This window comes from Lactuca saligna, chromosome 8 (assembly GCF_052625555.1).
Source record: "Lactuca saligna cultivar CGN05327 chromosome 8, ASM5262555v1, whole genome shotgun sequence".
Lineage (NCBI taxonomy): Eukaryota > Viridiplantae > Streptophyta > Magnoliopsida > Asterales > Asteraceae > Lactuca > Lactuca saligna.
Window position 1 is genome coordinate 55,852,582 of NC_136424.1, and position 72,089 is coordinate 55,924,670.

Here is a 72,089-nt window from a genome sequence, read left to right on the forward strand (position 1 = left end):
TATCTAGCATACATGGGGAACAATTTTAACATAAAGTATAGATAGAATAACTTACCTTGTTGTTGCTTGTGTTCCTTGAAACCTTGTGAGCCTAGCACCCCAAGTGTGATGCCTCAAATGCTTCACACAACACCAAATGCTCTTGGAAGAACTTATGAGAGAATACCCACTTCACAAAATCGGCCAAGCCCTCTATTTCTTAGTGTGTAGCCGATTTGGGAGGAGATCATATTGCTTATATAGTGTTGACACATCTAGGGTTAAACCCTAATGTGTCATGACTCTTCATTTCCATGACCCATGGGTTTGTAACTCCCATGGAGCATCCATGGAGCATCCTATGGGTGGAACCCAACTTGATGATCCATGGAGCCTTTTAGCCCACTATACAAGATATGGATGATTTACTTAATCAACCCATATATTTAATTAGTTATCTTTTGATCACTTAATTAATTCTAAATTAATTCTTGATCAAACTAATCAAATAATATTATTAATATATTAGAACTTATAATATATTAATAATCTCCAAGCGTTATTTCTCTCATTTAGTCTTTCCAATTGCATGGTGCCATGCAACCCAAATGGACCATGCCGGGTCGGGTCAAGTACATACCAGAAATAGTTATGGACTTAGACACCTTATCCAACATTTTCAACCAATTCTTGATTGATTTAATTTTGGAGGGGTCCATGTGTATTACTTCTTCACTGACCACGTGACCTAGAAAATCTAATTTTTTAATCCAAAATTCTCATTTTGAGAACTTTGGATAAAGCTTTTTTGCTCGCACTGTTTCCAAGACTTGTCGAAGTTGTTGACTATGCTCCTCCTTACCTCGTGAGTATATGATTATATTGTCAATGAATACAATCACAAATGTTTCTAGGAAAGGACGACATACCTTGTTCATTAACTCCATGAACAATTTGGTTAGTCCGAAGGGAATCAATACAAATTCGTAGTGACCATAACGCATTCGAAATGCCGTTTTGGGAACATTGCTTTCCTGGACTCGTAATTGGTGATATTTGAATCTTAGGTTGATCTTTGAAAGTAGTTTTCTCCTTGGAGTTGACCGAACAAATCATTTATTCGTGGTAGAGGGTATCGGTTTTTAATGGTGAGCTTGTTTAGTTTGCGATACTCGATGCACATTTTGGAATGATCCATCCTTCTTCTTTACGAACAAGACTGGTGCTTCCCAATGTGAGAAACTCGGTAAATTGAATCCCTTACTGAGTAGTTCGTTTAGTTGGGTGGATAATTATTGCATCTCAGCTGGTGCTAGGCGATACGTGGATTTGGCTACTGGAGTGGCTCCATGAATAAGATCGATTCTAAATTTGACCTGTCGCGAAGGAGGTACTCCTAGAAGATCTTCAATAGATATGTCAGGAAACTTACAGACTTCAGGAATTCTCTTGAGGTCTTTCACTTCTTGCTTTTCATTCATGACATGTGCCAAGAATAATTGATATTCTTTTCATAGGTATTTCTGATCTTTAATGCAAGAAATGATGCGTAGATTCGTACTAGGTTTATCACCATAGATAATGAGGGTTTTGCCATTTGGCAGATTAAGACAAACGACCTTTTCATAGCATAGAATATCAGCATGATGGGGAGATAGCAATCCATGTCGATGATGACATCTAAACCTTTTATTGAGACTACATGAGATTGATTTGAAAAGCACGATTGTTTAGTGAGAGGGTACACTCTACGTATATGTCATCAGTATTTTACGTCTTTCCATTTGCCATCTCGACGGTGTTTTTCGTTTAATGATTTTGGTGTTTGATTGAGTAAATGCTTAAACTGGTGGCTCACACAACTCTTCTCCGCTCCACTATCAAACAATATGCATGCATAAGAGTCATTAAGGAGAAACGTATCTGTAACCACGGTTGGGTCTACCATTGCCTCTTCATGTACCATCGTAAGTACCTTTCTTACCCCCCATGCATTCCTTTTTTTGGGCAATCCCTCTTAATATGACCTGTTTCTCCACATCCGTAGCAAGTGCGACTCGCTCCTGTATTCACGGTTGGGGCATTTGTTGAGCTGGTTCTATGCAGAAATAGACAGTGTGTCCTTTCTTGTTGCACTTCGTGAAATGCATTTCGCGACATGCACTGACATGGTGGTAGTTACACTTATTTCATTTCGAAAGACTCCCAACATATTACTTAGCGGGTGTTGGGGCTGTTGGGACAGTGATGGCGTGAGCTGCCACCACTTGTTTTCTTTTGGAGTTTTCTCTGTTGTTTTGTTCTTTCTTTTGTTCCAAGGCCTTTCTCAATTGTCACTTCCCTTCGATTTTTCAGGAGCGACTGTTATCATCCCCTGATGGACTCCATGGTCAATGAGTAGTTGCGCCAAACGTTTTGCGCTGTCGAAAGTAACAGGATTGGAAGCTACGACATACCCTTGGATCTAGGGTGACAATCCCCAAAGGTATCTTTCCAACTTTTTCGATTCTGGGGTTATCATCCCAGGACACAGTAAAGAGGGATCACAGAATCTAGCCATGTAGGCAGCGAGGTCAGATCCATTCATTTTGAGGGTACATAACTCATGTTCCAATTTTTCCACTTCGCTCCTTAGGCAATATTCTTCTAACATCAAGACCTTCAGGTCTTTCTAGCTCATAGAATTTTCCACTGGGAGAGTTATAGCTTTAACATGACTTTTCCACCAAGTAAGAGTTCTATCAGAAAAGGTGCATGCTGCATACTTAAGTTTACTTGTTTCTGGACACACGCATATTTCGGAGACTACTTCAGTCTTTTCAAACCATTGCATTAGTGCGATTACTCCTCCACTTCCATTGAAAGTTCTAGGTTTCCCGTTGGTAAAATCTTTGTATGAACACTCTTTAGGGTGTCCATGACTTTCTCCATGGTTCGAGTGATTGGTACCAGTCTCCCTTCCATTGTTGCCGCTTGCATTAAATTGTGTTATGGCAGCTGTTTCGGCAACATTTACCGTAGCTTGGAACATAGCGGCATCATATTGTGGAGGTGATGGTGGTGGTGCTGCTGGTTGGGTATTGTTAGAATGTATGGGATTCTTTCTTGGCGGCATCTTTTTATACAAGATTAATGAGGAAATGATGATAAGTTCTATATGGAAGTTATGATTCAGGTGATATTGAACGAGATACATCTTAGTTTTAAATGCATCATATCACGGCTGATATACTATTCTATTAAGCGATTTACAATAAAAGTCTACTAATATAAGTAAATAATCACTAATTTCGTTTATAGCAACACTCGTAATGAATTTTGTATAGTGTTCCATACCATGTCCTTTTAATTTCACTTGGTGTATACAAGGTGTATGTAATTAAGGCTAAATAGAGTGTTGAACATAACAAATCTGCCTTAAGTCTGTAACCAAAATGTTATGAAACAACATGTTTATGAAAATTGTAGTAACTCCAAATGAGAAAAACGTTCGTCATTTTCAATTATATATTGTTCTGTATATATAGTTGGGAAAATTTGACCTGGATACAGGTCTATATTACATTAACATAAGTGAAAGCATTACAACCTACGAGTAGTGTATTCACTTAATCATAGGGTAGAGTTTTACATATAGTTAAACGTATTATACATATCCAAGATCCTAGTCTATATCAAAATATAAGTAGTGTAAACACTACTTGCGGTGAGTACGGTTCTTGGCAATGGATTTTGTAGCTTGGTGCTCTCTTCCCATCATAGGCCTCTTTAATGTAGCTTGATGCTCCCTGAGTGCTCTAATTTCAATTTAAGCAGCAATCATATTTCATGAAGCATCTCAATGTGGTGTCTGGTTTCATCGTGATCTCTGTCCATGTGACGAAGATTAAGGAAATTTACTTGGGAGGAAGCGTTGACTTATAGAATTCAGTTGATTGATATTCACGATTGATCAACCTATCGAGAAATGCGACGTACTATAACAGGGAGGGCCCTGTCAGCTGAACCTTCACTACTGATGTTGTAGAAGCCTTTGTTCATGCTGAAAGGAGAGCATTGTCCTTGTTGTTGGCTCCACCTGTGTAGTTCTTCACCCCATGCTGGTGTTGGAGCTTGGAAATCCTGTCTGGCTGCGGGGTTTTGTTCAGCCGGCGGTGGGTTGTATACTTCTGGGTCTAAGTCTGTACCTTCTGAATCCTCTTTGTTGAAGATTTAGTTTTGCGTCGTTGGGTGTGTTTTGTTAAGTCCATTTTGTATAAATGAGTTGGGCCTATCCACTTGTATTTACTGCTAGGGTTATAGTATATGAGGTGCATGCATTCACTCTAATAATTACCTTTGTAACCCTACTTTAAGCCTCTACAAAAGCAATTCTTCATCGCGTTCTTCTGAGGCGTGACTATTAATCATTCCACACTAGTTTGATCATATCGTGTTCTTGTTTACCTATTTTAATCTATTCGATAATTAAGGATTTATTCATGTCAATTGCTATCAGAGTAGGAGACTGTGTACTTAATACGTATCACTTCTGTTTGAAGAAATTATTAGGGTTTCCACAAATGTTGGATCTGTTAAGAGTCGTCACTAATCTATTGACGTAACTCTGTGATCTCGATATTAACCTAATAAGTGTTTACAGTTTGATTAGTTGCAGGTATTAAAAGATTTTTCAACATGCAGAACGATGATTCAAACATCGACTCCTATAATATCTCAAGCAGCATCAGATCAACAACCAGAATCCCTATTCTTTTTCCTCAAGAATATGAAGTCTGGGCAATGCACTTTCAAGATTATGTTTTAGGTTCAAAACATAATGGTTATCTGATTTGGGAAGCAATCACTCTAGGTCCGTTCGTTCACATAGAGACCAAAAGAACAATCAAAACCCAGAAAGACTACAACCAACTGCGTCTTGACATGAAGGATGTGCCTCAAGACAAAAAGGACAAACTCTTAAGCAACATTAAAGCAATGAGGATCATCAGATTCGCTTTGCAAGAAAATACTTTTCGTCTTGTAAGTACATGTGACACAGCAAAGGCTATATGGGATAGGTTGAGAGACCTCTATTCCACAGACACACATCTAGAACATTGAACTCAAACACTCCTGTTATCCGAGTTTGGAGAGTTCGTTCAAAAGCCTGAAGAAACTTTGAGTTCCACTTTCAATCGATATAATCATATTCTCAGCAAGATGAAGCATGGGATTGGACGTGAGGTGATTCAGCAAAAGGTCACGTTCATGAACGGATTACGATCAGAATGGAAGGCAGTGGTGTCAACTGTTAAAGTACACAAACAGTTCGAGAACTATAGTCTTGCGAGGCTTGTAGGAATTCTAAAGGCGCGAGAGAGTGAAGTAATGAAAGAAGCAAATGTGTTGTCTAGGATGGGGTCTTTAGCCTTAGTTGCGAAAGGCAAGATTGTTGCAGATGACAAATATTTTGCCTTAATGGTGTCTAACCCTAAGATTTTGCTTTAATGGTGTCTAACCCTAAGCTTTTTTCTAAGAAGAAGTTTCCCTCAAGCAAAAATAAGAACTGGTAGCGAAGCTATAGCTCAGAGAAAGTATTGTCATGGTAAAAACCATCTTGCAAAGGAGTGTATGTTACGATGGAAGAAAAGAAGGAGAACATGGTAGTTGGGGACTCCGGATACGATTGCAATTATTGTCATGGTAAAAACCATCTTGCAAAGGAGTGTATGTTACGATGGAAGAACGAGAAGAATGAAGGAGAGGATGAGGAGGCCCATCACATGCGAAAGCTGAAAGAGATTATGAAGAAGAAATATAATGATACTTCTATGCATGCTTTTGTTGTATAGGAAAACTTGGCTCAACATGAGTTCGGAGGATTGGAAGTCTGGTTGATACACTCATAGGATGAAGAAGTACGCAAGCCCACACATGGAAGGGAGTTTGTTACGAAAGAACAGAATTCACAGTACTTAGGAAGATGTTTGATCGTGACTGAAGGTGGGTCGCAAGAGCAGGAGAAAGCAAGTGGGAGTGGAAGGAGCAAAGATAGCTGTTTCGCGGCAAGGCCTGTTTCAGAACAGATTAACGAATGCAAAAAGTTGATCAATAAGGTAAATTCCATTCTTGAATCACTTAATATTCCTATATCTAGATACGAAACAGATTAACGATCTAAAATTAACCTTTTCAAGTATAAGTGATAGTTTAAATCGAACCCGACTATCAAACTCTAACCTAAGCAATCAATTGAGCAGGGCAACATCCAAGAGTGAGGAAAGGTGTATGTGGATCCAGAAGGTTGAGTTGGATTTGTCTAACTCTAGGGACGAATCTATTTATTTGCACAGAGATAATTTAATGCTTTTAAAACAGCGAAACATGTTTTGTTTGATTGCAAAAAGGCTTTACTTTAATATTACTCAATTGCACCTTAATTGTGAAATCAGTAACAAAATCCATAAAATGATTTTTCCATTTCTCGAATTAAAGGAAGACAAAATAGACGCAGACTGCTACAATTGCGAATCTAGTGTTTCATTAGAAGAAACTTCTGATGCGTACAAAGTTGGACTTGAACGTATTGAAAGTTACATTAAGTCCAAGGACCACAAAAATATGTTGAAACAAATTTTTGACAAAAATGATAAAAAGCAGATCAAATCTGATACAGTACAAAAATTTGATTCATTGAATGCCAATTTGAGTTTAGAAAATAAAATAAATGTCGAAAGCACTACTAAATTCGATGAGGATAGTGATATGGGTGATATTTCTATAGAGGATGAGGTTGACTGCTCAGCGTTTGTTAAAAATGAATCTCAACCTACAAAAGCTCTTATTTTCGAAAATTATGTTGAGCTAGCAAGAGTTGTTCAAAACAAACCTAAAATTTTGAAATTAAAAGCAACTGTTTTTCCAAAAGTTGAAAGAATACCCAATCAAGTTTTTAAAGTCAACGAGATAACCGAAAATCAAACCATCAAGCTAAAGACCATTGTCGACGAAGACAATAAAGACGGATGTGATGAACACTTCTGGTTAGCTCCAATAGATAATGTTGGACGAAATCGTTGGTTTATCTGAAAGAACTTCTTGGAAAGTCAAAGGGAGATATGTGGCTGAACCCTTAAATAATCGCTCAACATTTGCAAAAGGTAGCCCAAGTGGTACCAAGGAGGTTCGCTGCGAACCTAACCTTGTGAACAGCGAACCCGAAGTGAGGAAAACAAATCCTAAGGTGAACATCCACAAGTCATCAAAGTAACTTGATGATAAAAAACGACAAAGGAATGAAAGATATAGAAGAAATCTCAATGAAAGGAAACAATTTTGGCAATCCCAAATTCATATTATGTTCGCTACGAAAGGAGAATAAATCACAAAGCGAAAGCTCCTTCATAAATGAACTCCAATCAATGTTCGCATTGTTGTTCTCATAGTCCGAAGGAGTCTTAGCAAAAAGGGACTCCAAAACCCTTCTTCACAAAGCGACAAATGGAGAAACCAAAGCCTTGTCACTCTCAATCCACAAATGCTATGACTAATAACATCAAAGGAAAGGGAAAGCAAACCCTAAGGAAGCTAAAAAGAATCCCATTAAGAATCATGCTAATAACAAGAATAAAACTACTGATTCTAAAGAAACTAACTCAAAAGATAACAAAATCAAAGTTTTTACCATCAAACGAAAAGATGAAACCATTCTTATAAAACGAACATATATAGTTGATCTTGATATTACTTTTCATAGTTCTGTGAAAGGCTCACAAGGACCCAAGAAACTTTGGGTTCCTAAATCTTCTTAAATTTTGCAGGTTATCCATGACGAACAATTCGACACTAAATGGTACATCGACAGTGGCTGTTTGCATCACATGACAAAAAGAAAGGAGGAATTACGAGAGTTCAGGGATCTCAAGGATGGTGGCAATGTAAAGTACAGGAATAATTCTTTTGGCAAAATAAAAGGCTACAACATGATAAAGAATGGGGAATTTTCTATTCGTAAAGTGGCTTATGTTGAACGCTTGCAGCATAACCTAATTAGTGTATCACAATTAGTTGTAGGAACCAGATTAAAAGTATCATTTGATGATGAAGGATCAGAAATCGTTGAAAAGAAATCCAAGACTGTTCTTCTGAAATCACACTGAAAGGGTGAAATGTATCCATTGAATCTGAATACGATACGAGGAAAGCCTGCCATTTGCATGGCGGCTTACAAAAGCTGACTCAGATGAAAGTTGGTTATGGCATAGGCGTCTTTCGCACTTAAACTTCAAAGACATCAACAAGCTCGTTCTTGGTGATCATGTGAGAGGACATCATCTATTGAAATTCGACAAGGATCATTTGGGTGCAGCGTGTGAGATAGGAAAGCAAAGTAGAAAAAGTCATCCGACTTTTGTGAACATGAAAGTTATCGAACCTTTGGAACTTCTACACATCGACCTTTACGGGCCTTCTCCTATTGAAAGCGTTGGTGGTAGTAAGTATATTCTAGTAATTGTAGATGATTTTTCATGTTTCACTTGGGTGTTCTTTCTTATACAGAAATCCAAAGCAACACCAAAAGCTCAAGGACTTTATCAAGCAATTCGAACTTCAACTGCGAAAGCTGTTTCGCAACGTTCACAGCGACAACGGGCTAGAATTCAAAAACCAAGCGTTTGAAGAATTTCTTGCTGAAAAGGGAGTTACACACAAATTCTCTGCTTCCTACACTCCACAACAGAATGGAGTAGTTGAAAGATGAAATCGTCCCTTATGTGAAGCTGCACAAACCATGTTAATGTTCACATGTCTGCCACTCTACTTCTGGGTTGATGTGATAAGAACTGCTTACTTTACCCAAAATCTATCCATCCTAAATTAGTGATTCTCAATAACTCCTTACGACAATTATCTAAATCGAATTCAGTCGAACGAAAGTCAGATCAAGGAAACCTTTCCTAAACCTTATCCAACCGTTATTCCGATGTCCAACCTGTATGAAGAATTCATGTTACTTTTGATGAACTTGTGAAAGCTATCACATCTAAAGCTAAGGCAATAGATAATAAAGTCGACGAACTTAAGAAGATTATCGATGATGCTGCGAATGACTTGACTCGACAACCATCCACTGTGAATAAACCTCGAGACACACACACTACTTTATAGTGGGAGAATTTTGGGTCTAACACACATTTCCAGGGGGAGGATGCTACACCTCTAACCACAAATGCTTCTCTGTAGAGGGAGGGTTTTGCATCACCCATTTCTATTGAGTATCCTTCTGATAGAGATTGTTACCCACCAACTATTACCCATGAACATCCCTTCGCAGGTGATGATTCAATTCCTGAGGTCAACAAGTTTGCATCATTCGACGGGGAGAATAAAGAAGCGAATGACGACTTGAACGTTCAATCTGTTCAATCTGAATTCGAGGAAGTAAATGTTGAGCTAAATCCACACTTGGATCCTAATTATCCTGTATGACCAAATGGACAAGAGATCATCCAAAAGCTCAAGTTATTGATGAATCCTCTGCAACTGTCCTTACCCGTTATAAACTGAAAGCGAAGTAAATTGCATTATTCTCCATAGTAGAATTTTGTATGTTGAATTCGTTCGTATCTAAGATTGAATCCAAAAATGTCAACACTGCTCTCAATCATTCTGACTGGGTGCAAGTGATGCAAGATGAACTCAATGAGTTTAAACGAAACAAAGTTTGGAGACTGATTCCAACTCCCTTAGATGCATCGGTTGTTGGTTTAAAATGGGTGTTTCGGAATAAAATGGATAAAGAAGGGAATGTGATCAGGAACAAAGATAGGCTTGTGGTCAAAGGTTATTTCCATGAAGAAGGGATTGAATATGAAGAGACCTTCGCACCCGTTACAAGGTTGGAATCTGTTCGTATCTTCGTGGGATATGCAGCACACAAAAATTTTGAAGTTTTCCAAATGGATGTGAAGTGTGAATTCTTAAATGGTGAACCGGAAGAGACCGTTTATGTGGATCAACCACTTGGATTTGTAAACGGAAAATATCCCAAACACTGTTATATTCTTGACAAAGCAGTTTAAGGTCTAAAGCAAGCTCTAAGAGCCTGGTATGAAACACTAACTCGTTTTCTTAAAATGTCCAAATTCAAGCAAGGTTCGATTGAACCGACCTTCTTTTGCAAGAAAGAGGGTGACCACTTGATTATCGTACAAATTTATGTTAATGACATCATCTTCGGATCTACTAATCCTAGCCTAACATTTGAGTTCCGAAAGCTGATGGAAACTAAGTTTGGTATGACCTCAATGGGTCCAATTAACTTTTTTCTTGGATTAAACATTAGATAGGGACTGGAAGGAATTTTCATCAATCAGGGAGTTTACACGAAGACCCTACTTGCTAAGCTTGGAATGTTGGGAGAGTCAAAGAAGAAGGTTCCAATGACATTCAGAACAAAACTAACTCCTTCGCTGCATAAACCAACTGTTGATATGACTCGTTATCATCAGATGATAGGTTCACTCATGTATCTAACAGCTAATAGACCACATATTATGTTTTTCAGTTTGTTACTGTGCTAGGTTCCAAGCCAACCCACTTGAACCTCATATGGTGGCTGTCAAGAATATCTTCTGGTATCCAAAACGAACTTCATCTCTTGGAATATGGTATCCTGCGAACTCAGGTTTTTTTGTACAAGCATTTTCATATGCTGACTTAAACAGTTGCGGTTCTGTTGGAAAAAGCACAACGGGTGGATGCCAATTTTTTTGATGGAAAGCTGGTGAGTTGGCAATCAAAGAAACAAACATGCATTTCGTTGTCAACAGCTGAGGCTGAATACATAGCTACAACATCGTGCACATCTCAAGTCATTTGGATTCAAAGCCAACTTCGCGATTATGGCTTAATTATGGAAAGAATTTCTCTCTATTGTGACTCCGAAAGTGCCATTCACATTTGACACAACCTAATGCAACACTCAAAGACGAAACACATTGCATTGAGGTATCACTTTATCAAGGATCATGCGGAAGATGATAATGTCGAGATTTATTTCGTAAGATCCGCTAATCAATTGGTCGGCATATTTACCAAGGCCCTACCTGAAGCAATATTTAATAGAATCCTTCAAGGACTAGGAATGATGGAAGCTGATTCTGTACCAAAACCACTTTCGCACTCATAAAATCTTCATTACGAATCGCTGTGAACGTTAGCTGGTTTTCGCAATCAACTGTTCATTCACAGTCTGTTTTATGGATGTGAATCAATGCGAACGTTCGTAGTAGTTCGCAGAGCATTCTTCATTTATGGTTTGGTATTTCATATATCCTTTTATAAATTTTGTATATCTTTGCTTATCTTTATTTTCAATTTGTATATTTTATTTTTTACTTAATTTATCTTTTTTAATTTTATTTCATTTTCAGAAAATCTCCAAAAACCAAAAATAATTTATTTGTTTTATTTTATTGTTTTTAGAAAAATCAAAATAACAAAAATATTTTAATTTGTGTCTATTTTTATTTCTTTTCTTGTTACAAAATATCAAAAATTCCAAAAATTATAGATTCACACCAACATCATACACGAAGATGTTTGCAACATTTATCAACTCGTGCGACAGGGCATGTATAAATATCATTACTTATGTATTAGTTATGTGTCCATAAAAGCATGTTGTTGCATGTTGACCTAAGCCTCCACGACTCAATTGTGAAGCCTTAATGAGTTGATACCACCAATCAATTCTTCTAAATCAAGTTGTGAATTCACATTATTCATGAGCTACCTTACTCTTCTCACATTGAGTTAAGAGTTATTTGCATGGTCACTTTCGTATTGCAGAGGTACTTTCACCTTCTTGTAACTAGGGGTGTCAATTTATGACACGACACGACAAAAATACACGAAACGAAACGAAATCGGGACGAAATAAAAATTCGAATTCGTGTTCGTGTCGTTTTCGTGTCAAGATTAAAAGACACAATGTCGTGTCGTATCGTGTTCGTGTTCATAAATCGACACGGAATTGACACGATTAAGCATGTGGTTGTCGTGTTTTTCGTGTTTGTCGTTTTTGTCGTGTTATATATCTGTAAGTATGAACGAAATACACTAATAGTTATGTAATATTATCTTTGTCGTGTCGTGTCGTGTTGCCGTGTTTTAATTGGTTCGTTTTCGTGTTAATGAAAAAAAAACACGACATCGTGTCGTCTCGTGTTCGTGTTATACAAAAACTTGTCGTGTCGTGTCGTGTCAGACAAAAACACGACACGACTGCCCGATTTGACAGCCCTACTTGTAACCATCTACTCTCTTCTCCATCACTTTCACTTATATACATGTAACCCTTGAGACTCTCAGAAATTACCACTGAGGTTTATGGTTACACAAACATCTGTGCTAATGATCTTAGTTTCGTTCTACCATGACTAAGTGAAACCTATAATTCAATACCTTGTATGAATTGATGGTGAACAATCAAACGTTCTAGTATTTTCACCCAAGAATTAATGAAAGTCTACGTTCGTGGTCAGTACCAAGAAATATCTTTTCTTTTGAGATATCCTAATGAAGTGTTCTCTTCCCAAGACATTTCTTCTAATGGATCCATTTTTTTTTTGAGATTTCACTATTTTTCCAAGTCACTTAAATACATTCCAAACCTATTCGTTCAACTGACTACACTGGTCACACGAGTACCTTTGCCAACTTTCGCACTTATGTCAAGTTCGTAGTTTGGATGAAGGATGAACCACCTTTATAAGCCTTATTAAAAGATCCCTTTCAGTGTTTCTCATCAAACATTTGATCGTATTTAAAAGGAAACCATAGAGGCACTACTTAGTCTCTCTTGACTATGAAGGAAGAGATCTTTGCCTGGGATCCATAAATTTATGTCTCTAGTTAGACATCACGGCATCCCACAGATAAACTTCATTTTATTTCCTTTTCTTTAACACTCTTGCACGAAGATCCTAGTGATTTTCCAAAAATATTGTTCGTGGTTACAAATAATTTTCAGGTTCGGAGTTGTATGACTTCATCGTGCTTTCTTTACTGCGAAAGAAGATGAGCTAACGCGACAAGTTTTAAGAATTCAAACGGGCACGTGAAAAGTTGAATGGACAGATAGTAATACGTTGCATGACGCATGCATATGAGTTATCACAGCTGTCAAATCACGCTTTTTCAAGCAACGGTTCAGTTTTCAAGATACTCTCTCTCCGGATTTTCCTTACTAAATCAAATTGTATATAAGGGTTTTGACGGTTCCATATCTCTTTACCACTTTCAAAATCTCTAAACAATTTCTGGCGATCACAAAGCTCTCCACTGTTCATCTTCATTTTTAAGCATCATCAATGGCAACTTCATCAAAAAATCTTTCAGTTCAAGGCCAAACTGCTCATTCATCTCTTCTGGCTATTAAGGAACATCAAAACCTCATCGTCGATCTGGATCCAGTTAGATATGATCCCTTTCTACTACCTCTGATCGAGTGCCTAAAATACTCCCCGCTCTCCATTGCTTTGACTCAACTTGAGAATGTTCCACTATCGATTCTCTCCAAAGCATACACAACTGCCAACTATGTCAAGGAAGAACAAAGGATATACTTCGACATCCATAATCACTCAACCTCGATTTCCAAAGCCTGTTTCTGCAATCTGTTAGGGTTTCCTTAGTCTGAAAACATGGTCAACCCAGAAACCATCCCAAACGTTGCTATCCTGGAAATGTTTTATCAAATGGGGTACAAGGAAACTCTCATTGCTGTTTCCTAGTTCAAGAAACCCAATCGTCCACCTACTTGGAATGCCCTATTCACTATCTTGTTCAAAGCTTTTTCTTAAAGGGTCACTGGCAATGATTGTGCAAGCAAGCTTTTCATGGGTCTGATGTATTGTCTGTATACTGGTCTAAATGTTGACTATGGTATCATTATGGTGGATAGGTCAAAGTTTTCCTTCATTGGCTCGATTCCGGAGGTTATGTTTCGTGATGTTCCTCCCACCAGTAAAATTCTAGAGGGTTATCGTGCTCCTACTCCTTCAGGACCTCATCCATTGTCTGATGAATTTCAAGAAATTTTGGCTGAGGCAGATAAAGCCAAGAAAGGGGGCAGAGGTTCAAAGAAAGCAACCCAGAAAGACACTGCGAAAGAAGGACCTTTTGAGGTTTCCAAACCTCCATCTAAAAAGTGAAAGGATCCTACTACTTCAACTGCTGCACCAAAGCGAAGGAAGCAGCCTGCTAGAAAGCAAAATCTCCCACTCCTACTCCATCCCAGAGTGAAGTAGAAAATTCTGATTCCGAAAAGGAGTCGGAGATTCGCATTGAGGAGGATCCCCCTATTTGTAATGAAGAAGATGAGCCCGTTTGTACTTAAGAACAACAATATGTTTGCAATGAGGAAGGAGAACAGATTCACAACGAACCACCTATTCTCACTGAGGCTACATCTATGAATCATGAGGTATCTCCACCACTTAATGATTATGTTCCTCCTCTACCTCCCTGACCAAAAACAACTGCTTCTATCCCAATCACCATCACACATATGCCACCACCAATATCATCTCAACCATCCACAACTATTCTAGTCTTAATCCATATTTTCACTGAATCCACCATTTCACACCACACCTCTACTACACCAGCAAGCTCAGTCAACGTATCTGATATGGGGGCTAAAACTTTTGGTTTTTCAAGCCATGTTACAGTACTCACCTCTCCCATTCGCACTGATGACTCTGAAATGCTTTTCAGAGATGATGATTTGGATAGATTCGCTTACAGTCCTTTTCAAATAATGATTGATGAAGAAGATGAAGTTTCTACTATGAAAGGAGAACTCAAATCTCTTCATGAGAAGATTGACCAGCTGCTTCTTGCATTCCAAGTCTCCACCTCTGAGGTTTACTCCAAAGCCGTTGTTGAATCAATCCTTGAGTGAGTTACGAAGGAACATTCTGCCAATGTCTCTACTTTGTCCAAGGTAGTTTCTGACTCTACTAATGTCTGAAAGGCTATGACTGAAAAAGTTCATAAACTAATTGTTGACATGATGGAATTCATGGAGGATTACAAAACCACCTACAACGCCAACACAGTGACTGCGAACAAGTCCATTCAGCACGTTGGTGGCTTGTTCCAAACGGAAAATGCGAACTTTGTTCAGCTTTGCAAGGCGCAATAGTCTGATCATGAAACATTCCAATCTTCTATCACTGCAAAAATCACAAAGCTTCAGAAGGATCTGGCGACAAAAAATAAGATCAATGATGCTCTTGCATCAAGGAGGAAAAGTGTAAAATGTTGGAAACCAAGCTTCACTACGCTGAAAAGCAGGTCGATGATTTGCTAGCAGAGAAGGCAATCACGCGCAGTTGTATCTCCGACGTTACTGGACTGCTCTCTGGTATCACTGAGACTCATGATCCCATGATCTCCATAACAGTAAAGAAGCATTTGTCTGAAATGCTAAGACCGGTGTTTGCTATGTTACACCGATTGGAGGGTGTTTCGAAACCGATGCATTTTCCAAAACAAGGGGAGAAGGCAGATCCAAAGATCAAACGAATGAACTCCCCAAAGCTCCAATTAAACCTCCTATCATCAAGCAAGAACCAAAGAAGAAAGAAAACTTATTCAATGAAGAACCCGTTGTTGATGATAGTGAAGACGAAGAGCCTGATGAAGCTGAGCTCAAAAGGCGGGAGGCTCACGAGGCATAGATTGATGAACATGATCGCATCATCAGAGAGGCAGAAGAAAAAGAAAGAGCTAAAAAGGAAGCTCAAGCCATTCTCAAAAGCAAAATGTTGTTATTTCCAAAGTGGACCCTGAAGCACATGCAAAACCAAGCTATGGATATGCCAAGCCAATATTTGTTGGATCTAATTGCTTCTTTTGAAATCCAAAACACACATGATTTGCAATTGGACCTGCCTATCACACCAAAGGCTTTCAGGTTTTGTGCCTTTCTAAAGGTTGCTAATGTTCCTTTTACAGACAGCACTGTGGATCAAATGTTGTTTGCCTTCTACTTGAAGCACATGAAGCCCCAATACGAGATTTGGAGTGCGAGCAAGATTATTTCTATGAAGGTCACAAGGCCGATCGAGACATAAAGCTTCCCTAATGCGAAGTTTAAAATTACGAGAGAATCAGCATCTCAAGCCTGCGAATTCACTCTCGTAGACCTGCCTTGTTTGAAACCCCCATGATTGGATGGTGATATCCAATATTCTGTTGAGAAACAAGGAAAAGTACGAACCTGTGGTGTCCCATCTTCAACTTTTGATCAAGTCATATATTCAAGAAGTTGGAATGATGGATGTGGAGATTGCCACTGTTTTGAGGCAAAAACTAAGTACTGTTCCGAAGGAAGCTCTGAAAGACTTCCAAAAGCTCAAGCTAGGAAAAAATTTCAAGGAAGGATGGTTTGTGATGTACACGTCTAGAGATCATCCAGGAGCAGATCGACACAAGTTATACTTTCATCTTGAAGACAAACACTTATTTACTACTTCCTGTCTGGAGTTTATTTTGGAGCTGGTTGCGAAGTTTAGAGGAAACAACAAGGACAATGTAAAGTGTTTCACTGGTGTGATCACTTGGTATATTCAAGTTCGCAAGCTTCTGTTGAGATTCACTCCCAAAGTCTATAAAGTGTAGAAGCGAATCAAGATCTAAATGACTATGGTCTCAATTGACGCAAAGAGGTAGATTGTTGAAGATTTAGTGTTGCGTCATTGGGCCTATTTTGTTAAGTCCATTTTGTATAAACGAGTTAGGCCTATCCTCTTGTATTTACTGCTAGTGTTATATAAGGTGCATGCATTAACTCTGATAATTATCTTTGTAACCTTACTTTATGCCTTTACAGAAGCAATTCTTCATTGAGTTCTTCTGAGGCGTGACTATTAATCATTCAGCACCAGTTTGATCATATCGTGTTCTAGTTTACCTGTTTTAATCTATTTGATCATTAAGGATTTATTCTTATCAGTCTTCTTCTTCATCTTCATCCTCCTCAGGATCCTCTTCAGGATCATCTTCAACCCAACCATTATTCCTTTGATCAGGGAAATGGGATCTCCATGCGGGAGATATCTTGCCATAATGTCTGTATGAGAATAGAAAGAATGTAAACATGTTGGTTTATAATATTACAAAATACTCCATTAGTATTTTAAATTATAAAGGTTCTCTGTATGGTTTATTTGTAAGTTTTAGACTTGTTGCAACACCACGATCACTCCCAAACACATGTTGTTCATATCTCAAATAAATATAGTTCATCAGGCTATATTTATTCCAGATATGATTACATAATTGTTTAGGTTTGACTGTAGTGTTCAACATCTGAATAATTATCTTTTGTTCTTGTTGTGATACTTGTCCTAGTATGTAAGCATGTATATAAACTTTTATAAAAATATTATTATATTTTAAAAGTATAAATCTTGGTCAGGGTGCTTTAGTCCCATTGTATTTATAGTTATATATCTTTTATGGTTTGATACACTTAGTACACTATAAACAATACTCTGATACCAATCTATCACACCCTCATACTTGAACGGCGAAAACATTCGGGGGCAGAGGACGTCATGTATAGTACCACAACAATTGCATAATAGTAATCAAAGTAACAACAACCATGCATTCATAAAATATAAGTGTTTACATATATATTCAAAACATTGTATTTTAATACCAAAATGTATAAACAATAGTTTAAAAGACATGAGTCTATAATACTCCGTCTTCTCAAAAGCTCGTGGTTGTACCTGTTTTACCGTTTTCCTGAGAATACAAGTTATTTTAGAAAAAGTGTCAACATTTAAGTTGGTGAATTTATAAACATTTATATGAAAATATATGCCATTCAATGAGATGAAACCACGTTTTTTTTCCAGAAAATCTGATATTTTCTCTAAATCTGAGTTGTAAGTTGTTTCTTTGTGGTAATCGTATCTATCCCGGAAAATTCTATATTTTCCTTAAAGCTAATTTGTGAACTTGTTTGTGTAGCACCTGGTTCCCGGTATGTATTCCTTGTAATTAATAATTTTTAATTCATGCAATTTGCTTTGGACTCGGCGAGTTGAAGGACCAACTCGCCAAGTAGGAGCGGGATGAGACGCGGGGTCTAAGCCTCAGACATGGCGAGTCGGTTCCTGGACACGACGAGTAGGCCCTGTTTGGGAAAAAACCCTAACCCGGGTGTTTGCACCCTATTTAAGCACTGTAACTCGGCCTCCTTTATCCCTAACACTTGCAGAAGAGATGTAGAGTGAAACCCTAGCCCCTTTGTGTCCTTGTGAGTGATTTTGTCCTTGTAAAGGAAGTTTGAAGCCTAAGAGAAGGAGAAGGTGGTGGAAGAGGGAAAGGAGGAGAAGTAGTCTGACATCTACCCTACAAGAGGCTTCCATTCAGGTAGAAAAATCCCTACCTTGATCACTAGTTCATTAGATTCCCTTTTTGTCCCTGATTGGTGGTTTTCAAGCCCTAAAACACCAAAATCCATGTGTTTATGCTTAATGATCCGAAAGGACTTCAGATCTAGACCTTATGGATGTATTAGAAGTATAAAGTTTATATGGTTGAAGTGATTGCGGTCCCCATTGAGTGTATGACCTCATAAACAGCTTGGATTTGCCTTTTGGAGCTTGTAGGGCCATGCATGCACATAAAGTTTGCAACTTTACGTGATAAGCATGCCCTAGGAACATAGATCTATGGTTTTGAAGCGTTGCATGTATCAGATTTGGTCTATATTGGCATTACAAGGAGGCCTTCAGCAGCTGGCGATTGGTTTAAGTGGAGTCAGAGATTTTCCTAGGGTAGGCCTAGGATAAAGATAAAAATGGTAAAAAGGGATCTGGTGCAGTCAAGGAAGTCCTTGAAGAAGATACGGATAGATGTGGAAGGTAGTATGGGCCCGTAGTACTGAAAGCAGAGGATCCGTACCCGAATTAAGGAAGGCTGAGGCAAGACCAGGGAATTTGTAATAGATGTGGTCCCTTTAAGAGGTATCAGTATCACTAATGGTTCTGTGTGTATTGTAGAATGATGGTACTACGATCGAGGCCATCAGTTGACAGTTCAGGAGAGGGATCAGGTTCGGGATCAGGTTCCGAGCTAGGGGATGAGAGGCTACGTGAGTTCATTGCGTCAGAGATCACCAGGGGCATCCTTGAGTCGACTCCCATTATCTTCGGGTCGATCAAGGAATGGATAGTTGAGTTGATGGAGGATCGCCTCAGGGAATTCAGGAGCGACATTGCATCTGTCCATTTGGGAGATACGCATCAGGGCGTTTGAGAGATAGAGCTAGAGACTGGTGGGACTCTGTTGCTGACTCATTGGGAGCCTCGGCTGTCGAGGCTATGACCTGGTCGGACTTTGTGACCAGATTCAGGGCAAAGTTTGCGTTGGCTTTCGAGCTTCAGCAGCTGGCCAGGAATTTTTTAGATATGAGGCAAACGACAAAGACTGTGGTGGAGATCACCGCCAAGTTCCGGGAGAGGGTGTTGTTAGTGCCCCAGTATGTAGGGATGAGGATATGAGGAGGACACGCTACCATGACATGCTACGGGCTGACGTTCGGGAGCATGCTTGTTTTTTAGCTTGCCCTACCCTGGATTCCATGATTTCCAAGGCTAAGGAGAGGGAGATTGATCTGGAGCATATCCAGAAGAGGAAGGTAGAGGAGGGACAGGTTACAGGGGCTTCGGGGAAGAAGCTCAAGGGATCAGATGCTGGGCCAAAAGGCTAACATGGGCGAGGCCGTTGTAGGAAATGCGGCAGGCCACACGAGGGGGCATGTAGACTGGGATCGTCGGGCTGCTACAAGTGCGGCAAGACTGGGCATTTCAGCAGGGATTTTACTACCCTGGCACCAGTTATTCAGACGTCTGAGTTGTTGTGCTTCCACTGCAACCAGAGGTGCCACAAGAAGTCCAATTGCCCGCAGTTGATAGCAGCATCAGCGCCAGTAAAGGTGCCTGCTCCAGCGACTCTGTGGATTACAGATGGCCGGCGATTCGGGCCTTTTAGCTGACTACAGAGGAGGCACATGCCACACCCGATGTGGTGACGGGTATGATTCCTTATTTATGCTTTTATGTTATGTTGTTGTAATTTTGATATGTTATATGTATGTGCTCTGCTTAGGATCGTTCCACATGAACGATATCCCAGTTCAGGTGTTGTTCGATTCGCGGGCTACCCGATCATTTGTTTCTCTTGCGCTTAGCAAGAAGTTTCCTGAGTCTTCGGGCAGGTTGGATTTCCCTTTAGAGGTGGAGATTGTGGACGACCGGTCGGTTCGAGCATCAAAGGTTTTCCGGGATTGTGTATTGAGATTGTTTGAGGAGCGGTATCTGGTTGACCTGGTTCCCATTCCGTTGCGGGGAAACAAGGTCATTATTGGTATGGATTGGCTGAGCCCTAATGGAGCAGTGATAGACTGCGCGCAACAACTAGTGCGAGTCAGAGCCCCAGGTGGGCGAGAGTTGGTGATTTAGGGTGAGAGACTACAGCGAGGGTCAGCCTTATGTTCGGCGGTGAAGTCAAGGCGCTACCTTCAACAGCCTTGTGCAGGATATGTCGCTTATGTCATAGACTCCCGAGAGGTGGGTAAGGCGATAGGGCGACGTGCCCGTGGTACAAGAGTTTGCGGATGTATTCCCCGAGGAGTTCCTTGGGATACCTCCGGAGCGCCAAGTGGAGTTCAGGATCGACCTAGTCCCTGGTGTGGCTCCAATAGCCAAGGCACCTTATCGGTTGGCTCCACCCGAGATGTAGGAGTTTTCTACGCAACTGCAGGAGCTGCTTGACAAGAGATTTATCAGGCCGGGCAGTTCACCCTTGGGAGCCCCGATTCTGTTTGTGAAGAAGAAGGATGGGTCGCATCGGATGTGTATAGACTATCGGGAGTTGAACAAGGTAACAGTGAAGAACCGTTACCCACTCACGAGGATTGATGATCTCTTTGACCAGTTACAGGGAGCATCTTGGTTCTCCAAGATCGATTTGCGTTCAGGTTATCATCAGATGAGGGTCAGAGAGGAGGATGTGCAGAAGACCACGTTTTGGACGCGCTATGGCCATTATGAGTTCTTGGTGACGCCGTTTAGGCTCACCAATGCTCCTGTCGCGATTATGGAGATCATGAACCGCTTGTGCAGACCGCTGTTGTATCGGTCTGTGATAGTTTTCATTGATGACATCTTGGTTTATTCCAAGATGCGGTAGGAGCATGTGGGGCATCTCCGAGAGGTGTTGGAGACCCTAAGTAGAGAGAGATTATAAGCTAAGTTCTCCAAGTGTGAGTTCTGGTTGCGCGAGGTGCAGTTTCTTGGGCACCTTGTCAACCAGGATGGGATTTTAGTAGACCCGGCCAAGGTAGAAGCCGTGATGAGATGGGAGGTTCCGAAGTCTCTACCTGAGATTCGGAGTTTCCTGGGTTTAGCGGGCTATTACCGGAGATTCATCTAGGATTTCTCTAAGATAGCCGTACCATTGACCAGGCTAACAAGGAAGGCCGTGGTCTTTCGTTGGGGGCCTGAGCAGCAGGTAGCGTTCGAGACACTGAGACAGAGATTGTGCAAGGCGCCAATCTTAGCCCTGCCAGAGGGCATAGAGGATTTTGTTGTGTACTTTGAAGCGTCCAACTCAGGTTTAGGTGAGGTATTGATGCAGAGAGGGCATGTCATCGCCTACGCGTCGAGGCAGCTGAAGTCTAACGAGGCGAATTACCCAACGCATGACTTGGAGATGGGGGCGATTGTGTTCGCCCTAAAGATTTGGTGTCATTACCTCTATGGGGTTCGCTGTACTATTTACATGGAACATTACAGTTTGAGGTACCTCATGGATCAGCCAAATCTAAACATGAGGTAGCGTCGGTGGTTGGACATGGTAAAGGATTACGATTGTGAGATCCTTTATCACCGAGGGAAGGCCAATGTGGTGGCCGATGCGCTTAGTTGTAAGGCAGCGCCGATCCGAGATATCTGCCTACGGATGACAGTAGTGACTCCGCTGTTGGAGCGGATTCAGGAGGCTCAGTAGGAGGTTATGAAGGAATAACATTAGAAGAGTGAGTGGATTGTGGGACATGTTTCCTCCTTCGACTATGATAGCTGAGGGTTATTAACTCTTCACCGTAGGGCGTGGGTCCCTTATCATGGAGGCGTGCATCAGGTTATAATGGAGGAAGCGCACAAATTCCGGTTCTCTATTCATCCCAGGGCGACGAAGATGTATAGGGATCTTCATCTAGACTACTGGTGTCCCTGCATGAAGCGGGATGTGGCTTCGTACGTTGAGCGGTGTTTGACCTGCAGGAAGGTCAAGGTCGAGCATCAGAGACCGCACTGCAAGATGCAGCCATTGGACATCCCGTTTTGGAAATGGGAAGATATTACGATGGATTTTATCACAAAGCTGTTGGATAAGGTGTCTAAGTCCATAACTTATTTGGTATATACTTGACCCGACCGGCATGCTCCATTTGGGTTGCATCTCATCCAAACTATTATGGATAATTTTATGAGAGTTATACACATATGTTTATTAATATGTTATGAGTTATAATATATTAATATGAAGTTACGTTATTTAATTAGTTTTAGTCTTAAATTAATTATGAATTAATTTAGAGATTAAAAGGAAGACTAATTAGATTATGGGCTATTTGTTTTATATAGTGTGGGCTAATACTCATTTGTTAATGGGCTAGGCTTATGTGGAAGTCCATGGATGATCCATGGAGCTTTTAACCCATGGATCCTTGGAAAGGAAAAGACATGGGTTATTAGGGTTTCACCCTAACCATGCACACTATATAAGCATGCTTATGGAGCATGAAATGCAGCCTAAGAGAAAACTAGTGAACTAGTGTGTGTGTGTGTGTGCATGTGTGTGGCCGATCTTATACAAGGGTGTATACTCTCTCAAAGTTTTCCAAGAGTTTGTGGTGTTTTGTGATTCCATTTGAGGCATTCACACTATTGGTGCTTGGCCCTCAAACTCCTTAGAACCAAACTCACCAAAAGGTATGTAATCTCTTCTAACTCTTTTATGTTGAAATGTTCCCCATGCCATGTTATATAGGTTATAAACCTTGGAAAATTATTATTTTGCATGTATTTAGACAAACATAGATCCAAGGTTTATTAGGATTGCATGCACACTTAGGAAGTGTTAGATTGCTCAAAACCCAACAGTGGTATCAGAGCCTAGGCTTGCTTGTTTGATACTTGATGCAAAATAGTGATAACAGTCGAAATCATTGTTGTCTACATGATGGACTCGCCGAGTCCATTGGGGGTACTCGACGAGTCCAAGGCAAACTTCAACCTACTCGACGAGTAAGTTCATGCACTCGACGAGTAGGATCGAAAGAGTGCAGTTTTTCGACTTTTGCTGCTGGAAATGGACTAGAAACATTACCCTAAACTGTTTTGGTGTTATAAAACTTATTTTAGTTGGTGTAATGGTTGTTCTAATCCATTTGCAATAGCATATATCAAAATTCCATGATTTTATGTGTTCATATAATTCTTGATTTTTTGATGATCATGTTCATGTTCTTATGAATCTAGAAAATGATAGGAATTATTTGCTGAATTGCTTAGAATTAATTCTTGATCATTTATGTGTTTTAATGGAGTCCATAATTTGTCCTCAAGTTATGGATTTCCAAAGGTCACTCTTATTTAACACACACTTAAAACACATAAGTTACATGAAAATGAAGAGTCTTCATTTTTATGAACCTTTAATTCATAAGTTATGAAATGAAGAGTTTTGCAAAGTTACAAAACTTGCCCTCAAGTTTTGGAATTTGTAAAGTTTCACACACTTTAATAAACTTTAATTCCAACCCTTAGAGTTTTAATAGTTAAAATTCAACCCTTATACTATTTATAACATTAATGGTTAATTATTATATATATGCATAAGAATAAGTCGTTTTACCATTAGTAGGCCTCATTCACGAAGCCGGTCTACAAGGTGGGTATAAAGTTGTTGCCTATAAAATGGCGACTTAATGGGTGTATACTCTCACCCACCGCTTGCTTGATCGGTGGAGGGTCGTTAGCCGAACGGGTAGAACAATGACTTTAAATCCTCATTAAAAGTATAATGAATATTATAAAATAACTAAACTCTTTTAATTCCCAATCTTAGTTATTTTAGGAAAATGTGAACATGGTGCTAGTCCATGGAATTCACACTTTGTACCTTACCAAGTCGTTGGTGGAGCGTGTGTGGTTAATCGGCACACTAACTAGGACTAGTAAGGATCACGAAGGGTGACTTAATGTTTGTCATATATCAATGGAGCGTGTGTGGTTAACCGGCACATTGATTAGGTGATAATATTAAGGGTACCAAGTGAATTAGCATGGTTATTCACACCTTGTTTTGTGATCCTCGGCATCCCAGTCACAAAACTTGAAGGGTACAATCGAGATTGAAACATGCCATTGAAAATTTCAATGAATCTCAAAAGAATCTAGGAATTTCAAATCCAATTAAACCTAATAAATCATTTCGTTTTCATGGTGGAAATTGGTGAATCGTCATTCACCTACCTTTCAAATATATTATTACTTAGATTACGGCATCCCTCTTCTAAGTGTAATATATTGTGATTGGATCCTAGCCTTAATATTACATTTGGGTGTATTATTAAGGATCCTAAATATCTAATCTAAACTTACTTTCTTCTTTCAGATATCTTCCAACACTAATGCTTCAGGCTCTAACCCAACTGGTTCTTTCTCTCTCATGAATCTTTGTGGGAGGGTCATCTTTGATGGTTCCAACTTCATGGATTGGATTAGGAACATCAGGATGGTTACTCGTTATGAGGACAAAGAATATGTCCTCGATAAGGAGTTAAAAGAACTTGATGAGTCTACTGCTACTCTTGAGGAGATCGCTGAATTCAGGACTCATGAGAGAGATGCTACTAAGGTGGCATGTATCATGATGGCCACGATGACAGCCGAGCTCCAAAAGTCGTATGAAGATTTCTACCCTTTTGAGATGCAACCTGATGGAAAGGTACCATCAGAGTGCTCGTCAGGAGCGGTATGAGATAATCTCCTCCATAATAACTACCCGCATGAAGGACGGAGAATCCGTCACGGGCCACATGCAAAAGATGCAAAGATATGTGGACCGTTTGCTAAAGCTGAATGTTAACATCCCCGAGGAGTTGGCAATTGACATCATTTTTCACTCCTTGTCTTCTTGTTATGACCATTTTCGAATGACATATCATATGAACAAGGAGGAAGTTACCCTCAGCAAGCTTGAAGGACTCTTGAAGACCGCGGAATCCGGTCTTAAGGGTAAAGCGGTTGTTACCTCTACTACTCCTACTCCAACATCTACCCCTGTTTTAGCTATTGGGAAAGGCAAAGGGAAGAAGAGGAAACACCCTTCGAAGGGTACCAAGGGAAAGTCTCTTGAAGGCTCCTCATCAAGGACCAAGAGCGGTTCTGCCACTCCTTCTGCCATTCCCAAGGATGTTGAATGCTTTTATTGCCATGAAAAGGCACATTGGAAGCAAAACTGCCCTAAGTACTTGCAGGATCTAAAGGATGGGAAAGTGAAACCCACCCATGCAGGTATTTACACTATATTGTCTACTTACTCAACATATTCTAACTCTTGGTTGCTTGATACAGGATGTGGTATTCACATATGTTCTGATTTGCAGGGCCTAAGAAGAAGTGAGGATGTGGAGCACGGAAAGATAAACTTAATCATGGGGAATTGGAAGGCTTCACTTGTTTCCAAGATTGGAGTTTATACTTTGTTGCTCAATAATGGGTTAAAATTAGATTTGAATAAATGTGTTTACTCGTCTGAAATGGCGAGGAATATTATTTCTTTTCATGCTTTGTACAAACAAGGTTTTACCTTTTCGTTTGATAATGAATGTGGTGGTATTAATGCTTTCTTTAATAATGTGTTTTATTTTAAAGCATTACCTTGTGATGGTGTGTATGAAAATGTGTCGATTGTAGACAACTTAGGAAATAACGTGTTGTATATTGATTCTTCTACTAGCCTAGATGAAGCATCATTGTGGCATTGTCGTCTTGGACATGTAAACAAGAAACGCATAGGCCAACTCCAAAAGAGTGGAGTCTTGGAATCATTTGACCTTAAATCGGATGATAATTGTGAATCTTGTCTACTTGGAAAGATGACAAAATCACCTTTCATTGGAACTTGTGAGAGGGGTGAGGGTTTGCTGGACCTAATACATACTGATGTATGTGGACCATTCAAAACTGCCACAAGGGATGCTAATCAATATTATGTGACTTTTATTGATGATTTTAGTAGATATGGGTATGTCTACTTAATCAAACATAAGTCAGAAACCTTTGAAAGGTTTAAGGAATTCAAACAGGAAGTAGAAAATCAATTGGGCAGGAACATTAAGATACTTTGATCTGATCGAGGTGGTGAGTATCTTAGTACCGAGTTCCTTGACTATCTTAAGGAGTGTGGGATTGTCTCACAATTGACTCCTCCCAGGACACCACAGCTGAATGGTGTAGCTGAGAGGCGTAATCGAACTTTGTTGGACATGGTTCGTTCTATGATGAGTCGAGTTTCATTACCAATCTCTTTTTGGGGATATGCCTTAGAGACTGCCGCCCATATCCTTAATCTAGTCCCTACAAAGAAGGTTACCAAAACACCTCATGAGATGTGGACTGGGAAGGTTCCCAATTTGGACCACATCAAAATTTGGGGTTGCGAAGCTTTCGTGAGGCGTAAAACTCATGATAAGCTTGAACCCCGAAGTGAAAGGTGTATTTTCATCGGCTACCCACAGAAACCCGAAGTGAAAGGTGTATTTTCATCGGCTACCCACAGAAATCCGTCGGCTACCTCTTCTACAGACCCAGTGAGAATGTGGTCTTTGTAGCACGAAGAGGGATCTTTCACGAGAAAGAATTTATAAGCCAAGGAGACAGTGGGAGGTAGATTGATCTTGAAGAAATTCAAGAATCAATTGGTGAAGGAACCTCAGACACTAGCAATCAACCTGAGGAGGAAACTCCTGTTGATCCAGCTGACGAGTCTGTACCTCCGGGGCGTTCCACACGGGTTAGGAACACACCTTCATTTTATTATGGCTTTCATATTACTACGGAAGGTGATACGTTTATTAGTGATAGTACACTGGTAAATTTGGATGAACCCAGCAGTGTTAAGGAAGCCATGGCAGGCCCGGAGTCTGCTAAATGGAAGGAGGCTATGGACAGCGAGATGCAATCCATGTATGACAATCAAGTTTGGAACTTGGTTGACCATGTACCAGGCCGTAAAACAGTCGGGTGCAAATGGATCTTCAAGAAGAAGACAGACATGGAAGGAAAAGTGCATACTTATAAGGCTCGACTGGTTGCGAAGGGCTTTACTCAAACTCAAGGTATTGATTATGATGAAACCTTCTCGCCGGTAGCAAAGATTAAGTCTATTAGGGTTATGTTAGCCATTGCAGCATTTCACGATTATGAAATATGGCAAATGGATGTCAAAACCGCTTTCCTTAATGGAAAGTTGGCTGAGGATGTGTACATGAATCAGCCATAGGGGTTTGTCAGTGCCGAGTACCCTAATAGAGTATGCAGGATTGAGAAATCCATTTATGGATTAAAACAAGCATCTCGTAGCTGGAATCTTTGTTTTGATGAGAAGGTAAAAGAGTTTGGCTTCTCGAGAAGCGAAGATGAGTCTTGCGTGTATGTCAGAGCTAGTGGGAGTATAGTTAGCTTCTTGGTACTGTATGTGGATGACATACTACTCATAGGAAATGACATCCCAACCTAGCAGGAGGTTAAGTCCTGGTTTGGGAAGTGCTTTGCTATGAAGGGCCTAGGGGAGGCTACCTATATCCTAGGGATAAGGATATTAAGAGAAAGGAGTAGAAGACTAACTGGACTTAGTCAGAGTATCTACTTGGATAAGGTGTTGAAAAGGTTCAACATGGAGAATTCCAAGAAAGGAGATTTACCGATCCAAAGCAATACCAAACTGAGTAAGACTCAGAGTCCGAGTACAGAGGCAGAGTTAGCTGAGATGAGCCAATTACCATATGCTTCCGCAGTTGGCTCGATCATGTATGCTATGACTTGTACCCATCCTGATGTGGCATTTGCTTTGAGCATGGTCAGCAGGTATCAGGGGAACCCTGGCAAGGTTCATTGGACAGCGGTAAAGAACATTCTCAAGTACCTGCGGAGGACTAAGGATTGGATCGTTACCCTTGGTGGCAGTGATGACATGAAAGTATTAGGGTATAGTGATGTTGGTTTTCAGACTGATAGGGATAATTTCCGCTCTCAGTCGGGCTGGATCTTTACCTTAAATGGAGGGGCAATTTCTTGGAAGAGTTCCAAGCAGGAGATGGTGGCTGATTCGACTTGTGAATCAGAGTATATAGTAGCGAGTGAAGCAGCGAAGGAGGCGATATGGATAAAGAACTTCATCGGAGACCTTGGAGTTATACCAGCTATTAAGGAACCTATAGAGATTTTCTGTGACAACAATGGTGCGGTTACCTTAGCCAAGGAACCAAGAGATCATGGCAGATCCCGACACATTGACAGAAAATATCACTTCATAAGACACAAGATTGAAGAAGGACTCCTTGTGACAAGGAGGATATCGTCGGATGAGAATCCTGCAGATCCCTTACGAAGGGACTGACGAGGGTTAAGCATTTTCAGCATGCGAGACGCATCGGGCTGAGGGACGATATTAGTTTTACAGTTTAGATAGTTTTCCTGAAACTTGTAAAATGTAATCGACGTTTGATGATGAATAAAATTTGTGATTTATTTATGAGTAAAGTGTTACTATCATTGTCAATTATTTACTATTGTTTCAGTTTTGCATGTTTTGACTTCCAGAATAATTAATTTATTCAAACCTCCACAATCGATCATACTTCGGAAGTAGGTATGAATCAAGATTGTCATGAATTGGGTTTGTAGATGCCTTAAAGGTGTTTAGACATGGCAATGGTTGCTGCAACATTCATGAGTACTCATAAGTTATGAGTATTGGTATAAACCCACACTCACTTGTATCACTTCATGGAATTTATCTCGAGTGATCGTGAGATGATAATATCATATAAATCTTCAAACCTAGAGATATGAGTTGTTACCTATGAGATGGTTGTGCATTGATTGCACGTAAACGCATCAGTAACTTGATGTTATAAAACGTGCCTTTGTGTACAATTCAATAAATAGTAGAACAAGCATATCAGTCTAAGTTTATCTGTTCCTTCTAGAAATAGAAGCGATATCTGGGCCCCTCGATGATTTTGTGTTGACCCATGTACCAGGCCTGGTCAGAACTAAACTGATGTGTTCAGTGAAGTTCTTCGTCAAACAAATTGGAAAATCGAGAAACAACTACTAGAAAATAAGCAAGACATAGTTCCATGTGTTTGTCCGGCTGATATCATGAGAACAGAGCATTATATGATCACTTATCTAAAATGGCGCTTCATAGTTCAACAAAGTCTTCATAGTTCGAGGGAGTTTTCGACAGCTACGATTGCTGGTTGGTTCCTGAAGTTATAGGCAAATATAGTTATTAGACTTATCCAAGTGGGAGTCTGTTGGATAAGGTGTCTAAGTCCATAACTTATTTGGTATATACTTGACCCGACCGGCATGGTCCATTTGGGTTGCATCTCATCCAAACTATTATGGATAATTTTATGAGAGTTATACACATATGTTTATTAATATATTATGAGTTATAATATATTAATATGAAGTTACGTTATTTAATAAGTTTTAGTCTTAAATTAATTATGAATTAATTTAGAGATTAAAAGGAAGACTAATTAGATTATGGGCTATTTGTTTTATATAGTGTGGGCTAATACTCATATGTTAATGGGCTAGGCTTATGTGGAAGTCCATGGATGATCCATGGAGCTTTTAACCCATGGATCCTTGGAAAGGAAAAGACATGGGTTATTAGGGTTTCACCCTAACCATGCACACTATATAAGCATGCTTATGGAGCATGAAATGGAGCCTAAGAGAAAACTAGTGAACTAGTGTGTGTGTGCATGTGTGTGGCCGATCTTATACAAGGGTGTATACTCTCTCAAAGTTTTCCAAGAGTTTGTGGTGTTTTGTGATTCCATTTGAGGCATTCACACTATTGGTGCTTGGCCCTCAAACTCCTTAGAACTAAACTCACCAAAAGGTATGTAATCTCTTCTAACTCTTCTATGTTGAAATGTTCCCCATGCCGTGTTAGATAGGTTATAAACCTTGGAAAATTATTATTTTGCATGTATTTAGACAAACATAGATCCACGGTTTATTAGGGTTGCATGCACACTTAGGAAGTGTTAGATTTCTCAAAACCCAACAAATGCTTCCTGGGACCGTGCGAGGAGTGGATTCAATATGGGTCATCGTGGATCGATTGACCAAGAGCACCCATTTTATTCCAATTCAGGAGAGCATGTCGGCCGAAAAGTTGGCCGACATCAATATCAGGGAGATAGTGGCACGACACGGGGTGCTAGTATCTGTGATTTCAGATAGGGACGTGCGTTTTACTTCCAGGTTTTGGAAGAAATTTCATGACGAGTTGGGCACTCATCTGCATTTTAGCACCGCTTTTCAACCACAGACAGATGGTCAGAGTGAGCGGACCATCCAGACTCTTGAGGATATGTTGTGGGCATGTGTGCTAGACTTCAGTGGTAGCTGGGATACCTATATTCCTCTAGTTGAGTTCTCGTATAACAACAGCTACCACGCGAGTATTGATCGACCTCCCTTCAAAATGTTATACGTAAGGAGGTTTCGGATCCCGATATGTTGGGGTGAGGTTGGCCAGAGGGTCATGGGAAGCACCGAAGTGGTGCTCAAGATGACCGAAAAGATTCAGCAAGTTTGGAGCAGGCTTCAGACTGCACAGAGTCGGCAGAAAAATTATGCCGACAAGCACCGTTTAGACTTGGAATTCCAAGTCGGGGATATGGTTCTTATGAAGGTGCCGCCATGGAAAGGCGGCATCCGATTCAGAAAATGAGGCAAATTGGGCCCAAGGTACATCGGGCCATTCAGGGTTGTAGCCCGGGTGGGAAAGGTGGCATATAGGTTGGATCTGCCAGCCGAACTCAGCCAAATCCACAACACTTTCCACGTCTCTCAGTTGCGGAAGTGTTTGGTGGACGACTCGGAAGTGGTGCCTTTGGAGGATATTCAGGTCGATGACAGCCTGAATTACATCAAGCGGCCTGTGGCAATCCTCGACAGGAAGTCGAAGGATCTGAGGAACAAGAGGGTGGAACTCCTAAAGGTGCAATGGAAACACCAGAAGGGATCGGAGTGGACTTGGGATCCGGTGGAAGAGATGATGCAGCACTACCCCAAGTTGTTTTGGGATCGAGCAACAGACTTCGAGGACGAAGTCTAAAATAAGTGGGGGAGATTTGTAGCACCTGGTTCTCGGTATGTATTCCTTGTAATTAATAATTTTTAATTCATGCAATTTGCCTTGGACTCGGCGAGTTGAAGGACCAACTCACCGAGTAGGAGCGAGATAAGACGCGGCGTCTGAACCTCGAACTCGGCGAGTCGGTTCCCAGACTCGGCGAGTAGGACCTATTTGGGAAAAAACCCTAACCCAGGTGTTTGCACCCTATTTAAGCACTCTAATTCGACCTCCTTTGTCCCTAAAACTTCCAGAAGAGCTGTAGAGCGAAACCCTAGCCCCTTTGTGTCCTTGTGAGTGATTTTGGCCTTGTGAAGGAAGTTTAAAGCTTTAGAGAAGGAGAAGGAGGTTGAAGAGTGCAAGGAGGAGAATCAGATCCAACATCTACCCTACAAGAGGCTTCCATTCAGGTAGAAAAGTCCCTACCTTGATCACTAGTTCATTAGATTCCCTTTTTGTCCCTAATTGGTGGTTTTCAAGCCCTAAAACACCAAATCCATGTGTTTCTACTTAATGATTTGAAAGGACTTCAGATCTAGACCTTATTGGCGTATTAGAAGTATAAAGTTTCTATGGTTGAAGTGATTGAGGTCCCCATTGAGTATATGACCTCATAAAGATCTTGGATTTGCCTTTTGGAGCTTGTAGGGCCATGCATGCACGTAAAGTTTGCAACTTTGCGTGATAAGCATGCCCTAGAAACATAGATATATGGTTTTGAAGCGTTGCATGTCTCATATTTGGTCTATATGGGAAATGTGTCAAGGGACTCGGCGAGTCCCAAAGTGGAACTCGGCGAGTTCTATGAAGATAGCCTTAGACTCGGTAAGTTGGATGAACAACTCGATGAGTCCTATGAAGATTTCTTAGTACTCGACAAGTTGTTCTTCAAACTCGTCAAGTCAGATGAACTGTTACTGAGTAGAGGGGTTTAGGTGTTGAAGGTCCAACCCTTCGTATCTGCACGCGGAATTAGCAATTTAACGTGTAGCAATGGTACCAGAAACCCAAATCCTCATAAAGGATGCTTTGGTGAGGATTTGGAAGCGAGTAGAAGATCTGCTTATATGGACTCGACGAGTTGTTCTTGGACTCGGCGAGTCGGATCGCTAGCTGGTTCTATCGTCCCAAGTAGTGAGTTAAGGTGACTCAATGAGTGGGAAGAGGGACTTGTAGAGTAGGACCGGGTTAGTGGGAAAAGGACTCGGCGAGTCGGTACCATGACTCGGCGAGTCCAGTCAACTGGATGTTGACTTTGACCAAGGAGTTGATCTTGGACCAAGGGTGGGTCAGTCATCTGACCTAGGGGTGTGTATGAGTGGCTAATCTATTTTTATGATTTATAGCCGGAGGATTACCGATGCAGCAGTCAGGCGCTTAGCAAGTAGACTTTCTGCAGCTACTTTTTGAGGTGAGTTACCTTCCAGTAGCGGTGGGTCTAAGGCCACAATGCCGGCCCACCAGTAGGAGACGTATGATAGATGATTGTCTTTGTGATATCATCTAGGTTTGCTACTACCTGATGTGTTATATGCTAGCATGATATGTTGTATGCGATAGTAGTAGAGTTCGGTTGTTAGGACCGAAGGGTAGTCAGACACCCCAGGTACGTCTGACAGTATGTGATGATATGTTTGCATGATGGCTTGTTATGTTATATGCGATAGAGGTAGTAGGCAGGGACTAGTCCCCGAGGTTCGGTTGTTAGGACCGAAGGGTAGTCAGCACCCCAAAATGGCTTGAAATGGTTAGGTTGGCACCCAAAATGGCCGTATGGGTAGGTCAGCACCCCAGAATGGCTGTACCGGGTAGGTCGGGCACCCCATAAATGCCTGACAGTATATATGTGATATGATTGTATGATATGTGGTACGATGAGGGGACTCACTAAGCTTCGTGCTTACAGTTTTCTGTTTTGGTTTCAGGTACCTCTTCAGCGAAGGGGAAGGAGTTAGCGCGGTAGCGGCACATCATACACACACACACATTGAATTTCCGCATTATGAGATGTTCTGGAATTGTACTATGACATTATTATTATTTTCATGTTTTGGGTTTTCAGACACGAAATATGTTTTATGAAATGATATGATCGGATGATGTTTTACTACAAATATTTTGCAAACCACTTATTTTAAATGAAATTTTTGGGCGTGAAAATTGGGTCGTTACAGTTTGTATATTCCAATACTGAAAAGTATAAGTATACAAGTCATAATTAATTTAGTAACATGTAGTTTTATTCGAAGATAAAACCGTTTGATGCGCTGAGTAATTGTGTAAAATAAATAAAATATTAGTTTCACGTAAAAATAACGTACTGCCATTTATCATGTGAGTTTTCATAACCATGCTAACAAATGATTTGCCTGTCGCGATGTTCTTCAAGCGTCGTTATGTCTGATATTTGTCACCCATAAGCTGCCGGTCGTGCTGTAGCTAACAACAAATGTGCGGGGTTATCAATCCCGTATAGATCTATACACAAGTATCATGTTCTCTGAGAGGAGACTCTAGTTATAAAACATGACTTTCATGTATATCTTGAGTAGGTACAGTGAAGACGAATGACTCACACATTTCTAACGAGATACGTTTTTTGTTATTGAAAATATTCATTTATGCAACTGTTATCCAATACATCATTTCTATAATATAAAAATAATCATATTTTTATATATTCGTTTCTTTGCCTCGAAAGAGTAAAATATTAAGAATGAAATCCCATACTATATCTATTATAGTTTACAATATATGTTTCATTTGAACTGATAACTGTTGTGTCATAAGATGATTTTTAGGCATATATTTCCACTTAATAGTTATATAAACTATAAGAAAACATAAATAATGGTTTGGATTTAAACACAAGTTTCCTTGTGTTTTACTTGTATTCCTCCCCTTTAAAACATGGAAAAAGTTATAAAAAGTGTAGGGGTATGAACTCACTTGATAAGTGGTGATTTTGGCAGCGTTTTTTTTCTAGAAATGATTTTTCTTGAAGAAACTGTGAGTTTCTGATGAAAACCGGGTTTTACGCGGGCATAGTTTCAACTAGAAAATATTATTTTCTCAAGGACTTCAGGCCTCCGGGCTTTCTTCGGGTGTTAGGGGTTTTTCTAGGCTCCGGGGGTTAAAAGTAGCTTGAAAGTGTGTTTAAAGTGAAAGGAGAATTGAAAATTTTAAATAAAACACGGAGACCTCGCATGTTATTTATAGGAGGATGAGGCTACGCATTACGCTGGGCATAAATACGTGGCCTCCGATCGGGTTCCAAGCTTTGGACGTGGTGATGCTACTGATACGCGTCAAGGCTAGTCCGAGTATGCTGAGCGTACTCTTTTTGTATGCTGGGCTTAGTGTATATGTGGCTTCGGATGTGTCGATGGTGTTAGATACGTATCCACCGTGCAAAGAAGAAGGCTATGTGGTCAATCCGAGGCCTAGTTTCCGAGTACGCTGGGCGTACTCTTGTAAGTGGGGCGTACTTCTTTTTTTCAAAATTCAAAAATTCACAACTTTCGCATACGAGTTCCGTTTTTGACGTTCTTTATATTCACACGTAGGTGAGACCATGCTCTACAACTTTCGTTTAGACTCATTTAGCTAATAATAAATTTATTTTTAATATTATATTTTTAACAGGCCGGGACAAGAAAGGTACATTAAAAATTCATATCTTCTTCATATGATGTCCGTTTTCATTTGTCTTTTTACCGTTGAACTATAAATGACGAGATCTTCAATTCTCGTTTAGGTTGTGTCGGCTAAAAATCGCTCGATCTTTAATTCGAATTTCGGGTTATATACTGCTATGCCGAATCTTAGAAAAATCATAACTTCATCATACAAAGTCAGATTTGGATGTTCTTTTATGCACACTCTCTGTTTTCCGTATACTAAAACTTTCATTTAGATACTAAAAACTTTCATTTAGATGATCATATACAACATACATGGATGCATTTACTAAATCACAAAAGTTATGCTTTCTCACTTCTTCAAGCATTTATTTAAATGGTTAAAACTCAATTTCATGTGATTGTTAAGTGTGTTCATACTGATAATCGCATGAAACTTCGATCAAGTAATGTTGGCAAAAACTATTTTCAAGATCAATGGATTTTACATCAAATGTATACTGCTTATACTCCTTTACAAAATGGATTAGTTGAGACAAAACATCAAAACGTATTGCATGTTTCAAGATCATTGTACTTTCAATCAGGTATTGGTCATTCTTTTTAAGGAGAGTGCGTAAAAATTGCAACTTATTTGATCAGTTGAACACCATCTCATGTATTGCATAATAAGACTTCGTTTGAAGTCTTTTACAAAACCACACTTCATGGGATACTCTTAAAGCATTTGAATGCTTATGCTTCATTTCCACTGTTGCTAATGGTCGTGAGTAAAGCTCAACTATGTATCTTTTTAGGATACCTATTTGCTCAAAAAGCATATTGAGTTTACAATTTGATGACCAAAACCTTTGCTATTTCGCGAGATGTGAAATTTTTTGAATATATTTTCCATTTTTGATCTAAAGAATCCTTCTTTTCATTCTAATACACCTTCCTACATGGATTCTAATGCTCCAAATAGTTCTAATCTTCTTAGACTTCACATCCTTTTACTAATCCTTCAACAACTACCAACACACAAATCTTAAGGGGTCTAATTTGAAATCATGTTCCTCCTGTATACTTGCAAGACTATATTTGTAACAATGTTACTTTTGATGCTTTTTGTCACAATACTATTACAAATCATTGCGTTATTCTCATAGTTCCCAAAATACCCTTTTGTCCTATTTCCTCTAATTGTTTATATGCCTTTCATGTTTCCACTCATCCTACTGAACCTACCTTTTATCATCAAGCTAATGGAATCCATTAATGGGAAGATGTTATGAAGATTGAATTGGATGCCTCACAAGTTAATGATACATGGGATATTGTCAAGCTACCAAAAGGAAAACAACCAATCGCATGTAGGTGGGTTTACAAAGTGAAATACCATTCTGATGGCTCAATTGAACATCACAAAGCATTTTTAGTAGCCAAAGGTTTCACTAAGAAGGAAGGCATCGACTATCATGAGACGTTTTCACCGGTAGTCAAGTTTACCACAGTATGTAGTCTTGTAGCATTGACAGTGAAAAATCAGTGAAATATACATCAATTTGACATGAATAATGACTTTTTTCATGGAGAATTACATGAAGAAGTTTACATGAAGCTTCTAGTTGGATATGAAACTTCATCATCCTCCCTTGTTTTTCGATTAAAGAAGTATCTATACAGTTTGAAGCAAGCTAGTCGACAAGGTATGTGTGACAATCATCAAATTATAGTCAAGTCAAAGTCAAATAAAGTCAACAAGTCAAACCGTTCAACTCAATTAGCCCTTATATACTAGGGTTTACGTTATGTAGTCACTGTACAACGCACTATTTTAATAAGAAATCATCATTTGGAAAGTTCGCCTATTTGAATTTCCTTAACCTTAATCGTGGTAAATAATGTACCAAAGCGATAAAACATTATTGCACACTCATTGGGAGTGTGTAAGACCCTTAAACATGGCTTAACGGGGTTTATGGACCTTGCGTTGCAAAGCCGAACACTCAAAAAGGTCACAAAAGAAGCCTCTCCCAATCTTTTTCACTCTATCTCTATCTATTAAAAATCTCTCCCAAATCTTACTCAAAAGTTCCCTTAACGTTTTGTAATCATTCGGGTCATCCCGACCCTTAATCGGGTCAAAAATCGCTTAAAACGGGGTAAAAATGGGTAAAACAGCCTAAACGAACCGACACAACCCCTTGGGGAGTGAACCCTCTTAGGGCCGAAGGTCCCCTATAGGGACCGAACCTACTAAGAACTGAAGTGGCTTGAACCAAACCCGAATCTGGAAGAACCGAACCCGAACCTCGCAACTAGGACCGAACCTCGCAACCAGGGATCAAACCTCCCTTCGCCTTCGCTCCATCTACTTTCGCCTTCGGTTCCAACCTTCTCAGGGCCGAACCCTCGCACCTTCGGTCCCATGCGAGAAGCTTCACAGACTTCGCCCTTTTCTTCTCGGGTTTCGACTAGTTTTGCATTCTAAGCCCGATTTTAATTATTTTAACGTGAGGTTTTCACCCAAAATCATATTTTAACATATAGAACCCCTTATTTCATAATTAATCATGTTTTTGGGGTATAATCCTTATCCAAGAAGAGTGGGTGAGATATTATTGGTGGAGTGTTGACTTTGCTTTAGTGTATGACACATGCAACCACCCCATGCCCACTCCATGACCAACCCTTGACCTTCCTCCATACCTAGTCACTTCCATTGTCCTTCCCATCATTTTCTTCCAGCCATACACTTGAACAAAATGTAGAATCATTATCTCTCCACTCTCATTTCTCTCATTTTCCACCAAAGAACAAACACCTTTCTCTCTCACTTCTCTCTATCTCAAATTCGAGATTCAAGGGCTGATCATCAAGTTTTCTTCTACTTTTGTTAAGTGATATTATCCTCGTTATGATTATTTCACTTTGTTCTACCCAAATCAAAGATTACTTACACAAATTCCATCACATTTGTGTTAGATCTTCTAATCTTCAACGCATCTTCTAAGTGTTCTTGACTTGAACACTCCTTTTCTTCAACATCCATCCAATAAGAACACACAAAGTGAGTTTATACCCCTAAATTTTCATGTTTTCTTAAGTTTTAAGAGGGGAATACAAGTTAAAACACCAATAACACAGCTAAACTTTTCCAACATATTTCATCATCAAAGTTTAACTCCATTTACGGACTGTTTTGGACAACTTAAACATTGTAGTTTTCAAAACTGTACTAGGTGCAAATAGTTCAAGTACATAGATTTAAAATGACTACTTGCACATCCCCATACGATTTTTCTACAATTTATGGTGATTTTTTACAAAAATGCCGATCATTGTAATAACAAATCTGGACCAGTATGTGATTATGGACTTTTTCACACAAATTGGAGATCACTAAAAATCATAATAAAATTTATGAACAAACTAGTCTCATTTTCCAAACTCTTAGAATTTATGGATTCTGATTTAGACATTTGGTGGGTTTTCTATAAATTTTCTAAGAATAGGAATAGAAATGTTATCACTAGTAAAATGCCATCAATTTCATTCACACCGTGTAACTTGTTAAGCAATGTGTGTATCATTATGTGATTATATATTATTACATTATATGTCATTTTGTCTTGGTATGTAGACATACATCAGAAAACAAATGGGTTTTTACTATATTAAGTATGGTGAAATAATACATTGTCATAAACAAAGTTTACATCCGTTACATAAAAACATTTGGTAAACCATGATAAGGATAGTACTAATTGAATACATGTAAATGATAATACATATTATTTACCTTATCTTGAAGGTATGAATCATATACCAAGGTTTACCACTACTACAAGTAATTACAATAAACTATAATAAGTGTACACTACCAACAAATACGCTAACTATAGTAGGTATAGTTAGGTTGCATTACATTACAAACAATATGATAGACTATAATAGGTATAGTTTATGTTCTCTACCACCATCACTTTTGGATAAACTATAATATGCATAATTCATGTTCACTATCACTACCCCTATTTGGTGAATTATGATATGTACAGTTTATGTACACTACCACTACCACTATTTGATAAACTATAATATGCATAATTCATGTTCACTATTACTACCACTATTTGGTGGATTATGATATGTATAGTGTATGTCCACTACTACTACTTGATGAATTATAATAGGCATAGTCTCGGTCTTTGGTTTTTAAGACTACATTCTATCTAGAATTGTTACTTTTCAGCCATAATTACTAAGTGTATATGCTAGAGTTATATAGAATTTAGTCGTGATCGACTTAGAATTGGTGGGTCCACTTTATTTCCTGTTCCTTGTTTGGTTGTGGACCTAGGGCAGACCCATTACATTCGACATTTTATCTAAATTTAATTTTATATAACTTATATAGACTTGGAGATTATAGAAGGAAACTATAGGAAATTCTAGGATGCACTATTTCATAACATAGAAAATTTCAATTCACTCTTTAAGGAAAATATCGGATTTTCTGGAACAACTTTATCGCTTTTACAATGGAAAACAGTTTCGTTTCAAAATAAAACTCTTATGAACTCACCAAATTAATTGTTGATACTTTTTCAAAACTACTTGTATTCTCAGGATTTCAGTGAATAGGTAATGCTCAGCTTTGAGGATAGGGGCGCTAAGGGATTACGTTCAAAACATATTTTGTCATCATGATGTAATTGATTTCGAAAACATGTAAACATATACTACGATGTAAAATTTTCAATTATATTGATGTTTGTTATGTTTGCTTTCTTCACTATTATATTCATTGTTATGATACTGCCCAAGAAGTCATCCGCCCCCCGAACGTTTCTGCCGTTCTGATTTCGAGGTGTGACAGTATGCCAATTTGTCTTCTGCCTTACGAATTCAAGGATATTCACAAGAAGTCTGGCTCTACAATTTTTATTGTTGCTATATATGTCGATAACATATTGGTAACAGGGAATAAACGTAAAGAAATTACAAAGTTAAAAACATTTTTTTGTTGAACAGTTCAAAATCAAGGATTTAGGATTCCTTCATTATTTTCTCGGAAATAAATTTGACTCGACAGGCAAAGGAATGGTAGTTCATCAAACCAAGTTTGTTAAAGAGTTGTTAGCTTCTTATAAAATGTTGGATTCATCTTCATCAACAACTTCCTTACCATCCAATCTCAAGTTGTTACAAGTCATGGATGATCCCCTTTCGAATGCTACTGTTTATCGACAACTTGTGGGAAGCTAATTTTTTTGTTACATATACGACCTGATCTTGCTTTCACCATTCAACATTTGAGTCAATTTAACAAAACGCCTTATCAAGCTCATTATGAAGTTACTCTTCATGTTCTCAAGTATCTCAAATGAACAATTGGCCAACCTCTTCTCAGTAATAATGATTCATCTTATCAATTAGAAGCCTATTTTGATTCTGATTGGGTTGTGTGTCCTGTTATTAGACGATATGTTAGTGGGTTCTTCATTATGTTTGGCGGATCACCTATCTGTTGGAAGTCTAAGAAGCAAGTCATTGTTTCTTTGTCTTCCGCAGAAGCAAGGTATCGTTCTATGAGAAGGTCACAACAGAGCTTGCATGGATCAGTCGTCTATATGGTTGCTATATACATTGCATCGAATCCCGTTTTCCATGAGTGAACTAAACACATCAAAATAGATTGTTATTTTGTTTGTGACAAAGTATAATCAAGATTGTTGCGTTTGTCTCATGTTTCAACTGATGAACAAAGGGAAAATGTTCTCACAAAATCTCTCTCTGGTTCTAAACATATAGATGCAATATCCAAGCTTGGATATTTTTTTTCATATGGATCCAAGCTTGCGGGGGCTGTTAGCTAGAGTGTTTGTTGGTTAATTTTCATAACCAAAGCATAAAATGTGGAAGCTTTAAATCTTAATCTCAAATATGTAAAAAGAAAACTTTAAAATTGAAAGAACGAATACATACCTGATTCATTATGATTTTCGGATCTGAAGATTATGATTCGGTTTTCCAGTTAGAGCTCTCTCTAAAATCCCTCAGCAAACCCTAATGAATTTCCATGTGTATTGATTTGCTCCACATCACATGTATTTATAGATGGATATAAACCCTAATGTGAGAGACAGAAGAGATCTTGAGGATTTTGAGTCAAATCAGGAACTCAACCTACAAGGTAAGTAAATATTCTATAAATCGATCGGTCCATCAACGATTTATATTCTTACCATAGTAACTGGATTAATGATAATATTACATATAATTGAGATGGTCCCATAATTATCTAACAGTGTCATCCTGGCTAGTATAGTTATAACTTTTTCTAACTACCAAGGGTAGTATTCTCTTTTCAAGTTAGAATAATGTGTCTGTTAGTTAGTGGTAGTTAAATACTCTTTTAGGTAATGTTATTCATGCATATATATATATATATATATATATATATATATATATATATATATATATATATATATATATATATATATATATATAATAGTCATAGACTGTAATTAAGTAATGAGAAGAAGTCTTTCAAATCAATTCATCTTCTTGTTCATTTTCTCTGATCTTAACAATTGTGTTGTCGGCCCTCAGTTTATTAGTCGTGCCTAATCAAGTAACCTAAATCATGATGCTAGATTGCTAGCTAATTGATGCTTTGTTATTCTCCACCATTTCGCTTATGTGGAAATCAAGGAATTCTAAGGTGTTACCGGGCAGCCTCATAATCCCTAATACTTAAGGAATTAAAGGCAACTTCTTTTGTTTGGAATAAACATCGAGCCAAAAAACATAATTTAGATTGGTCATAATGGTCTTTTATAGCTTCTGGCTATCTCCGTTTGAGTAATAAATATCTTCGTAGTGTCAAAAGAAAAAAAATAATTGGTTCTTATAGTGTTCTTCTCCATTTTATGCTTCTCAATGTAATTAGTTCTCACACTCTTTGATATTTGATCTAAAATAATTGTCATTATAAAATCTAAAAAACAGAGAACCAGCATTATGTTAATTTGATTGGTCTTAATCAGTTATGACCGGTAATTGTGAATATTATATCAATTTTAGTTTAGTTTGTACAAACTATATATCGCGAATCTTTAATTTGTCCAATACATGCATACATAAAGTGAAGATGAAGACATAGATTGAAGAGAATCAAAGAAAGGGTTGAGGATGCATGATACAACATGCATTGCAATTATTCCACGAACCACAAATATTCACAACAAAAGAAATTACATTTTGATCCACACAAAGTAGTTGATCATGTTGAATGAAAAGCAAAGAAGTGGGGAGTTTCTGGGGAATCCACCTATCCTAGCTAGGGCCTTCTACCTGTTCATTTTGGAGCAATTTGAACCTTTCACAAAAGTATGAGGAATATATGCTCAACAATAGGCCTTGTATTGCATATGTACACATTCAACCTTTTTATTTATTTACCACCTGCACAAACAGTTATATCCGTAAGTGTCACTTTTATAATGTTAACTGAGATAATTATGTGTTTGTACGTTTTATTCGCATTATATAATAAACAATAATATAACCCTCAAACATAAGAACACAAGAAAATGGTATATAAGAATGAGACAATCTAGTCAAAGTAAAATATGTCGATAGCTACCGGGTAAAATCTATGCAACAAAGTAACAACATGATTATATTTTTGTATTGTAATAACATGTTAATTTAAACAAATTATCAATAATATATTTTTACACTCTAGCCTTCTCAATTACGTACGTGTAAAGCTAGGTCTATATGATTTCAGTTAACATACAAAACATAAAGCACAATAACAGTTAAGATGCCTAATATTATGTCTTTACGTTGTTCAGTATGTTACTTATTTATTTAAAATAACTATAGATAGCTAAAAATTAAATACAAACAACAAAATCGATGTGACAAAAGAATATAACCATGTGATTTGGTAGGGTTTTTTTTTTTTATTATTATTTAAAGAAAGGATAATGATCTAGAAAGTTGTAGACAATAAATTGAAAGTAGTTGAATTCTGACTAATAATAGCTTGTAATTTTTAGTAATTATTACTATATTATAGGTTTGGTTGCATAAACAATTCAAAGTAGTTAAATGTGGATTATTTAAATAACGTGATATTTATTATTGTCATTTAATTTCTTTATTTTAATATACAGACACGACTTATACAATATACAAAAATAAGTTTAAATTGAGAAAAAAGATAACAGAACTTAAATGAAAAAACCTAAACTCCCATAAACATTGTGTAACTATCTCCTGAAAAACTAACTATTTAATTAATCTGTTTATCACTGATTATAATAAATAAATACATTATTTTTGTATATATAAGTTTTCTATAATTTTTTAGATGTTGTGTAAAGAAAATAAAGAAACATACCCTTTTTGTTACAAATCTTGCTTAACGAAGATAAGAAAATAATGAGCAATATAACCCCAGTTATGACTCCAATGGTGATTGCCAGTGTTTTATCCACATCTTCATCATCTGCATGCATGCAATTATAATATTATTATATTTTAATAATAATTAACACCATTCAATAGCACCACCGCCGCCATGTCGCCGACAACGGTGGTAAACATAGCGGAGCAACAACTTACCGGTACGAGAGTGGTGCTGATCACGGTCGACATACCGGATATAACATTTTCCAAGAAACATATCACCCCATGTTGAAGTCTCGCACTCTGACCTCAATCGTCCACTTGCTTCCACAAGACAATCTTGACACTGACTTACACTTAAATCCTGTACGCACTGTGCGACACCTTGTACACTTCCTGACCCACCCCCACGAAAGTATTGTCCATTCGCCGCCGTTAGAGACGCCAGAGCAGCATCTCGACGGTTCAAAACATCTGAATTATAACCAATTGAAGGGCCACATCGTTTTGAGACCTCTGTCTTGTCGTCAACTCCGAAGAATGATATGTTATCGTATTTCACAAAGCATCCTTCAATCTGTATGACTCCACCAGTCGCCTGAGGACAGATTGTCTTGAGTTGACTCACGGCGCTGGTCACACAATCTTTGCAGATGGAGTTGCTGAGGTCACCTTCGCACTGGAAGAGACCATAGACGACGTTGGTTTGTGTGGATCCTGAAGTGGAGATTTTGAAGTTGGAGACGGAGGCTGAGTTGACTAAGGAAGTGAACAGTGAGTTGACATTCGATTCGTATGGAGTACCAGGGCTGAAACGAAGTTGTGAGCATCCACCATAGATGAGGGAATTCGTGGCGGATACAGATAGGATGAAGAACTTGAGAGAAAGTAAGGAGAATAAAAGAAAGAGAGGTACTTGATGCATTTTTACAAGGTAGAATTTCTAACTTCTTAGTGAGAGAAAAAGAGTTGTCACATATAAGAATAATATATACCTGTAGCCGTAGCTACAAGTCTATAATTGCGGGAAAGGTTTTATTAATATATATCATAAAATAGAGTAATAGAGTAAATTGCATAAATGGTTGATATGGTTTTAGGTAATTTCAATGTAAGGTCCTTAACTTATTATTATTATTATTATTATTATTATTATTATTATTATTATTATTAATTTAGATGGTCCCTACTTTATATTTTAGTTACATCTAACTGATTTAAAATGATTAGATTACCTTTATTGTATTAATTTGTGTTTTTTTTTAAATTTTAATATTTGTTAATTTATGTTATTGTTATATAATTAACAAGCTACAATCACCACAACTTAAAACACAAACAACTCATTTCCACCTCAAATTCATGGCTCTCACTTTTTAGTGAACCGATACAACATCGGTTTTTCTCTCCAACTCGCTTCTCGCTTCCCTCGTTGGACTGCTTTGTAGGTGGTCAAATCAAGCGAGCTTTAAGTGAGAAACCCCTTCATTAGTCAAAGACATGTGAGTCTGTCCATGGATGAACCCTAAAACTCCCACATCTGTTGGAATAAATTAAGACGACTCTAGACTACTCATTGCTCGATTCTTTCAATTTTTTTTTAATATTAGCGACATGGAGCTTGCTAACCGACAATCGATTTCTAAAACTATAAAATCTAGCATCTTCTTCGATGTTAAATATTGACTTCGAATCGTCTGATTCTTGGAAATCATCAGCAAAAGGTTGATTGATTGTGGCTTTAGGTGAGTAAAAGATAGATGGAGTAGAGAAGTGGTGGTGGATGTTTTTTTGTTGGCAGATTACAGGTTGTTGGATGAATTGGGGTTTAGGTTGGAGATCTGGATACCCTTGGATCGTGTGAACACTTTTCGAACTGATATTTCTATCATATGTTTGAGTTGCAAGAAATTCAGCTTAGGATAATCGTAAATGACACTTACGAATCTAGGTATAGAAATTGTAAGCCAAATTGCTAGAAGGATTCTATGTTCGTCTAAAGAAAAAGAGAGTTGGTCGTTTATTTATTATTTTTTTGTGTCCTCTCAAAGAGAAGAACTGTCTATATATAATAAATGAGACTCAGGTTTTCTTCTTAGGGTTGGCCTTCATGGGTTGTTTTGGAAGCAAATTAGGAAATCCGAAATTAAATAAGGATTCAGGGTTTCCAAAATTGAAAAAATTCGTTAGTTTTACCAGCATCACCCTCAAGAATTCGTTTTTCCGAATATGTTCCGATACATAAAATTTGGGGAGTTTTTGGACCGCTGCCCCTTTGGAAACTCGGATCCAGGTGCGCTGCCCTCGGACCCTTAACTTATCGTTGAACCGATGTCTAATTCGATCTTATACATACATGCACTCCGCACATACTTGTACATATATTGGAGTATAAATTATGAGGCCCCTTAGCTTACATGTTAGTTCCGATTACATAAAATGATATGGTGAAACTAAAATTACCAAGAATCCTCCCCCATTTTAGTACAACCCTTTGACAAACATAACCTTATCAAAATAAAAAGCAAACTAGTACATAATGAAAATATCAAAACGATTGAATTTCCAATTAGTATCATACACTTGCAAATACTCGAGGATCAGGGTGTTTTTTGAATTTTGAGCAAAATACCACTTGACACTATTATAAAGTAGTGTGTCCCAATCCTATGATGTTCCTACAAAGGTTAGGTCCACAACCTCTTGAAATGCGGCTACACTTCATAATCACGTATGTAACTCCTTTCCATGTATCTACATATACATTTATCAAAGTAATTATTAATAAGTTAAACTTCAACCTGGATAACTTGCAGAACCCAACACTTACCTGGGATGAATACTTCATGTGTTCCAATCTATATATATGAGCTTTCCATATTGAATTCAACTTCTAACATTATATTAGGAGGGAACTGGGTGTCTCATCATTATAGAATTTAATGGACTTTAATCCCATCCCGATTATAGACTTGTGTACTAAGTCTCTTGTCAGACCTTTAATCAAGTGATCTGCCAAATTTTGTTGCGGTTTCATAAAATCAACCGAAATCACACCATTCATGATTAGTTCTATAATCATACTATATCTAACACCTAGGTGTCTAGACTTGCCATTACAAACCTGGTTGTATGCCTTAGCCAAAGCGGTTGCACTATCACAAAGGTTATAAATAGGTGCTATCGGTTTAGACCACAAATGAATCTCATAGACTAAATTCCTTAGCCACTCAACTTCTTTACAAACATTTGCTAACGCAACAAACTCATATTCCATTATTGAGTTTGTAATGCAAGATTGCTTCTTGGAAGTACAAGAAATTACACCTCCACCAAGCATGAATACCCAACCAAAATTTGAGGAATGGTCCTCCATGTTGGTTATCCAACTTGCATCCGAATAACCTTCTAAAACTGAAGGACTCCCTAAGTAACTCAAACCATAATCCATACTTCCTTTGAGATACATAAACGCTCTATTCACTGCTTGCCAATGTTGAGCACTAGGATTACTAGTGTACCTATTCAACTTGCCCATTGCAAAAGCAATATCAGGTCTGGTACTTGTCATGTCATACATCAAGCTACCAATATCCTTAGAGTATTCCAATTGTGAAATAGAAACACCATTATTTGGCATTACTTTCATACTTAGATCCATAGGAGTACTCACAGGAGAATAATAGGTAAAATTAAACCGCTTAAGAATTTTCTCAATATAATGACTTTGAGTCATTACCAAACCTTTGTTCATCCTTTTAATTCTTATTCCAAGAATTACATCAGCCTCTCCCAAATATTTTATGGAAAACTTAGATGATAACAATTTCTTTGTTTCATGTACTTGATTTTGGTTGGTACAAAAAATCAACATGTCATCTACATGTAAGCAAATGATCCCTCCAGCTCTAGTAGCATCGTTAAATCTACTATAAACACATTTTTCACAGACAAAATAAGCTCATCAAACTTTTCATGCCATTGTTTAGGGGCTTCTTTCAGCCCATACAAAGATTTGACAAGTTTACAAACCACATGCTCTTTACCGGGCAAAATGAAACCATCTGGTTGTTTCATGTAAACTTCATCGTCAAGTTCATCATTTAAAAATGTTGTTTTCACATCCATTTGGTGAATAACCAGATTATGAATATTCGTGTAGGCAATCAACAATCTAATAGTAGAAATACATGTAACTGGAGCATACTTATCAAAATAGTTAACACCGGGTTTTTTTTTTCTTAAACCATGAATGACTAATCGGGCATTGAATTTGTCAATACTCCCTTTAACATTTTTTTTTGCAAATCCATTTGCAACGAAGTGGTTTAGAACCTAGAGGCAAATCAGACAACACCCCAATGTTGCTCTAAAGAATTGATGACATTTCATCATCAATTGCTTCCTTCCAAAAGGCACTATCACGAGACTTGTAACACCTATAAAAATCATGCCAAATTTAAACCTTTTTTTAAACATTTAGAAACCAATAGTTATTACCAATTTGTTTTCAAAACAATTCTATATTAGAGTATCCCAAAAACATAGTCATAACATGTGAGGAGCTGTACAATCACACATTTGCCTTCCCGCGATCATTTGTGGTACTTGAAACCAGAACTGAAATTGTAAGCCCAAAGCTTAGTGAGATCCTCCAAGATACCAATACATTGCAAATAACACATATACAAATAACAACATGTATTAGGTCCACAACTTTACAGTCTGGATTACCCTTGGGACCATAATGTGAGTCTAGATTGCCTTCTGGGCCCATAGCTCACCTGTATTGCCATAGAACCCACAGTACGAGTCTGGTATGCCCCACTAGGCCCTCAGCTCATATATGGAATGCTCCTGAGCCCACAATACGAGTCTGTCATTCCCTACCCGGCCCCCAGCTCGTATCTAGAATGTTCCCGAGTCCTTAGTATGAGTCTGGCATGCCCTGCCCAGCCTTCAGCTCATATCTGGAATACTCTAGGGTTTGTTGGCTTCCAAACGGAGCAGTATAACCTCAACCCAACCAACATAATATATCGACATATAACACAACTAATGCACATACAGATAATCACATAATAAGACAGGTAGTCCTACATATCTACCAAACTGGCATTACAACTAGCAAGCAATACTAACTAATACTCAACATACTACCAACTGCTAGGATAACATATCCAATGGGTCGGCATTGGTGCATTCGACCCCTTAGTATAGTGAGGATAAATCACATGGCACTGCTGAAGTCCCACGGATCAAACTCCAGCTGCTGGTTGATAGATTCCTGAACTGACAACATCAAACAATACCCCGATTAATAATTGGGTTCCAAGCCCAAGGTTCACTCACACTCCAAAGGCCCAATAGTCAAGTAATGGTCCAAGGCCCAACATATGGCCCAATTTTCAAAATCGGGCCCAGACCTCTACATGGTCTTTCCTGAAGGCCCATCTAATTATCTAGCCCAAACTCTTGGTATTCCCATGGCCCAATATCACATAATCATCAAGGCCCAGTTATGGCCCACATATGGCCCAATTTTCCATATTGGGACCAAGTCCTTCAAATGGGCCTTATCCTAAAACTCATCCAATTATTTTGGTCCATTTACTTGTTCTTGGAAAGCCCATAAAAAGTCTAATCACCAAAGCCCGATAGAAAGGCCCAAGTGAAATTAGGGTTTTCACATAAAATGATGAATAAGGTTAAGTGTTTCTTACTTATCACATTAATGACTTAATCCATTAAGTCCAATATTGCCTTAGGTTAATTTTACAATGATTATTAATTAATATTTTAAGTTTATTAAATAATTCTCTTGTGTGTCCCGATCAATTCCCAAAATTAGGGTTTTTTGCCATTAGAGTTTTCCAAACCCTAATTAGGGTTTCCAATACAATACTAGCCCATTAGTAACATGATTGGGTTTTTAGGTAAATTTGGGCTTTCTTTGGGTCCATTAGGGTTTCGTTAGGCGCATTAGGGTTTCATTGGTTAGGCACCACTCTCCACCATCTCGGGTAGTCGTGGTCAATGGCGGTTCACCGTGATGGCCATCACCTCATGTTGGTGGTTAGGGTTTCTAGTCCATTTTGTCCAAGCATCCAAAAATCAACTACACGCGAGTAAAAGCACACCGCCACCCAACACGATGGTTGATGACGGCAGGAGGCGGCAGCCACCACCTCACGGTGGTGGTTTTGAGTTTTCTTTTCATTAATTTAGCCACTGTTACAGATTTACAATGAAATAACCCAAAATAAACACACACACACACAACCACCCTTGTGGTGGCTGGTGGTGGTAGGTGCTGGTGTTTACTCCCTTCGTTTTCTAGCCACACAAAACACACACACACACACTTCAAATTGCAATATCCACTCCACCCACCCACCTGGTGGCGGCAAATGGAAGTAGATGGTGGTGGCGGGGTGGGTGATTCACATAGTAATCATAATGATACTTGTAGATAAAAGCTCTTGGATTTTCATAGTGTTGTTTATGAGAGGCAGCCAATGATTAATGGTAGTCTTGGTGTAGAGAATTATATGAAGTGACTGTCAAGATTTTTATACTCGTATTAAGTTATTTACATATAATGAAAATTAAATAGTACTATTAAAACACACATATATTTGCAAAAGGTTTTAAAATAACTCCATTTTACAATGTTTTTCTAATTACCCACATTTTTTCACCCCGCTAACTATTTTCATCCCCATTCTTGCGATACACGGACTAAAGCACACACCCACACCTAACAGTGGTGGTGAGCAGCGTCAGTTATGGCTGGAACATAGCATCGTGAGACGGGCAGTAGCTTCACGATGGAACAGTCGCTTGGCAGCGACAACAGTGACAAAGCCATCCGTAACCAATCCGACCGGTCCTCCCACAACCATAACGTCGATGTATGTGGTTTTTATACGGTTACAAATGACGTCTGGCGGCGGAGCTAGAAGTAGAAGAAGATAAGGCGGCAACAAAGTGAGGGTTGCGATCGACTGGTGACACCAGTTAGCCAGGAAACGGTGGTCGGACATAGTAGCAATGAGGGTGGCGGGTGGAGGTTAAGGGTAGAGAGGGAGGTGACGGCTGGAGTTGTATTAGGGTTAGGTTTTAGATGCAATAGAACAGGTATATAACCGCTTCATTCAACTATGATCCATATTTGACAAAACCAATCCCTCTTCTCCTTTTCCTTTCATATTAATTCCCAAAATTACCATTTGGCCCCTGACTCCATTATATCCTTTCAATATAAGTCCAAATGATACCCAACACACCCCCATTTTTGAAATCCTTTTCAATAGATCCCGAAATTACACTTTAGCCCCTAAAGATTCAAATCTTGTCATTTGGCTTCCTGAAACCAACACCCTACTAATTAATATTTGATTTTAGACAATAATAATATAATAATAATAATAAAATTACTTCTCGAGATTCTAGGTTTATTATATAATTATTCTATTTTATACGGGATGTTACAACTCTTACCGACTTAAATTTGATTTCGTCCTTGAAATCGTTTCTCATCATTCCTTACACGCCAAACAACTTGAGAAACACGGTCACAACTATGATCATAACCCTAACATTTCAAAGGAAAACGTAACCAACCCTCGTAGGGTTCTAAAACCTGAAGATAACGAATTCCTTGCAATATGATCACATCTACTCAATTCGAAATCTAAAGTCTCGAGATGGTGGGGCCCCCTGACAGACCGCCCACACTAGATCATTGTCGATTTCATTGCACTTAACTCCCAACTAGCTACTCCACTTATGATAACCTGAGGTTCTCACCAAAAGTCATAACCAAAAATCACACACTGTAAGGTCCTGATTGATTGAATCTAACCAATGAACAAAACAAACAATAACAAGAATGAATAGAAGAAGAAGACAGTCAAGCAATGCATATGTTCATTCACAAAACGTCTGGTACACCTTTGAAGAACACACATTGACTGTAAACTGTATTGACTCTTCATACAATACGCTAGTCTATTCTAACATACACTAACACTATTTATAGGGGTAGGTTAGCCGTGAACAGGGTTCACGGCCGAACACACGTTTACGGTCGTAAACCTGTTCATGGTCGTGAACACCAACACAACCACAAACTATACCAAAATCAACAATACATGACCAAGAATCTATTAATACCTATACATATGATTGCCTAGCCCAAACCACTAAATAATGACCTATCAATCTCCCCCTTGGTTTATGGCTAGCTTGAGCTCAGTTTTTTTCAATTACCAGCATATCCGATCTCCCCATAGGACCCAGCCACAAAGGCATTGTAGCAGTTGACAAGATCAATAACAAGAGCCCAATTTTCTTCATTTTTCTTGGGAGCAGGAGCTGAAACAAGTGCGTTTGAAGAGGAAGCATCTTCTGGATAAGATAATGAGGATTGAACATTTTGCATGGATGGAATGGCATATGATGATGATTGAGAAGCAAGAAACGGTTGAACTTGTGAGTTAGCAAACATTTGACCTCAGACTAAGTCGGTTAAGATCTTTAGTTTTCTTGATGACAGAAACATTCATTTCCCAAGCCTTTGGAAGAAAATTCAAAAGTTTCTTGTTAATTTCATATCTTGGCACTGAGTTCCCGGGCAAACTTATTTCAGTGGTCAATGTGATGAATCGTTGAAGTTTAGCTTCCAGGGCTTCTCGAAGAATGTAGTTGAACATATTGACCTTTTGTCTCAGCATATCTCGACAACTTTGTTTCATGTCCCCGTTTCCTTCATATAATTCAATCAAAGCTTCCCACAGAGCCTTTGTTGAAGTGTATTCTCTAAAACCTTCTGCAATCTCTAAGGATAAGGCCATTGTGAGTGTAGCCAGTTCCTTTTCTTGCTGTTTAACCTTGTCAAAATCTGCCTCAGTGTAATTATCAATATCCTCGTCAATGACATCTCCATTTTCGAGTGTTTTTGTCATTCGAACCAATCCTTTTAAAATGCTTCTCCAGATTTTTCCATTCGATACTTCCATTGTGGAAATCCTTTAGCGGACAGTAAGCGAGGAATTCGAGTAGTGGTTCCCATGATAGTGTCCAATTCTTGATGCGCAGTCAAGGTTTGTGAATCTACTTTTTAAAATTTTCTAAATTAAGTGAAAAGATACTTGAAATTTATTTTGAACAATATAAGTGTTTACGACCAGAAACGGCTTACGGCCGTACACTCAATTCACGGTTAACAGATTACAGTAAAGTGAAGCTTTTACGGTCCAAGAAGTGTTTACGGCCAACACTTGATGAATGGTTTTCGGTCAAATAATCAATAACTGTTAGATGATGGTTTACAGTTCTTGAACTTCAATAGTTTACGACTGAGTTAAGTGTTTACGGCTATGCACCCTTCAACACAACAAACTTTAAACTCACAGATTTTGATGAAAATGATTGTTTTTGATCAGTTTTTAATTCCCCCAGCTTTGAAAACACAATCAGATGCAAAAACAAGCTTGAACTATGAAAAACACAAAAACTCCTTCAACCGCAAATGAAACTTGAATCTGTTTTGTCACTAGATCTGCTCTGATACCAATTATAAGGTCTCGATTGATTAAATCTAACTAGTAAACAAAACAAGCAATAACAAGAATGAATAGAAGAAGAAGACAGTCAAGCAATGCACCCGTTCATTCACAAAATGTTTGGTACACCTTTGAAGAACACACACTGACTGTAAAATGTATTGACTCTTCATATAATACATCAGTCTATTCTGACAAACACTGGCACTATTTATAGGGTAGGTTAGCCGTGAACAGGGTTCACGGTCAAACGCACGTTCACGTCCGTAAACCTGTTCACGGCCGTGAACATCAACACAACTTCAAACTATACCAAAATCAACAATACATGACCAAGAACCTATAAAGACCTATACATATGACATATCGACACTACTACCTATAACTCTTTTCTTGAAAACAGATTAGGTACTTCTTCAAGAGAAACCTGTTTTGATAACCAAATTCCCAGGGATATAATGACTAACAGGATGTAAACTGAAAGATGATCCCTTTTAGGATTGACAAGATAATGCTTCCTTTATCCCCAGGACCAACATACATATAATAACCGACTCATAAGCCTGAACACTCATACTTGGCCCAATTAGCCTCAGGCTGGAATACCATGCATGCCTACGAGGAGTCCAATCTGATGGGTTTTGTACAAACAATCCTATGTGTTCATGTAACCCTAGATTTTAGATCTATGTTTTCTCTATTAGATACACAACTTTATGAACACAATAAGAACCCTAGCTAGCAGGTATATATTTTGAAATTTGTATAGATGAGTAGATCACATACCTCTTGTTGTTATATTGCAATAACAACACTAATCTTCAATCTCCTAGTCTTGAAAGCAAGTACCACAAGTGTAGTACCTCTAATGGCTCACAAACACCACAAGCAATTGGAGAGGCAAGAGAGAGAGAGAGAGGAGAGATGATGAAATCGGCTCTAGGAACCCCAAGGAATCAAGTGGCCGATTTCTATAGCCTTAGGGGTCTTTATATAGGGTAGAGATTAGGGTTTCAGTCCTTATCCTTATCTAGTTGCTTGCCCACCAAGTAACCAAAAGATAGTTAACCCTTATCCTTGGACGATTTCAAAGGCCTTATCCCCTTGAATTTGTCCACCTCTCCTATAGGGCATCCATTGCTCTAATTTGAAACTATCACATAATTACAATTTAGCCCTGCAGTTTAATTAATTACATTTGATCACAAAATTAATTCTTAATTAATTATTGACCAATATTAATTAAACCAATATGATTTCTCCAATTAATATATTATTCCTATAATATATTAATAAATCATAATAACCCCTTTCTCTATTATTTCTCCAAACAAGTTGCTTTGGTAAAGGCAACCCAAAAGGACCATGCACAACCGGGTCAAGTACTTACCAAATATGGTTACGGGCTTAGACACTAATCCAACAGTTTCCCACTTGGATAAGTCTAGTAACCATAAATGTAAGTATAACTCTATTAGCAATCGTAGCTCTCAAAGACGCTGTCGAATTATGATCTTATCAGTAACCTGCCCTTTAGATAAGGGATCATACAATCCTCTATTTTAGATATCGTGCGAACAGTCTCATGGAACACAGTCATACTCATTGTCCGACATCTAGTTTCTTGATCTCAGATTTATTTGGCATAGAACTTAATTGAACACATCAATTCAGTCCTGACCGGGCCTGACACATAAGTCAAATCAAAATCATCGAGGGGCCCTGATATCGCTTTTAGCCTCTAAGGATAAAAGAAACAGATAAACTTCGACTTATATGCATTTACTACTCACTAATCAATTATTCACAACAATGTGTTTTATGACATCACTTTACTGATGCGGTTTCGCATTTTCAATGTACAATCAATTAGCAACCAATAAACCATATATCTAGGTTTTAAGACCATATGATATTATCATCTTGCGATCACTCATGATAGATTCCATGAAGTGATTCCAGCAAGTGTGGGTTTATTCCAATGCTCAAAACTTATTTATAAGCATTCATGAATGTTGTAACAAAACTTTGTTATGTCTAATACCTTTTAGACAATCTACACTCCAATTCATGACACTCGTCATTCATACCTACTTCCAACATATGAACGACTGTGGATCATTTGAATAATTCGATTATTCTTAATTAACTCAATTATTCAGGAAGTCAAAAGATGCAAAGCAAAATAATAGTCAACCAATTAACATAAGACAGTAGCTATACTATTAAATAACATTCCTTTATTTAATCATCAAATTTCAATTACAATTATCTATTACTCATTTCTAAACTATCTAATCCAAACTAACATCATCCTTCAGCCCAATACTCCTAGCGTGCTGCAAATGCTTAACCCTACTTAGTCCCTTCGTAAGAGGATCTACTGGGTTATCCTCTGACAATATCCTCTTAACTACAAGGATTCCTTCTTCTATCCGATGTCTAATAAAGTGATATTTTCTGTAGATATGTCGAGATCTACCATGATCCATCGGTTCCTTGGTCAAGGAAACCGCTCCTTCATTATCACAGAAAATTTCCATAGGCTCCGTTATGGCAGGTACAACTACAAGGTCTCCAATGAAGTTCTTCAGCCATATTGCCTCCTTTGATGCTTCACTTGCTGCAATGTACTCTAATCCGCACGTTGAATCAGCTACGATTTCTTTCTTAGAACTTTACAAGTCACTGCTCCTCCATTAAGGGTAAAGACCTAGCCCGACTGCGAACGGTAGTTGTCCCTGTTGGTCTGGAAACTGGCATCACTATACACTCGCACCATTAACTCATCACTCCCTCCGAGAACCAGAAGGTACTTAAGGATATTCTTGACTACGGTCCAATGTGCTCTGAAGGTACTTAAGGATATTCTTGACTACGGTCCAATGTGCTCTGTCAGGGTTCCCTTGATATCTACTAACCATGCTTAAAGCGAAGGCCACATCAGGGCGAGTACAAGTCATAGCATACATGATTGAGCCAACTGTGGAAGCGTAAGGTACTCGACTCATCTAAGCTATCTCGGCTTCGGTACTCGGACTTTGAGTCTTACTCAACTTGGTATTACTTTGGATCGGTAGTTCTCCCTTCTTCGAGTTCTCCATACTAAAACGTTTTAGTACCTTGTCCAAGTAAGTATTCTGACTAAGTCCTATTAGTCTTTTATTTCGGTCTCTCACTATCCTTATTCCCAAAATATAGGAAGCCTCTCTGAGGTCCTTCATAGCGAAACACTTTCCGAGCCAGGGCTTAACTTCCTGTAGTGTCGGGATGTCGTTTCCTATGAGTAATATGTCATCAACATATAACACGAGAAAACTAACTATACTCCTACTGGCTTTGACATATACACATGGTTCATCTTCGCTTCGTATAAATCCAAACTCTTTGACTTTCTCATCAAAGAAAAGATTTAATCTGCGAGATGCTTATTTAAGTCAATAAATGGACTTCTTAAGCGTGTACAATCTATTGGGATGCTTTGCGTCGAAAAAACCCTCTGGCTGAGTCATGTACACATCCTCGGCCAACTTCCCATTAAGGAAAGCGGTTTTGACATCCATTTCCCATATTTCATAATCATGAAATGCAGCAATGGCTAGCATAACCCTAATAGACTTAATTTTAGCAACTGGTGAGAAAGTCTCATCATAGTCAACTCCGGGAGTTTAAGTAAAGCCCTTCACAACCAATCGTGCCTTATACGTGTGCACATTCCCATTCATGTCTGTCTTCTTCTTGAAGATCCACTTGCACCCAACCGTCTTACGTCTGGGCACATTGTCAACCAAATTCCAAACATCGTTGTCATACATGGACTGAATCTCGCTATCCATCGCCTCTTTCCATTTAGTAGACTCTGGGCCTGTCACGGCTTCCTTATAGTTGTTTGGTTCATCTAGATTTACTTGTGTACTATCACTAATATACGTGTCCCTTCGATAGTAATATGAACTCCATACAACTACGGTTCACTCTAACTCTTTTGGAACGTCTAAGAGGTAAGGATTCGTTAATTGGTTCAACCAGAGTTTCCTCCTCAGGTTGAGCGCCAGTGTTAGAGGTTCCTTCATCGATCGACTCTTGAATCTCTTCATGATCGCTTTTCCTCCCACTGTCTCCTTGATTTATGAGTTCTCGCTCTTGGAAAACCCCTATCCTCGCAACGAAGAAAAAATTTTCACTCGGTCTATAGAAGAGATACCCAAAGGATATATGTGGGTTGCCGATGAAAATACATCACTCATTACGAGGTTCGAGCTTGCCGTGAGTCTCTCATCTTATGAAAGCCTGGCAACCCCAAACCTTGATATGTACTAACGAGGGAGCTTTCCCTGTCCACATCTTGTGAGGTGTTTTGGTAACCTTCTTTGTAGGGACTAATTTAAGGATATGGGCAGCAGTCTCTAAGGCATACCCCCAGAATGAGATAGGTAGTGAAGCACGACTCATCATGTAACGAACCATGTCTAACAAGGTTCGATTACGACTTTCATCCACACCATTCGACCGCGGTGTCCTAGGCGGCGTCAATTGCGAAACTATTCCGCATTCCTTGAGATAGTCATGGAGTTCAAGACTTAGGTACTCTCCTCCTCGATCGGATCGAAACATCTTGATTTTCCGGCCCAATTGATTCTCCACTTCTTGTTTAAACTCTTTGAACCTTTCAAAGGTTTCCGACTTATGCTTGATTAAGTAAATATACCCATATCTACTATAATCATTGGTGAAAGTCACATAGAAGCGGTTCACGGCCCATGTGGTCGATCTAAAGGGTTGACATACATCGGTATGTATGAGATCCAATAAACCCTCACCCTTTCACACGTTCTAGTGAAGGGTGACTTGGTCTTCTTTCCAAGTAAACAAGACTCGCACACGTCATCGTCCCTAAGGTCGAATGACTCCAACACTCCATCCTTTTAGAGTTGGGCTGTGCGTTTCTTGTTGAGATGTCCAAGACGACAATGCCACAAGCATGCTTTATCCAAACCATTGGAAGAATCCACACACAACACATCATTTCCTAAGGTATCTAATGTTGGATTAATGTCTAAGTCCATAACTATAATTGGTAAGACTTGACCCGACTCGGCATGGTCCATTTGGGTTGCATACCATCATGCAGTTGGATAGACTAAATGAGAGAAATAAGACACTTATGGTTATTAATATATTATAAGTTCTAGTAAATTAATAATAAGAATAATGAGATTATTTAATTAGTATTGATCAAGAATTAATCTAGGATTAATTGAGTGATCAAAAGAAGACTAATTAAATATATGGGTTGATTGTGTAAATCATCCATACTTGTATAGTGGGCTAATGCTCCATGGATTATCTAGTTGGGCCAAAACCCATATGATGCTCCATGGATGCTCCATGGTGTATTTGAACCCATGGATCCAAGGAAATGGAAAGTCATGACAATTAGGGTTTACCCTAATTGTATAACTATATAAGCATCTTATTCTTGAGGAAAATCGGCCACTAGTATTATTCTTGAAGAGGGCTAGCCGATTTCATGAAGTGTAGAATTCTCTCTAAGTTATTCTAAGTGTTTTGATGATTGTGAACCATTTGAGGTGTCACACTTGGGGCACTAGGCACTCAAGCTTCATGAAGACAAGCACCATCAAAGAGGTATGTATTCTATCTTGTTATATTGATAGTTTTGTATGCTAGTTTAGGATAATACCTTGGATGTTCATATTTGCATGTATAATAGAGAAAACATAGATCCAGGGTATTTAGGGTTGCATGTACACTTAGGAGTGTTAGAATGCTCTTAACCCAACAGTGGTATCAGAGCCTAGGCTTGTTTTCTTGTTATACTTGCAATAGAAGCTGAAAAATCGAGTTTTGTTGCTGTCTACCCAGCAGACTCGCCGAGTCCATGAAGGGACTCGGCGAGTCTAAGGCAAAATGCATCCAACTCGCCGAGTTGGACCCCAGACAGCATATCTTTGAGGTTTTTGGCTGGAATTGGACTAGGAACATTACCCTAAGATGTTTTTGAACTTATAAAGTTGTTTTTCGATGTGGTAATGTTCATGCTAATCCATTTTCAAAGATAGTTGTCAATAGATTCATGTTTTGTATTAGTTTAAAGGTTAGACTAATTACATGAAAAAGTTTGATTTGAATTATCTTGTTCTTATGAGTTACTTAGATTAATAGAAAAGTTAATTGAAATAGTTGTTTTCAATCCATTTTAATCTAAGAGTTGATTCTAGAATGTGTTTTTGTAACTTGTCCTCAAGTTATATGAAAAGTCACATTTAAGTCTCATAAAACTCATAAAATTGGCAAAGGTTACAAAAAATGAAGAGTCTAGTTCTAATTAATTGGAGTTATGACTCCATAATTTATCCTCAAGTTATGGAGGACCAAGAGTATCTTCATTAAATAAATAAAAAAAACCATGTAACCTTAATTATTCCATAAGTTATAAAATAAAGAAAAAGTTAATTCTTTATTAGTTTAAAGTCTTCCATAATTTGTCCTCAAGTTATGGAACTTGAAGAGTTTTTGGATTAAAACTACTTTAAATACATAAGTTATGGAATTAATTAGTTTTGAATAGTTTCAAAAACTTGCCCTCAAGTTTTGGAATTTGTAAAGTTTTCTCCTATGAATACTTTAATTCCAAGTTAGCCCTTAGAATTTTAAAAGTTAAAATTCAACCCTTATACTTTATAATATTATAAGTTAATAATATATATATATATATATATATATATATATATATATATATATAAGAGTAAAGTCGGTCTTACCGCTAGTACGCCTCATTCACGAAGCCGGTCTATAAGGTGGGTATAAGGTTGTTGCCTATAAAATGGCAACTTAATGGGTGTTCACTCTCACCCACCGCTTGCTTGACTGGTGGAGGGTCGTTAGCCGAACGGGTTTGACAGGACTATAATTCTCCCTTCATTAAAAGTATTAATGATAAATACTAAGTAACTAAACTCTTAATAATTCCCAATCTTAGTTACTTAGGAAAATGTGAATAAGGTGCTAATCCATGAAATTACACTTTGCACTTTGTTTAAGTCGGTTAGTGGAGCGTGTGTGGTTAACCGGCACACTAACTCGTATTTAACAAGGTAGGCAAAGGGTGACTTAATGTTTATCATAGTATCGATGGAGCGTGTGTGGTTAACGGGCACATCGATTGAGGGGTAAACACTTAAGGGTACCAAGTAATTTGCATGGTTACTTCACACCTTGTTTTGTGATCCTCAGCATCCCAGTAACAAAACCTGAAGGGCACACTCGAGATTGAAACATGCCATTGAACAGTTCAATGAATCTCAAAAGATCTAGGAGTTTAAAAACCAATTAAAACCTAATAATACATTTCGTTTATCTTGGTGGAAATTGGTGAACCGTCATTCACCTACCTTCAAATTGTTTTATAGCTTGGATTACAGCATACCTCTTCTAAGTTATAAAATAGTTTGTTGGGTCCTAGCCTTAATATTTCATATTGGGTGTCATATTAAGGACTTTAAGATCAACTATCTTGAATATCTCCCAAAACATGTCTGTTTAGATATTTATGATCTTCCCAAATCTCTTGAAACAAGCATTCCTAATGAAGATGTTGTCCCATGGAAATCATACTTCTTTCACCTCCTCCAATTATTTGTTGGATAAGGTGTCTAAGTCCATAACTATTTCTGGTATGTACTTGACCCGACCCGGCATGGTCCATTTGGGTTGCATGGCACCATGCAATTGGATAGACTAAATGAGAGAAATGACACTTGGAGATTATTAATATATTATAAGTTCTAATATATTAATAATATTATTTGATTAGTTTGATCAAGAATTAATTTAGAATTAATTATGTGATCAAAAGATAACTAATTAAATATATGGGTTGATTATGTAAATCATCCATATCTTGTATAGTGGGCTAAAAGGCTCCATGGACTATCAAGTTAGGTTCCACCCATAGGATGCTCCATGGATGCTCCATGGGAGTTACAAACCCATGGGTCATGGAAATGAAGAGTCATGACACATTAGGGTTTAACCCTAGATGTGTCAACACTATATAAGTAACATGTTCTCCACCCAAAATTGGCTACACTAAGAAATAAGAGGGCTTGGCCGATTTTGAAGAAGTGAGTATTCTCTCATAAGTTCTTCCAAGAGCATTTGGTGTTGTGTGAAGCATTTGAGGCATCACACTTGGCGTGCTAGCCTCACAAGGTTTCAAGGAACACAAACAACAACAAGGTAAGTTATTCTATCTATACTTTATGTTAAAATTGTTCCCCATGTATGCTAGATAGGAATATAACCTTGGAATTCAACTTTGCATGACAATTAGACAAACATAGATCCAAGGTTATTAGGGTTGCATGTACACTTAGGAAGTGTTAGAATGCTCAAAACCCATCAGTGGTATCAGAGCCTAGGCTTGTTTGTTCTTATTTGTGCTTAAAAGTTGAAAAATAGAATCGGAAATCTTGCTGTCTGCGAATGGACTCGTCGAGTCTATAGGGGGGACTCGTCAAGTCCATGAGTATCTTCAACCAACTCGGCGAGTCAGTTTATGCACTCGGCAAGTAGGGTCGACTGAGTGCAAAATTTCGATTCAGTTGCTGGAAATGAATTAGAAACATTACCCTAAACTGTTTTGGTAATTGAAAACTTGTTTTTGGTGGTGTAATGTCTTTGCTAATTCATTTACAACAACTAGTTATCAAAATTACAAAGTTTTAAATGTAATTTTTGATTGTGTTCATATTCATGTTCTTGTTCTTATGATGTTTTAGATGATCATAGGAATTATTTGTAACCTATTTGGTAGATTAATTCTTGATCATAATGTGTTTTAATGGAGTCCATAACTTATCCTTAAGTTATGGAAAACCAAGAGTCACACTTGAGTTAAAACCATTAAGAAAACACAAGAGTTAGAAAAATGAAGAGTCTTCATTTTATTACTCTATTAAACTCATAAGTTACAAGAAATGAAAAGTTTTGAAAGTTACAAAACTTGCCCTCAAGTTTTGGAACAAGTAAAGTTAAGTTAAAACTTTAAGTTCCAACCCCTAGAATTTTAAAAGTTAAAATTCAACCCTTATACTTATATTATGATGATTTAATAATTATATATATATATATGTATAAGAATAAAGTCGTCTTACCGCTAGTACGCCTCATTCACGAAGCCGGTCTATAAGGTGGGTATAAGGTTGTTGCCTATAAAATGGTGACTTAATGGGTGTACATTCTGACCCACCGCTTGCTTGACTGGTGGAGGGTCGTTAGCCGAACGGGTAAGACAAGGACTTATAAATTCTCATTCAAAGTATGATGAATATAATAAAGTAACTAAATGTTTATTAAATTCCCAATCTTAGTTACTTTAGGAAAAATGTGAATAAGGTGCTAATCCATGAAATTACACTTTACACTTTGTCTAAGTCGTTGGTGGAGCGTGTGTGGTTAACCGGCACACTAACTTGGACTTAACAAGGTAGGTAAAGGGTGACTTAAGGTTTATTATAGTATCGGTGGAGCGTGTGTGGTTTACCGGCACATCGATTGAGTGATAAACTTTAAGGGTACCAAGTGATTTGCATGGTTACTTCACACCTCGTTTTGTGATCCTCGGCATCCCAGTCACAAAACCTGGAGGGCACTCCCGAGATTGAAACATGCCTTTGAAAAGTTCATTGGATCTCAAAGAATCTAGGAATTTCTAAAACCAATAAAAACTAAATATCTAATATTTCGGTTTTCGTGGTGGAAATTGGTGAATCGTCATTCACCTACCTTTCAAATATGGTATAGCTTAGATTACGGCATAGCTCTTCTAAGTTATATTATATTGTGATTGGATCCTAGCCTTAATATTACATTTGGGTGTTTTATTAAGGACTCTCTTAAATCTAAACTAAACTCGTTCTTCTCTTTCAGATGTCTTCAACTAATGCTTCTGGCTCGAATCCTAATGGCTCCTTTACTCTTATGAGTTTGTGTGGGAAAGTCACCTTTGATGGATCCAACTTCAATAAATGGATCAGAAACATCAGGATGATTACCCGCTACGAGGACAAAGAATATGTCCTTGACAAGGAGCTTAAGGAAATTGACGAGTCCACTGCAACTCCCCAGGAGATCGCTGACTTTCATACTCATGAAAGAGATGCAACCAAGGTGGCTTGCATCATGTTGGCCACCATGACAGCTGAACTCCAAAAGTCTTATGAGGATTTCTACCCTTATGAAATGCACCAAGATTTGATGGAAAGATACCATCAAAGTGCACGACAAGAGAGGTACGAAGTCATCTGCTCCATGATAACAACCATGATGAAGGACGGAGAGTCCGTCATGAGCCACATGCAGAAAATGCAAAGGTATGTGGATCGTTTGCTGAAGCTCAATGTGAACTTCCCTGAGGAGCTTGCAATAGATATCATTTTGCACTCCTTACCATCGTGCTATGATCAATTCCGCATGACATATCACATGAACAAGGAAGAGGTCACCCTCAGCAAACTTCAGGGACTTCTCAAGACCGCATAAACAGGTCTTAAGGGGAAGTCGGTTGCTATCACTCCTACTCCAGACTCAACTCCGGTCTTGGCAATTGGGCAAAGTCGAGGGAGGAAGAGAAAGAGATCATCGAAGGGTACCAAGGCTCGGACCCTTGATGGCTCTTCTTCAAGTGGAACCAAGAAAGGTTTCATTACTCCTTCTTCTGACCCAAAAGAGGCTGAATGCTTCTATTGCCATGAAAAAGCTCATTGGAAGCGGAACTGCCCAAAGTACCAGCAGGATGTGAAGGATGGGAAAGTCAAACCCAACCATGCAGGTATTTACACTATCATTTCTAATAACTCACCCCATTCGAAATCTTGGGTCCTTGATACCGGTTGCGGTATTCATATTTGTTGTGACTTGCAGGGACTAGGAAGAAGTGAGAATGTGGAGCAAGGAAGAATAAACTTAATCATGGGGAATAGGAAAGTTACACCTGTCACCAAGATTGGAGTTTATACTTTATCGCTAAGTAGTGGGTTAAATTTAGATTTGAATAAATGTTGTTATTCGCCAGAAATGGCAAGAAATATTATTTCCTTTCATGCATTGTACAAACAAGGTTTCACCTTTTCGTTTGATAATGAAGTTGGTTCGATTAATGCTTTCTTTAATAATGTACTTTATTTTAAAGCATTACCTTGTGATGGTGTGTATGAAGCTGTATCTATTGTAGATAACTTAGGAAATAATGTTTTGTGTATTGATTCTACTAATAATAATAACTTGGATAAAGCATCATTATGGCATTGTCGTCTTGGACATATAAGCAAGAAACGCATAGGCCAACTCCAAAGAGATGGAGTCTTGGAGTCGTTTGACCTAAAGTCAAATGATAGTTGCGAATCATGCTTACTTGGAAAAATGACAAAGTCACCCTTCACAGGCTCGTGTGAAAGGGGTGAAGGTTTGTTGGACCTTATACACACGGATGTGTGTGGACCATTCAAACATGCCACAAGAGATGCTAATCGTTATTATTTGAGTTTTACTGATGATTACAGTAGATATGGATATGTCTACTTAATCAAGCATAAGTCAGAGACTTTCGAGAAGTTTAAGGAATTTAAACAAGAAGTCGAGAATCAATTGGGCAGGAACATTAAGATGCTTCGATCCGATCGAGGTGGTGAGTATCTTAGTTTAGAGTTCCTCGACTATCTAAGGGAATGTGGGATTGAATCACAATTAACACCTCCCAGGACACAGAAGTTGAATGGTGTGGCTGAGAGGCGTAATCGAACCTTGTTGGACATGGTTCGTTCCATGATGAGTCGAGCTTCGCTACCAATCTCATTCTGGGGGTATGCCTTAGAGACTGCCGCTCATATCCTTAATCTAGTCCCTACAAAGAAAGTTGCCAAGACTCCTCACGAGATGTGGACTGGTAAAGTACCTAAACTAGACCACATCAAGATTTGGGGTTGCGAGGCTTTCGTGATACGCGAGACTCATGATAAGCTCGAGCCCCGAAGCGAGAGGTGTATTTTCATCGGCTACCCACAGCAATCCTTTGGTTACCTCTTCTACAGACCTAGTGACAATGTGGTCTTTGTAGCAAGAATAGGAGTCTTTAGAGAAAGAGAGTTTATAAGCCAAGGAGACAGTGGGAGGCAAGTTGATCTTGAAGAAATTCAAGAGTCAAGTGGTGAAGGAACTTCAAACTCTAGCCCTCAACTTGAGGAGGAAACTCCTGTTGAGCCAATTGACGAATCTATACCTCTGAGGCGTTCCACGAGAGTTAAGAGTGCACCTGAGCATTACTATGGATTCCATATTACTGCAGAAGGTGAGACACTTATTAGTAATGAGACACTAGTAAGTCAAGATGACCCTAACAGCTACGAGGAAGCCATGGCAGGCCCCGAGTCTGCTAAATGGAAAGAGGCTATGGATAGCGAGATACAATCCATGTATGACAATCAAGTTTGGAACCAGGTCGAAAGACTGTAGGGTGCAAATGGGTCTTCAAGAAGAAGACCGACATGGATGGTAAAGTACACACTTATAAGGCTAGACTGGTTGCAAAGGGCTTCTCTCAAATTCCTGGAGTGGATTATGATGAGACCTTTTCTCCGGTAGCCAAGATTAAGTCTATTCGGGTTCTGTTAGCCATAGCCGCATTTCATGACTATGAAATTTGGCAAATGGATGTCAAAACCGCTTTCCTTAATGGGAAGTTGGCTGAAGATGTTTACATGAGTCAGCCAGAGGGTTTTGTCAGCAATGAGTACCCTAATAGAGTGTGTAAGCTTGAGAAATCCATTTATGGATTAAAGCAAGCACCTCGCAGATGGAATCTTTGCTTTGATGAAAAGGTCAAGGAATTTGGCTTTTCTAGGAGTGAAGATGAATCTTGTGTATATGTCAAGGGTAGTGGGAGTATAGTTAGCTTTTTGGTATTGTATGTGGATGACATACTACTCATAGGAAATGACATTCCAACCCTGCATGAAGTAAAGTCCTGGCTTGGGAAGTGTTTCGCTATGAAGGACCTTGGTGAAGCTGCCTATATTTTGGGGATAAGGATCTTGAGAGATCGGAGTAAAAGACTAATTGGACTTAGTCAAAGTACCTACTTGGAGAAGGTTCTGAAGAGATTCAGAATGCAAGACTCCAAGAAAGGAGAGTTGCCCATCCAGAGTAGCGCCAAGTTGAGTAAGACACAAAGCCCTAGCACTGAGGCTGAGATAGCAGAAATGAGTCGAGTACCTTATGCTTCGGCTGTAGGTTCGATCATGTATGTTATGACGTGTACTCGACCTGATGTAGCCTTTGCCTTGAGCATGGTTAGCAGGTTTCAGGGGAACCCTGGCAAGGCACACTGGACTACGGTAAAGAATATTCTCAAGTACCTACGAAGGACTAAGGACTGGGTCCTTACCCTCGGTGGGAGTGATGACTTGAGAGTTGTAGGGTATAGTGATGCTAGCTTCCAGACTGATAAGGATAACTTCCGCTCTCAGTCGGGCTGGGTCTTTACCCTAAATGGAGGAGCAATTTCTTGGAAGAGTTCCAAGCAAGAGACAGTGGCAGATTCTACTTGTGAATCAGAGTATATTGCAGCTAGCGAGGCGGCAAAGGAGGCTTTATGGCTGAGGAACTTCATTGGAGACCTTGGAGTTGTACCAGCTATTAAAGAGCCAATGGAAATTTTCTGTGATAGTGAAAGTGCTGTTGCCTTAGCTAAGGAACCAAGGGATCACGGGAGATCCAGACACATCGACAGAAAATACCATTTCATCAGACATCGGATCGAAGAAGGACTCCTCGTGGCAAAGAGGGTACATCAGATGAGAATCCGGCAGATCCCCTCACGAAGGGACTGACTCGGGTTAAGCATCTCCAGCATGCTCGGAGCATAGGGCTGAAGGATGATATTAGATTTAGTAGTTAGATAACCTCGAAATTTGTAAAGTGTAATTGACATTTGATGACGAATAAAAGTGTTTTATTTATGAGTAAAGTGTTACTATCTCTTGTCGATCGTTTACTATATTTCTTTTGCATGTTTTGACTTCCAGAATAATTTTGTTTGGTATAACATATTATTCAAACCTCCACAGTCGGTCATATGTCGGAAGTAGGTATGAATCAAGACTGTCATGTTTGGTTGTAGAGGTCTGGGACAAGGCTACAACAATCATGAGTGCTCATAAGTTCTGAGCATTGGACTCAACCCACGTTCACTGGAATCACTTCATGGAATTCTATCTCGGGTGATCGTGAGACGGTAATATCATATAAGTCTTTAAACCTAGAGATATGATTTGTTACTTACAAGTTGGTTATGCATTGATTGTACGAAAAACGCATTGGTAACTCGATGTTATAAAATCGCGCTCTTATGTGTAATTCAATGAGTAGTAGAACAAACATATGAGTCGAAGTTTATCTGTTCCTTCTTGGATTAGAAGCTGATATCTGGGCCCCTCGATGATTTTGTTTTGACCTATGTACCGGGCCCGGTCAGAACTAAATTGATGTGTTCAATGAAGTTCTTTGTCAAACAGATCGGAAATCGGGAAACAAATGTTGGACAATAAGTAAGACATTGTTCCATGTATTTGTCCGACTGATATCTAGAACAGAGGATTATATGATCACTTATCTTAAATGGCGTACCATCATCTTCTCAGTTTCGAGAAACCTTGAAAAGAGCTACGATTGCCGATCGGTTCCTGAAGTCATACTTGCAGTAATAGTTATTAGACTTATCCAAGTGGGAGACTGCTGGATAAGGTGTCTAAGTCCATAACTATTTCTGGTATGTACTTGACCCGACCCGGCATGGTCCATTTGGGTTGCATGGCACCATGCAATTGGATAGACTAAATGAGAGAAATGACACTTGGAGATTATTAATATATTATAAGTTCTAATATATTAATAATATTATTTGATTAGTTTGATCAAGAATTAATTTAGAATTAATTATGTGATCAAAAGATAACTAATTAAATATATGGGTTGATTATGTAAATCATCCATATCTTGTATAGTGGGCTAAAAGGCTCCATGGACTATCAAGTTGGTTTCCACCCATAGGATGCTCCATGGATGCTCCATGGGAGTTACAAACCCATGGGTCATGGAAATGAAGAGTCATGACACATTAGGGTTTAACCCTAGATGTGTCAACACTAAATAAGTAACATGTTCTCCACCCAAAATTGGCTACACTAAGAAATAAGAGGGCTTGGCCGATTTTGAAGAAGTAAGTATTCTCTCATAAGTTCTTCCAAGAGCATTTGGTGTTGTGTGAAGCATTTGAGGCATCACACTTGGGGTGCTAGGCTCACAAGGTTTCAAGGAGCACAAACAACAACAAGGTAAGTTATTCCATCTATACTTTATGTTAAAATTGTTCCCCATGTATGCTAGATAGGAATATAACCTTGGAATTCAACTTTGCATGACAATTAGACAAACATAGATCCAAGGTTATTAGGGTTGCATGTACACTTAGGAAGTGTTAGAATGCTCAAAACCCATCATTATTCTCCCTAACCCACAAGTTCTTAAAAAGTTTAAGATCACTCAAGCCCCATTGGCAAGGCAAGGTCTAGGTGTGATCACATCTTGGAGATGTAGTCACATATTGACAAGCCGGGAGAGTTGGGTGTCAAAGTCTTGAGAAAGTTGGTGGTTCAATCACTTTCTAAGTCACATAGTGAGTTCTTTTGGAACACCTATGAAACAGACTATGACAAGACCCTTAATGATCTTATCTATTTGTTAAGATCAACTTCCGGAAACTTTATGGACATTGACAATGGTGACACTGGAAATACAGAAAAGGCATTCTCTTCCCAAGAAAAAGGGATTGACCATAGTCAACTAGGTTGACCAAATGGTAAAGAGAAAAGGCTAAGTCTGTAATAGTCCCGTGTACCATTATCAAAGGGTCCATATGTTTATATTGCCAAAGGAAGGGGCATTGGTTGCGAAGCTACCAAGTTTACCTAAGGATGTTAAAGTCAATAAGTTTGACTCTACTTCAGGTAAAGTCCACTATCTAACTCTGCTAAGATTCTATTCTGAAATTCTTATTACATGATGTGACTAGGTCACATGTTAATGTTTTAAGAATCAAAGAAAAGTGAAGGAACTTAAAGAAAGAATATGCTGAATCCGATCGCATAGATGGATTTCTATCGCGTAGTTTGAAAATCGGATTCTTGAGCTACTTCTTAGGAGTTATGAGGTATTGATTAGGAATAGATAACAACGATTTTTCATATGGATTGTAAGGATAAGTTTTTCCGCAAAGTTTTAAAATAAAAAAAAATATTTGATTTTAGTTATTTTAAAATATCCTTACAATGGCATTTGAGGAAAAATTGTTGCTTATATGATTCCATTAATAGCAAGAGTGGAAATATGAAATTGATTCTTTCATTTGTGGTAATGTCTAAATTTACCAAATAAGGAAAGATTCTCATCATCCAAAGTCTCAATTGGACCGGGACTTGGAATCATGCAAGTTGTATAGCATGATGAATGAGAACTTTCAAGTATTGGAAAAATTAAGACTAATTACTTGTTCACATGGATGTGTGAGTCAAGTAATGGACTAAGGGATCGAGTACATAGTCATGTGCACTGATTAAGTCCACCACAAAAGATTGATAAGACTATTCGTCATACTTTACTAAAGCTCAGTAAATATGATTATACTTACAAGCTTAAGTGTAACTCTGAGACATTGGAAAAGGTTCCAATGCATGGCAGAGCGAATAAGAAGAATCAAATTAGGCAGAAGGATAAAAGTTTCTCAAATCTGAAAAGATGGGAGAGTACTTTAGTATCAGTTTTGTGATCATCTTAATGATTAAGAAACCATATCAAAATTTGTTCTCTAAGGAAGTCTTAGTGCATTCTTATGACTAAGAAGAAGGGATCTTGAATTGTTGAAATGGTTAAATCAAGAAGATGAGTCATACTTCGTTCCAATACAAGTCTTAGAGTCATACTCCAAGATTGTAATTTGAGTGACATGTCTTAAAGAAGGTTTAAAACACGTGTCAAATGTAAGAGTAAAAGTTTTCTACTCTTGTACATTTGAAATTGGTAAGTTATGATGTTTTGGATAAAACAAAGACCAACTTAGGCCAATTGTGTGAAGTGTTTGTCTTGATTAGAATCCGCACTATCTCTTGGATGTTTGACAAGGGAGTATTATAGGTCAAGAGGACAGTGGGAGTCTTAAAGGTCTTGAAAGTCTCAAGAACTAATCAAGAATAGAACCTGAAGTTCTTCACTAGCACACGACTTGAGGTTTATCACCTATCGTGTTGACATATTCTGTGCCCATTCCAGTTAAAGTTGGCTTTGCATATGAGTTCTTAGAGTTCTCAATGTGTTGCACAACAACTTGGAAGCAATGGCAGGCCCTTGAGCTACCAGGTGGCAAGAAGTTAAGATTGCGTTCAGTCCATATGAGTTCGGATTTGTCATTATCCTTGTCTTGTGACTATGGTTTTGACAATTCACATGGATAAGAACACATACACCATTAAATCTAAGTGTCATAAGCTTTCTCTCCGATTCATGAAAATGATGGTGAGGAAACACTTTCACTAAGTAGATTTTAGATAGATAGCAATTATGATATTTGCATTCTCAAAGTCGTTAGTGGAGCGTGTGTGGTTTACCGGCACACTAACCTGAACTTATGAGAAGTGGCAAAAAGGTCTAACCATTACGATTTCGGCATACCTCTTCATAATTGTTTAGACATACAAGTGTGCTATCTAAGGGAAGGTGTATGTTTTTTGATAAAGTTTTATCAAAACAATCTAGTATTAGAAATCTGAACTTTGGTAAGAAAGTCAGCTGATTTCTGAGTACTTGTCAAAGCTAGTGGGAGCATAAGTGTTATGCTAATAATCATCATCTTAGTGGGAGCATGATAATTATGATAAGTATTGCAAGTTAGCAATGTTAATTATAGAAAAACAAAAGGTTTCAATTGGGAAAAAGTTGTTTTGCTATAATTAAGGGAGAGGAAATTATACTTCATCTCAAATCTATAAGCTTAGATCGTGAGGTTTTAATCATTTAGTCAAGGATATATATGAATTTCATGTTGGAATGGCTCAACATAAGGAAATTCTGTATATGGATCCATTATTTGCGTTCTAAAATTCGATTATGATTACGACATCCCTTTTCATAATCTGAATTATGAGAACTTGGTAAATAGAAATGGAAATGTTATAGCAAAAGACTGGTTTAGTCTTTATTTGAGACATCATGAATCGTGTCCCATATGCTTCGGATATAGGATCAATTACATGTGCTATATTTTATCCTTTCTAAAATTTTCCAAATGCCTAGGGCATTAAGAAGGGAAAAGGTTTAGAACTGGATATGACTAAAATGATTAAACAGTTGTCGAGGACAATCTAAGGTTTACCAAAGATTGGTTGCTCAAGGACAGTTGGAAGTATAGTGATAATTTTGGAAGGACCATATTGACATAATCTGTAAGGAGGCAACTCTTGTTCAGAAGTGATAGTCAAAATGAATCTAGAAATGTTTCAAAGTCATAAATTTCAATCTGTGTAAGATTAAGGAAACTTAATGCAAGAAGGATATTTCCAAGGAATTGATCTCCTTTGGAATACTCTGTAATGATTGTTGCCAAGTCTTTCTGACTTTGTGCATAATCATTACAAGAGGATCAATGCATATAAATTTAGAATCTAACAGATTTCAGTAAATGGCATGAATTTGGAATTCTTGCATTTGCAGTAAGGATTTGGGAGTGTGAAAAGAGAATCATTGAAGTTATGTTCAATTGATCTAGTTCACAAAGTAAAGATCATAGACAAACATAGTATGCATACTTGGTGTATGGCATGAC

General features: G+C 38.4%; 1 protein-coding gene and 1 pseudogene across 1 annotated transcript; both read right to left on the bottom strand.

Moving 5' to 3' along the window:
- Positions 1 to 42,290: 42,290 nt before the first annotated feature.
- LOC145008026 (plasmodesmata-located protein 6-like) lies at positions 42,291 to 44,549 on the bottom strand. Its single transcript, XM_078966638.1, has 3 exons — positions 43,785 to 44,549; positions 43,561 to 43,668; positions 42,291 to 42,614 (listed from the first exon to the last, which is right to left on the bottom strand). The coding sequence occupies exons 1-3, from the start codon at positions 44,491 to 44,493 to the stop codon at positions 42,604 to 42,606; spliced, it is 828 nt and encodes a 275-aa protein (XP_078822764.1). The 5' UTR covers positions 44,494 to 44,549; the 3' UTR covers positions 42,291 to 42,603.
- A 1,746-nt stretch (positions 44,550 to 46,295) lies between these two features.
- Positions 46,296 to 47,208, bottom strand: LOC145009641 (secreted RxLR effector protein 161 pseudogene; annotated as a pseudogene).
- Between the last annotated feature and the right edge of the window lie 24,881 nt (positions 47,209 to 72,089).

What these genes read in the sequence shown, in the direction of transcription:
- LOC145008026 (XM_078966638.1), bottom strand. Translation starts at nt 44,493, where the DNA reads ATGCATCAAGTACCTCTCTTTCTTTTATTCTCCTTACTTTCTCTCAAG. An exon ending in TCAGCACCACTCTCGTACCG is followed by an intron (nt 43,669 to 43,784) that starts GTAAGTTGTTGC and finishes GCATGCATGCAG; the next exon opens with ATGATGAAGATGTGGATAAA.